Raw genomic sequence first — 72089 nt, 5'->3', positions numbered from 1 at the left:
GCCACTGTTGTGATCTAGATGCCCCGCCACAAACACCACAACCGGTGCCTGCCCCAAAGTATAACATTTCCCATGGTACCACACGAAGGTGAAAATCATGAATGTGTATGAGTTTTAGATGAGTCATCTGTAGATGACTGAGAATTTACTGACTTTGCCTGAGTTCATAATTAAGTGGCTGGAATAAGTTTCTGCATCAGACTTAAATGGCAGCTTGAAAGAGAAATTATTATCAACTATAAAAAAATAAAGTTACCCAGAGGAATGGTATGGGGAGGGAGGTGGGAGGGGGGTTCAGGATGGAGAACATGTGTATACCATGGCAGATTTCTGTTGATGTATGGCAAAACCAATACAATATTGTAAAGTAATTGCCTCCAATTAAAATAAATAAATTTAAATTTTTAAAAATAATAATAAAGTTACAGTTTTACACTCCTGAAATAGTAAATTAAAAATTAATTAATACACACAATCTATCAAGCAAAGGTAAGAAGTTATTATAATGGGGTATCCTGCATTTATGGCCAAGAGACAAAGATGATGAACTTCATGGTATGCCAATAGATGATCCAAAGAAAATTATTTCAGTGAGTGAAATTAAGAATAACAACTTACTTAGTTGATTCACCTCAAGGAGCATCTGGAGAACATGTTACTTTCTGATTTAAGCAGAGTCAGGGGTTTACAGTGCAGTTTACAGTTAAAGCTGAGTACATGACTTTGTGATTTGGGATTAGGCAGCAGTTTTATACTTTAACCAAAACTCATGATTTTCCATGTCCTTTGCTCATGTACAAAATAGGATTGATAATAGTCTCTACTCATAGGCTTGTTGTGTGGATTAAATAATATCCTGATGTGTTAAAAAGTTGAGTATTTATTTAACACATATTATTAATAACTCTCAGCTGTTTTTTGAAAATTTTACCAGCTTTCATGAGGTATATTTGACAAATAATTATGTATCTTTAAGATGTAATATGATATACTTAGAGAAGTATACATTGTGAAATGATTACTATAATCAGGTTAACACATCCATCACCTCATATAATTTATTAGTGTGTGTGTGTGAACACAAGCTCTAACCTCTTAGCAACTTTCAAGTGTACAATACAATATCATTAACTATAGTTGCTTGCTGTACAGGAGCTCTCCAGAATTTAATCACCCTGCACAGCGTAGACCTTACTACCTTTGACCAACATCTCTCCATTTCCCCTACTGCTTAGGCACTGGCAACCATTCTTCTTGACTATAAGCTGACTTTTTTAGATTTCACATGTAAGTAATACCATGCAAAACTTGTCGTTCTGTGTCTGGCTTATTTCATTTAGCATAATGTCCTCAAGATCCATCCATGTTGTCACAAATGGTAGGATTTCCTTCTTCTACAGAATGAATACTATTACAGTTCGTAGGTATGTGTGTGTCTCACATTTCCTATCCATCCTTTGATGAATACTTACGTTGTTTCCATGTCTCAGCAATTGTAATCAATACTGCATTGAACATGCAAGTGCAGATACCTCTTCAAGATCCTGATTTAATTCTGTTAATATATACCCAGAGGTGTAGGACTGCTAGATCATATGGACCAGTTGGATCATATGATGAATCACATATTACATATATATTTATTATAATAAATACATTATATATATAATGGAATCTATTCCTTTAAAAAGGAAAGAAATTCTGTCATCTGGGAAAACATGGATAAAACTGGAGGATATTATGCTAAGTGAAATAAGCCAGAAACAAACTATGTGATCCCACATAATTAAGGAAACTAAAATAGGCAAACTCATAGAAGCAGAGAGCAGAGTAGTGGTTGTCAGGGCCTGAAGGGAAGGGAAAACAGGGAGACAGTGGTCAAAGTGTACAAAATTTTATCGTGGAAGGTGAATAAGTCGAAAAAGTTACTGCCAATATAGTGCCTACAGTTAGCAACATTGTACTGTAACTTAAAAATTCACTGAGAGTAGATCTTATTTTAGATTCACTTCTCTCAAAAAATAAAGTAAGGAAGGCTGGATGAAACTTTCGAAGGTGATAGATATGTTTATTTGATTGATTGTCATGACGGTTTCACAAGTGTACACTAATCACAAAATTCATGAAGTTGTATGAACTTTTCAATGTGAATCATACCTCAAAAAAGTGATATTTTTAAGAAAGAACTGTTATGTCATCAGAGGGACTGATACCATCCCATCATATGTGAAATCTAAATTTGGCACCAAAGATTTTAGGCAAATGCATATTCATACAAAGGGGCTTTTCACACTGATTTGTCTAGAGAACTGGTTTGAGCCAATTTATTCCTGAACCATCCATACCAACTGAATGGTTCCTCATGCGATGAAATGTTCTCTCCATAAATTTGTAAAAGCAGTATCAGTGGCAGCCGTGGTGATGGAAGCCAGACATCAGGGTGTAGAGCAAGTAAAAAGTAAGAAGATATAAAATAAAACAGTTAATTCAGACCACACTCTCAAGGAATTTAGCATTAAAAAAAAATGAAAGAGGAAAGCAATAACAAATGGTGTCAAAGTGAGAAAAATTTTAATAGGAAAAAGATTTGACCATATTAATGTATGAAGAAGAAGAAATTAAAATAGAGAATTGAGAAGTTTGAACAGAAAAATTGCCAAGGAAGCACTTAGGCTGGTTAAGTCTAATCACTCCTGGACTAGTCACTGTGACCAAGGGCCTTGGATACTATAGTTGTTTATACCCAGGTAATGGGCCCATTATAGAACAGAGGTTAGGCTACTACAATTCTGGTGCACTTAAGCCAGAAGTTGTGAGGTCACCCATAAAACACACCCTTTTCTCCTTCACTGTTTTTCTCTACCAGTTGTTCTCAGCCTTCCTTTGCATTTGAACTGCACTTTGGTCTGGGGCTCAGTGTTCCTGTAAACCTCAGTTCCCAGTGTCAAATAGCCAGTTTCAGTATTAATGTTGATAAGTCATCCAATAATCTGATTTCAAGTTTCTATAATGACTGACTCTATCCACTGTTGCTCAACATGATTTCAGCCTTGTACTAATTAGGTGATCTTCAAGATATGATCATTCATCTCATCTGAACGGTAACACCACTGTTCTTTAATCTCCAGTTGTAATCTTCCTGGTTTCTCACTTTTTCACTTGCTTTCTAAAAATTCCAGTTCTTCAGTCCATCCCTTCATTCCATCCATCACTATCAATCTATGAGAGCTTCATTCTATTTCTCTCTGTCTTGAAACCATGACGCACCATTTTAGCAACCCTCATGTTTGTGAGGGCTTCCCTGGTGGCTCAGACAGTAAAGAATTTGCCTGCAATGCAGGAGACCTGAGCTCAATACCTGGGTCAGGAAGATCCCCTGGATAAGGGAATGGCAACTCACTTCAGTATTCTTACCTGGAGAAGTCTCTGAACAGAGACTGGCAGGCTACAGTCTGCCACAAAGAGTCAGATATGACTAAGTGACTAACATTTTCACTTTTTCATGTCTGTACCTTCAATGTCTGCCCACTTGTTCTTTCATTGGATTCACAAGCCTTACTCACTTTCTCCATTTCTATATCCAGGGCAATCATTCTAGCAAACATAATCCAACAACACATTAAAAGAATCAAACACCATGATCAAGTGGGGTTTGCCCCAGGGATGCAAGGATTCTTCAATATAGGCAAATCAATGTGATATGCCATATTAACAAATTGAAAGGTAAAAACCATATGATCATCTCAATAGATTCAAAGAAAGCTTTTGACAAAACTCAACACCCATTTATGATGAAAACTATACAGAAAATGGGCATAGACGTAACCTGCTACCTGCTAAGTCACTTCAGTCGTGTCTGATTCTGTGCAACCCGATAGACGGCAGCCCGCCAGGCTCCCTGTCCTAGGGATTCTCCAGGCAAGAACACTGGAGTGGGTTGCCATTTCCTTCTCCAATGCATGAAAGTGAAAAGTGAAAGTGAAGTCGCTCAATCGTGTCCAACCCTCAGCGACCCCATGGACTGCAGCCTTCCAGGCTCCTCCATCCATGGGATCTTCCAGGCAAGAGTACTGGAGTGGGTTGCCATTTCCTTCTCCAATGCATGAAAGTGAAAAGTGAAAGTGAAGTCGCTCAATCGTGTCTGACCCTCAGCGAGCCCATCCAGGCTCTTCCATCGATGGGATTTTCCAGGCAAGAGTACTGGAGTGGGGTGCCATTGTCTTCTCCGAATATTAAACCTTCATCTCTGTGGGTGTTACAGCACCACTCAAGGGTGCTGTACATTTCACATGTCAAAGAACACAGCCACAGACAGCAGGTTCCTGAGGGTGCCCAGAGGACCTTGTACAAGGACATGATGGTGGAAAGGTAACCTACCTCAGCAAAATAAAGGCCATATATGAAAACCCACAGGAAACATTATTGTTGATGTGAAAAACTGAAAGCATTTCCTCTAAAATCAGGAACAAGACAAGGGTGCCCATTCTCAACACTATTATTCAATGTAGTTTTGGGAGTCCTAGCAATCAAAGAAGAAAAAGAAACAAAAGGAATCCAGATTGGAAAGAAGTAAAACCCTCACTTTTTGCAGATGACATATACTATTTATAGAAAGTCCTAAAAAGGCCACCAAAAGTATGCAGGTCAGGAAGCAACAGTTAGAACTGGACATGGAACAACAGACTGGTTCCAAATAGGAAAAGGAGTATGTCAAGGCTGTATATAGTTACCCTGCTTATTTAACTTATATGCAGAGTACATCATGAGAAATGCTGAGCTGGAAGAAGCACAAGCTGGAATCAAGATTGCCGGGAGAAATATCAATCACCTCAGATATGCAGATGATACCACCCTTATGGCAGAAAGTGAAGAGGAGCTAAAAAGCCTCTGGATGAAAGTAAAAGAGGAGAGTGAAAAGGTTGGCTTAAAGCTCAACATTCAGAAAATGAAAATCATGGCATCCGGTCCCATCACTCCATGGGAAATAGATGCAGAAACAGTGGAAACAGTGTCAGACTTTATTTTGGGGGGCTCCAAAATCACTGCAGATGGTGACTGCAGCCATGAAATTAAAAGATGCTTACTCCTTGCAAGAAAAGTTATGACCAACCTAGACAGGATATTCAAAAGTAGAGATATTACTTTGCCGACTAAGGTCCGTCTAGTTAAGGCTAGTTATGTATGGATGTGAGAGTTGGACTGTGAAGAAGGCTGAGTACTGAAGAACTGATGCGTTTGAACTGTGGTGTTGGAGAAGACTCTTGAGAGTCCCTTGGACTGCATGGAGATCCAACCAGTCCATTCTGAAGGAGATCAACCCTGGGATTTCTTTGGAAGGAATGATGCTAAAGCTGAAGCTCCAGTACTTTGGCCACCTCATGCAAAGAGTTGACTCATTGGAAAAGACTCTGATGCTGGGAGGGATTGGGGGCAAGAGGAGAAGGGGACAACTGAGGATGATATGGCTGGATGGCATCACCGACTCAATGAATGTGAGTCTGAGTGAACTCCGGGAGATAGTGATGGACAGGGAGGCCTGGCGTGCTGCAATTCATGGAGTCGCAAAGAGTCAGACACGACTGAGCAACTGAACTGAACTGAATTAATGAATTTAGTAAAGTCACAAGATGAAAAATTAATACACAGAAATCCCTTGTATTCCTATACACTAAAATAAAAACTCAGGAAGAGAAACTAAAAAAACAATGCCATTCACCATTGCAACAAAAATAATAAAATACCTAGGAACAAACCTACCTAAAGAGAAAAAGACCTACAAGAAAACTACAAGACATTGATGAAAGAAATTAAAGACACAAACAGATGGAGATATATACCATGTTCCTGGATTGGAAGAATTAATACTGTGGAAATGACTATACTACCCAAAGCAATCTACAGAGTCATTGCAATCCCTATCAAATCACCAAAGACATTTTTCACAACACTAGAACAAAAAAGTTCACAATTTGTACGGAAATATAAAAGACTCCCCAAATGCCAAAGCTATATTGAGAAAGAAAAACGGAGCTGGAAGAATTAACCTTCTTAACTTCAGACTATACTACAAAGTAATAGTCATCAAGACAGTACTGTATGGGCACAAAAACAGAAACATCTATCACTGGAACAGGACAGGAGGCCAGAGACAAGCCCACACACTTAGAGGCACCTTATTTTTGACAAGAATATCCAATGGAGAAAAGACAGCCTCTTCAATAAGTGGTGCTGGGAAAACTGGACAGGTACATGTAAAAGAATGAAATTAGAACACTTTCTAATACCATACACAAAATAAAATGGAAAAACAAACAGAAAAACAAATGACCCAATCAAAAAATGGGCCAAAGAACTAAACAGACATTTCTCCAAAGAAGACATATGGATGGCTAACAAACACATGAAAAGATACTCAACATCACTCATTATCAGAGAAATGCAAATCAAGACCACAATGAGGTACCATTTCACACCAGTCAGAATGGCTGTGATCCAAAAGTCTGCAAGCAATAAATGCTGGAGAGGGTGTAGAGAAAAGGGAACCCTCTTACACTGTTGGTGGGAATGCAAACTAGTACAGCCACTATGGAGAACAGTGTGGAGATTCCTTTAAAAATTGCAAATAGAACTGCCTTATGACCCAGCAATCCCACTGCTGGGCATATACACCAAGGAAACCAGAATTGAAAGAGACACATGTACCCCAATGTTCATTGCAGCACTGTTTATAATAGCCAGGACATGGAAACAACCTAGATGTCCATCAGCAGATGAATGGATAAGAAAGCTGTGGTACATTTACACAATGAAGTATTACTCACCCATTAAAAAGAATACATTTGAATCAGTTCTAATGAGATGGATGAAACTGGAGCCGATTATACAGAGTGAAGTAAGCCAGAAAGAAAAACACCAATACAGTATACTAACACATATATATGGAATTTAGAAACATGATAATGATGACCCTGTATGCGAGACAGCAAAAGAGACACAGATGTATAGAATGGACTTTTGGACTCTGGGAGAGGGAGAGGGTGGGATGATTTGGGAGAATGGCACTGAAACATGTATACTTTCATGTAAGAAATGAATCGCCAGTATATGTTCGATACAGGATGCTTGGGGCTGGTGCATGGGGATGATCCAGAGAGATGATATGGGGTGGGAGGTGGGAGGGGGATTCAGGATTGGGAACTCATATACACCCGTGGTGGATTCATGTCAATGTATGGCAAAACCAATACTGTATTGTAAAGTAAAATAAAGTAAAAATAAAAATTCCTTTAAAAGTCTACAAAAAATAAATGCTGGAGATGGTGTGGAAAAAAGGGAACCCTCTTGTACTGTTGGTGGTAATGTAAGTTGAGACAGCCACTAGGGAAGACGGTATGGAGATTCCTTTAAAAAACTAGGAATAATACCGCAATATGACCCAGCAATCCGACTCCTAGGCATGTACCCTGAGGAAACCAAAACTGAAAAAGACACATGAACCCCAATGTTCATTGCAGCACTATTTACAACCTGGAACATAGATGTTCATCAACAGATGAATGGATAAAGAAGCTGTGATATATACAATGGAATATTACTCAGCCATAAAAAGGAATGCATTTGAGCCAGTTCTAATGAGGTGGATCAACCTAGAGCCTATTATATAGAGTGTAGTAAAGCAGAAAGAGAAGAAAATTTCATATACTAATGAATATATATGGAATCTAGAAAGATGGTATCAATAGATTTATTTGCAGGGGAGCAATGGAGAAGCAGACATAGAGAATAGACTTATAGACATGGGGTGGGAGAAGAGGGTGAGATGTATGGAGAGAGTAACATGGAAACTGGAAAATGGAGAGAGTAACATGGAAAATAGATTGCCAATGGGAATTTTCTATATGACTCAGGGAACTGAACAGGGGCTTTGTATCAACCTAGAGGGGTGGGATGGAAAGGGAAAAGGGAGGGAGGTTCAATAGGAAGGGGACATATACATACCTATGGTTGATTCATGCAGATGTTTGACAGAAAACAACAAAATTCTGTAACGCAATTATCCTTCAAAAAAAATTAATTAATTTTAAAAACTCAAAATGGATTACAAACTAAATGTAAGCCCATATACTAATTACTAGAGCTCATCAATGAATATAGTAAAGTTTCAGGATATAAAATCCATACACAGAAATCCCTTGCATTCCTATACACTAATAATGAGAAAGTAGAAAAAGAAATTAAGGAAACAATTCCATTCACCATTGCAATGAAAAGAATAAAATACTTAGGAATATATCTACCCAAAGAAACTAAAGACCTATATATAGAAAACTATAAAACACTGATGAAAGAAATCAAAGAGGACACTAACAGATGGAGAAATATACCATGTTCATGGATCGGAAGAATCAATATAGTGAAAATGAGTATACTACCCAAAGCAATTTACAAATTCAATGCAATCCCTATCAAGCTACCAGCCATATTTTTCACAGAACTAGAACAAATAATTTCAAGATTTGTATGGAAGTACAAAAAACCTCGAATTGCCAAAGCAATCTTGAGAAAGAAGAATGGAACTGGAGGAATCAACTTGCCTGACTTCAGGCTCTACTACAAAGCCACAGTCATCAAAACAGTATGGTACTGGCACAAAGACAGACATAAAGATCAATGGAACAAAATAGAAAGTCCAGAGATAAATCCACATACATATGGACACCTTATCTTTGACAAAGGAGGCAAGAATATACAAAGGAGTAAAGACAATCTCTTTAACAAGTGGTGCTGGGAAAACTGGTCAACCACTTGTAAAAGAATGAAACTAGATCACTTTCTAACACCGCACACAAAAATAAACTCAAAATGGATTAAAGATCTAAATGTAAGACCAGAAACTATAAAACTCCTAGAGTAGAACATAGGCAAAACACTCTCAGACATAAATCACAGCAGGATCCTCTATGATCCACCTCCCAGAATTCTGGAAATAAAAGCAAAAATAAACAAATGGGATCTAATTAAAATTAAAAGCTTCTGCACAACAAAGGAAACTATAAGCAAGGTGAAAAGACAGCCTTCTGAATGGGAGAAAATAATAGCAAATTAAACAACTGACAAACAACTAATCTCAAAAATATACAAGCAACTTATGCAGCTCAATTCCAGAAAAATAAATGACCCAATCAAAAAATGGGCCAAAGAACTAAATAGACATTTCTCCAAAGAAGACATATGGATGGCTAATAAACACATGAAAAGATGCTCAACATCACTCATTATCAGAGAAATGCAAATCAAAACCACAATGAGGTACCACTTCACACCAGTCAGAATGGCTGCGATCCAAAAATCTGCAAGCAATAAATGCTGGAGAGGGTGTGGAGAAAAGGGAACCCTCCTACACTGTTGGTGGGAATGCAAACTAGTACAGCCACTATGGAGAACAGTGTGGAGATTCCTTAAAAAATTGCAAATAGAACTACCTTATGACCCAGCAATCCCACTGCTGGGCATACACACCGAGGAAACCAGAATTGAAAGAGACACATGTACCCCAATGTTCATCGCAGCACTGTTTATAATAGCCAGGACATGGAAACAACCTAGATGTCCATCAGCAGATGAATGGATAAGAAAGCTTTGGTACATGTACACAATGGAGTATTACTCAGCCGTTAAAAAGAATTCATTTGAATCAGTTCTGATGAGATGGATGAAACTGGAGCCAATTATACAGAGTGAAGTAAGCCAGAAAGAAAAACACCAATACAGTATACTAACACATATATATGGAATTTAGAAAGATGGCAATGACGACCCTGTATGCAAGACAGGAAAAAAGACACAGCTGTGTATAACGGACTTTTGGACTCAGAGGGAGAGGGAGAGGGTGGGATGATTTGGGAGAATGGCATTCTATCATGTATACTATCATGTAAGAATTGAATCGCCAGTCTATGTCTGACGCAGGATACAGCATGCTTGGGGCTGGTGCATGGGGATGACCCACAGAGATGTTATGGGAAGGGAGGTGGGAGGGGGGTTCATGTTTGGGAACACATGTAAGAATTAAAGATTTTAAAATTAAAAAAAAAAAAATAAATAATAAACTTAGACATTAAAAAAAAAAAACTTTTAGAGGAAAACATAGGCAGAACCCTTTGACATAAATCACAGCAAGATCCTCTTTGACCTATCCTCTAGAATAATGAAAATAAAAACAAAACTAAGCAAGTTGGACCTCATTCAGCTTAAAAGGATTTGCACAGCAAAGGAAACCATAAACAAGATGAAAAGACAACCCTATTCATGTATGGATGTGAGAGCTGGACTATAAAGAAAGCTGAGCAACAAAGAATTGATGCTTTTGAACTGTGGTGTTAGAGAAGACTCTTGAGAATCCCTTGGACTGCAAGGAGATCCAACCAGTCCATCCTAAAGGAGATCAATCCTGGGTGTTCATTAGAAGGACTGTTGTTGAAGCTGAAATTCCAATACTTTGGCCACCTGATGTGAAGAGCTGACTCATTTGAAAAGACCCTGATGCTGGGAAAGATTGAGGTCAGGAGGAGAAGGGGACAATGGAGGATGAGATGGTTGGATGGCATCACTGACTCAATGGACGTGGGTTTGGGTGGACTCTGGGAGTTGGTGATGGACAGGGAGGCCTGGCGTGCTGCGGTTCATGGGGTCACAAAGAGTCGGACATGACTGAGCAACTGAACTGAACTGAACTGTAGAATGGAAGAAGACATTCACAAATGAAACAACTGACAAAGGATTAATCTCCAAAATATAAAAGCAACTCATGCAACTCAACATCAAAAAAACCAAACAACTCAATAAAAACATGGGCAGCAGATTAAACAGACATTTCTTCAAAGATGACATGCAGATGGCCAATGAGCACATGAAAAGATGCTCAACATCGCTAATTTTTAGAGAAATACAAATCAAAACTATAAGGAGGTATCACCTCACACTGGTCAGAATGGCCGTAATCAAAATACCTACAAATAATAAATGCTGGAGAGGATGTGGGAAAAGGAAACCCTTTTGCACTGCTGGTAGGAATGTAAATTGACATAGTCACTGTGGAGAAAAGCATGGAGACTCCTTAAAAAACTAGGAATAAAATTACCATATGACTCAGCAATCCCATTACTGAGATACCCTGAGAAAACCGTAATTCAAAAAGACACGTGTATCCCAATGTTCTAACTGTTGCCTCTTGACCTGCAAACAGGTTCCTCAGGAGACAAGTAAGGTGGTCTGGTATTTCCATCTCTTTAAGAATTTTCCAGTTGTAGAACTGGATGTAGAACAGCGTAGTAGAACTTTGGCCACCTGATTCGAGGAACTGACTCACTGGAAAAGACCCTGATGCTGGGAAAGATTGAAGGCAGGAGAATGGGATGACAGGATGAGATTGTTGGATGGCATTACTGACTCGATGGAAATGAGTTTGAGCAAGTTCCAGGAGTTGGTGATGGACAGGTAAGCCTGGTGTGCTGCAGTCCACGGGGTCACAAAGAGTTGGACAGGACTGAGCAACTGAACTAACTGAACTGAGATCCGAATATGGAACAGCGGATTGCTTCCAAATTGGGAAAGGAATGTGTCAAGACTGTATATTGTCACCCTGCTTATTTAACTTATATGCAGAGTACACAATGCAAAATGCTGGGCTGAATGAATCACAAGTTGGAATTAAGATTTCTGAGAGAAATATTAACAACCTCAGATATGCACATGATACCACTCTAATGGCAGAAAGTAAAGAGGAACTAAAGGGTGAGAAGGGTGAAAGAAGAGAGTGAAAAAATCTGCCTTAAAAATCAACATTCAAAAAACAAAGATCATGGCATCTAGTCTCATCACTTCAGGACAAATAGAAGGGGCAAGCGTGGAAACAGTGACAGATTTTCTTTCCTTGGGATCCAAAATTACTGCACTCAGTGACTTCAGCCATGAAATCTGAAGACGCTTGCTCCTTGAAGAAAAGCTATGACAAACCTAGACAGTGTATTAAAAACCAGAGACAACCACTTTGCCAACAAAGATTCATATAATCAAAACTATGCTTTTTCTCAGTAGTCATGTACAAATGTGAGGGTTGGACCAGAAGCAAGGTGGAGCTTTGAAGAACTGATGCTTTTGAACTGTGGTGTTGGAGAAGACTCTTGAGAGTCCCTTGGACTGCAAGGAGATCCAACCAGTCAGTCCTAAAGGAAATCAACCCCGAATATTCATTGGAAGGACTGATGCTGAAGCTGAAGCTCCAATACTTTGGCTACCTGATGCGAAGGGTTGACTCACTGGAAAAGACTCTGATGCTGGGAGGGATTGGGGGCAGGGAGAAAAGGGGACAACAGAGGATGAGATGGCTGGATGGCATCACTGACTTGATGGACGTGAGTTTGAGTGAACTCCAGGAGATGGTGATGGACAGGAAGGCCTGGCGTGACAAAACTGAGCGACTGAACTGAACTGAACTGATTATATACTTTATATATAAGGTGTGTATATACATACATACATATATATATATATATATATATGGTATATATACCTTAACAAACTCTTTTTAAAGTTCATTTTATACTAACAATAGAAGCTCTAGAAACTTAAGGTTTAATTTCCTCAGAATGGTTATCTGCTCTCATTTAATTATTATAATAGACAATCCTATTGTGAAAATACGGAAAACTCAAATGTATACTCAAAAATGACCTAGAGATCAGTACTGTGTCATAGCTCAGCTCCCGTGACAATCCCTAAAGCACATTCTCAGCTCCATGTTACCTGAGGAAAATGTCAGCTTTTCAGCAGATATTTCTTAAAGACTTTTTATTATTCTCCTTTCTCCCCCACCCCCACCAAGGCTAATAAGAGTTCTCTTCTAGGTTTTAAATAATTGCCTTAATCAGAAACTTCAAATATTGTCCTAGAAAGAATCCCCTGTGCCTCCTACTAAGTTTAACTTTCCAGTTAACTGGAAACTGCAGTTAGAGAGCCAAGAGCTTGGCTTCAGGCTGAGACTTCAGGGAATACAGGGCAATACCCCAGCTTCCACTGGGTCCCAAACTCAGCCCTTGGCTACAGAAGAAGCACAGATGGCCTTCTGATTGGTTCTATTAGAGTTCTTTCTTCAAGTGATGCTCTTAAAAGAGTATTTAGAATCACAGAGGAAATGAATGAAGAGAAGACAAGTTACTGTACTTGAGATCATGTAAGAAGATTTTAATGAAATACATGCCTGTTGTTCAAAATATGAGCTTCTTTAGATAAATCTTCCTTATCTTTCTATACCACGCCCTGCATTGCAGAATGACAGCACTCTAGGTTAAGTCATTCAGGGAAGAATCCTGATAACTGTGGCATACCTATTGCTTCCAGAGCTTGAAGTATTCTAATTTCCTTCACTAGCTTATGGCAAAGAGAAAAAGCTATATAAGAGTCAGCCTCTCGTGACAGAGGTTCCCTTGTAGGGAGACTTTACCTATGACCTGTCTACCCAAGATGGAAAAGACAGAGTATGTGGAGCTGCTTCCTCCAAGAAGAGCCAGGAGAATGGTAATATCTTCTCTGATTTTCTGGTGTTCCTCCCCTATTTTTCTGCTTATAAAGTTCTGTGTTTGTTTTAATTCTGTTGCCTATCCTCTCCTCCACCTCCTCCCCCTGCCACTTCATGATACAGTTCATTAGTCCAAAACCTGGAGCCGCCCATTCCTCATCCCTCAGGTAGAGGTGGAAATATCCTACTCTTTGGCAGGCCATCTCCCCTGGATAGGACTCTGATACCTGCTTGTCCAAATGGGGCATTTGTACAGCTGCCTTGGACACCTTCTCTGAAATGTCTTTCTTCCCTCTCTGCTTAACACAAAGGACAGTAACACTTTAAAGCCTGGGCATCAGTCCTCCCCTGTTTCAGGACCCCAAAAGATTGCAGAAAGCTGAAGCCTGGAATGAAATGAGGGTATCAGTGATAGATATTACAGTATTTGAGGTACCTATTTATCTGCTTTCTCAGTACTCCAGTTAGGAGAACTGTAGTAGATTTTTTTCCATGATTGAAATCACCCTCATGTCTATTCACTTCAGAGATACTGTTAACAGTGCAAGGATGCATAGGAGAGGAGAATCCTGACAAGCAGTTCAAAAGGACGAAGTTTGCCTTTGGTCCTTCATGCTTCCAGGGCTGATATCCTTCTCAAAGTTCAGGTTCCTCTCTCTTGCACCTAGGGTCTGACTGTTACCCCTCAATATGCTGGATCCCTCAAGTCACTTTGTCCAGTCTGACCTTCCACACACACACTCTTCATTCAATTCTTCATTCCAGAAACTTCTCTTAGCAGCAAGTTCAAGCAGGGCTCTTCACCAGACACCTAAAAAGTTTCTCATTTTATAGAAACCTGCTGTCAAATAACTGATCCAGGCAAGCTCAGGTAACTAAGATAATATCTCCATCAGAGTTGTTCCTCTTAACTTTGGACTTAATTCAAAATTGGTGAAATACATTTGGATTTTCTCTATTAAACAGGTGAATTAGGGAAGATGTTTATTTTAGTGAACCTTCTGAGAACTATAAAATAGAGACATATCCAGTATCCTACTTCATCTCTTTGTAAGAGATATAGATCATATGGCCAGATGTGCCATGGATAGGAAGTGTCTGTTTTGACAAAATGGTGACACAGGTGCTTATCGAAGACACTTCTGAAATCCACTTTTTACATCTCCTACCCGTCCACAATTAACCTCTCAGTTTCTTCCTTTAGTCTTTTTCTGCTCTCACTCAAAATATTATAAATATTATATATTTAAATATTATATTATAGTATTTAAGATAATATATTATATTGTAATATTATAATATATTATGTAATATATTCTAATACATTTACATATTATTATAAATATGATATATATATTAAAAATATCATAAATCTGGCATCAATCTTCTATACTTCAGGATTCAGTGAAGTCAATATCACCTCTTTCTAAAAATGACTGCAAATTTGGTTTATTTTATGCTTAATTATAGAATTTAAATGAAAAGAGTTGTTCCTAATCATTAAAGAAAGTTCAGATATCAATTTGAGATACTGTTTAGAGATGGCAAGGGAGTATGATATTCCTTTCGAAGTGATAACTTGAAAATCATGTAAGAGAAGAAGCTGCCACCTTATTCCCACAATGTGGGTGTCAGGCAGGACAGAAAGTGATTCTCTGCAAATGCTATGGCGTTCTTAAGAAGAAAGCTTGAAGCCCCTGTGAACACTGTGGACACTGGCCAGGTCCCCTTTTGTGAATGAAAGTGGAAGAATGGAAGCAATTTTCAAGATAGCCATTCAAGAAATATTTTGAAATATCTAAATCATTGGAAAGACTTGCTTTCACTCATCATTTATTTTGCCTGTCAAAATTCAAGATACTGCTTTCAAGAGTATTTACATTTCATCCATGCAGGATCCTCAAAAGACATTTCTCCAGCTGATTATGCTTCACCATCACTGGGTCTAAGCTAACATCCCAAAGACATTCAAAGGTGAACACTGCCCTCTATTCTGGCACATAGGTAACCTAGACTTGAGTCTAAGATGGACTTCAACTTGGGTTTATGGGATTGTTAATGAAATCGAAATTCAAACTTTTCTTGACATAAGTTAGCACCTGGTAACAAAGCCTTTGACTGTGTGGATCACAATAAACTGTGGAAAATTCTGAAAGAGATGGGAATACCAGACCACCTGATCTGCCTCTTGAGAAATCTGTATGCAGGTCAGGAAGCAACAGTTAGAACTGGACATGGAACAACAGACTGATTCCAAATAGGAAAAGGAGTACGTCAAGGCTGTATATTGTCACCCTGCTTATTTAACTTCTATGCAGAGTACATCATGAGAAACGCTGGACTAGAAGAAGCACAAGCTGGAATCAAGATTGCCGGGAGAAATATCAATGACCTCAGATATGCAGATGACACCACCCTTATGGCAGAAAGTGAAGAGGAACTAAAAAGCCTCTTGATGAAAGTGAAAGAGGAGAGTGAAAAAGTTGGCTTAAAGCTCAGCATTCAGAAAACAAAGATCATGGCATCTGGTCCCATCACTTCATGGGAAATAGATGGGGGAACAGTGGAAACAGTGTCAGACTTTATTTTGGGGGGCTCCAAAATCACTGCAGATGGTGACTGCAGCCATGAAATTAAAAGACGCTTACTCCTTGGAAGAAAAGTTATGACCTACCTAGATAGTATATTCAAAAGCAGAGACATTACTTTGCCAACTAAGGTCCGTCTAGTCAAGGCTATGGCTTTTCCTGTGGTCATGTATGGATGTGAGAGTTGGACTGTGAAGAACGCTGAGTGCCGAATTGATGCTTTTGAACTGTGGTGTTGGAGAAGACTCTTGAGAGTCCCTTGGACTGCAAGGAGATCAAACCAGTCCATTCTGAAGGAGATCAGCCCTGGGATTTCTTTGGAAGGAATGATGCTAAAGCTGAAGCTCCAGTACTTTGGGCACCTCATGCGAAGAGTTGACTCATTGGAAAAGACTGTGATGCTGGGAGGGATTGGGGGCAGGAGGAGAAGGGGACGACCGAGGATGAGATGGCTGGATGGCATCACAGACTCGATGGACGTGAGTCTGAGTGAACTCCAGTAGTTGGTGATGGACAGGGAGGCCTGGCGTGCTGCAATTCATGGGGTTGCAAAGAGTCGGACATGACTGAGCGACTGAACTGAACTGAACTGAACTGAACAGATTTCTGGCAAGCTGGAAGGGTCAGAAACAGGGTTCTCTGAATCAGCAAGATTATGTTCTTGGGAGGACAGAAGACTACTACAGGATCAGACTGTGGATTGACAGACAAAAACAGAATGCCTGTAAATTAGCCTCAAAAGGTCCAACTGAGGCAGGAATCTTCACCTAAGACAGTGACTTACCATGTAGTGCCAGAAATTAGGCTTCAAAATGGTTCTTAGTATCATCATTAACATAAACTTCTAACCATCTGGTCCTCTTGGACACAGCTGATACTTTAAATAATAGGATGCAATAAAAGTTTAAATGAAAATTATGAGACTCTTTCCACTTTGACCCTCCTGGGAAAACAGAATAATGTATCCACAACACGAGTGCAAGAGCTTCTTGCAGCAATGGCAAAATCGCTTGTGGATTATAAAAAAATGAGAGTTTATCAAAGGGTTTTGCAATGACATGGGACAGAACACCTGTGTAGATAACAGCATCCTTGAAATTCAACAATAGTAGCCCCTATGCAACATAGATAGACTGCATAGCAACACTGAAATATTGCTGCCAGGCATCACTGTAACTGAAGCCACTGGACTAAAAGGATGAAACTGCTCAGAGTCATCATCAATCTTAGCAAGGTTTTAAAGAAATATATATATACATGATTGAGAAACTGAAAGAGAAGAAAAGGTTTAGAAAATCACTGCAGATATGTGCTAGAATTTTCAGGATTTCTAAACTGTAAAATGGATGGAGCAGAATCAAATTCTATAAATGTGCAGGTAATCCAGAGATACTCATTTTTATAGGAATCTCTGAGGTATGTGAAGACTGAGACCCAAAAGAAGTGATAACAAAACAGGATGAAAACACTTACTGAGATACAGATAGGGCAGTTTTGAGATGTCTGAGCACAGAGTCTAGGCAGAGTAGAGAGGAACGTATAAGAAGAGGAGTGAAACTCTGAAAAAGACAGGACATCTCATCTCTCTATTTTATTTCAAGGAAACAGCCTCCACAAATGGCCTTGAGGAACCACAGCACCATCACCGAGTTCATCCTCACTGGGCTGTCAGACGACCCCCACATCCAGGCTCTGCTCTTTGTGCTCTTCCTGGTGATTTACCTCCTGACCGTGATGGGGAACCTGACGATGCTGCTGATGATCAGGGCTGACTCCCACCTCCACACGCCCATGTACTTCTTCTTGAGTAATCTATCATTCCTAGACCTCTGCTTCTCCTCTGTCACTGTGCCCAAGCTCCTGAAGGACCTCCTGTCTGAGAAGAAAACAATCTCTGTCGAGGGCTGCCTGGCCCAGGTCTTCTTTGTGTTTATCACTGCAGGGACTGAAGCTTTTCTTCTCTCAATGATGGCCTATGACCGCTATGCTGCCATCTGCCACCCACTGCTCTATGGCCAGCTGATGAGCACCCAGCTCTGTGTAAAGCTTATACTGGCCTCATGGGGCCTGGCCTCCCTCAATTCAGTTGTCATTGTGCTTTTGGCTGTTAACCTGGACTTCTGTGAGGCACAAACCATCCACCACTATACCTGTGAGCTGCCCTCCCTCTTCCCTCTGTCTTGCTCTGATATCTCTATCAATATCGACATCCTGATCTGCTCCATCTTACTACATGGTCTTGGAACCTTCCTCCCAGTCTTCTTCTCTTATGCTCGCATTGTCTCCACCATCCTGAGCATCAGCTCCACCACAGGCAGAAGCAAGGCCTTCTCCACCTGCTCCTCCCACCTCATCGCAGTGATCCTGTTCTTTGGATCAGGTTTGATTCGCTATCTCATGCCCACTTCCGGTTCCTCCCTAGATTTGCTTTCATCCTTGCAGTACAGTGCAGTCACACCCATGCTGAACCCCCTCATCTACAGCCTAAAGAACATTGAGGTGAAGGCAGCTGTGAAAAGGACATTGGGGAAATACCTGCAATATTTTAAGTAGTGAACAAGAACATAGAATAAAAGGAAATGAGTTTGTGTTGCCAAGTGCTTGAACTTAAGGTAGAATTCTAGACCACTAACTGTAAGGGAGCCCTCTACCACCCTCTCCTCTCCCTGGCTATACTGAGAATGAAAAATAAAATACAAGAAATTTTATCTCGTTTTTATCTGTTTTTCTTTCTACCCTCTGGTCTGTTTTTCCTTCTACCCTCTCACACAACCACCATCACTTTCTTTCTAGAATTCAGTTAGATGTTGTATCTTCTGAATTAATCATTTATGTATTTTATCTTGACACTTCGTTTTTTGTCTTATTGATCAACTTTGTTAAGGATTTTATTCAATTTATTGTCCTCTATGGTATTTAACTATTTTTATTTTCTTTTTATAATTTTGGACATCTTGAATATATACTTATGAATTTAAACCATAAGAACAAAGCATGTTGACAGCTCCCATGAAAGATTACAGATTTATTTTACTTTAACAGTCTCCATCTTCTGTCTGCCATTTTAATTCACTCCCTTCCTGCCTTTTTTCCTACTTTCTGGGATTATTGTTTCTGGGTATCATTCATTAATTATTACTTTACATTATGTGACCTTTTTTTGAGGGCGGGGCTTCTGCAATGGCTTAGTGGTAAAGAATCCACCTGCAATGCAGGGGACACAAGAGACATGAGTTCAGTCCCTGGGTTAGGAAGACCCCCCGAAGAAGGAAATGACAACCCAATCCAGGATTTTTGCCTGGGAAATCCCATGAACAGAGGAGCCTGCTGGGCTACAGCCCATGGGGATGCAGAAGAGTTGGACACGACCAAGTGACTAAGCATGAGATGTGACTTTTTAATCAATTATATTATGGAGTTTAGTCGTAATTTCTATAGTTCTTTGGTCTCATTCTAATTTTAAAATTATTTAGTACTGACAAGTATTCCTTTTAAAGAACATTTATCCAGTTTTACTTCCGTTTTCATTAGAGCTGCCTTCATACCCTTGCTCTGCCCATGTAAGCTTTATGACTCCAGTAAATTACTTAACTTTTCTGTGTCAATTTCCTATAAATAATATAGCAAAATATCTAAATTATAGACACTGTGGGTATTAAATGAAATGAACATATAGAGCATTAGAGCACTAATAACAACATTTGAGTGTTACCCATCATTATTTATAAGTTCTTTATTTCATTCTGCTTTTATTTTGTTGTAATGTGCACTCATCTAGATTTTCTTAAAGAAATGGACATTATTAAATCTAAACACTGCATGTTTGTGAATCTATTTATTTTGGAAAGTAGCTATGCTCACCACTATACCACCAACACTGCACAATCTCTTTATTTTGACACTACATATAAATGAAAACTCCTAATTGTAGAATTAGGGAGTTCTCATCATTTTACTTCTGTATAGGTGGTATACTATTATCTGGTATTTAATGTTCTTTAGAGTGTAAGGACAGCAGGAGATTTTTGTCAGAAACAAAAGACAGAAAACAAAGTAACACAAAGACAGCATAAAAATGATATTTAAAAAGTTTTAAAATTACAACATGCAAAAATCCTTAACAAACTTCTAGCAAACAGAATCCAACAACATACTAAAAAGATCATACATCATGACCAAGAGGGCTCTATCCCAGGGATGCAAGGATTCTTCAATATTCACAAATCAATCGATGTAATACACCACATTAACAAATTGAAAAATAAAACCATATGATTATCTCAATAGATGCAGAGAAAGCCTTTGACAAAATTCAACATCCATTTATGATAAAAAAAAAACCCTCCAGAAAGCAGGAATAGAAGGAACATACCTCAACATAATAAGAGCTATATATGACAAACCCACAGCAAACATTATCCTCAATGGTGAAAAATTGAAAGCATTTCTCCTAAAGTCAGGAACAAGACAAGGGTGCCCACTCTCACCACTACTATTCAACATAGTTTTGGAAGTTTTGGCCACAGCAATCAGAGCAGAAAAAGAAATAAAAGGAATCCAAATTGGAAAAGAAGAAGTAAAACCCTCACTGTTTGCAGATGACATGATCCTCTACATAGAAAACCCTAAAGACTCCATCAGAAAATTACTAGAGCTGATCAATCAATATTATAAAGTTGCAGGATATAAAATCACCACACAGAAATCCCTTGCATTCCTATACACTAGTAATGAGAAAATAGGAAGAGAAATTAAGGAAACAATTCCATTCACCATTGCAACGAAAAGAATAAAATACTTAGGAATATATCTACCTAAAGAAACTAAAGACCTATATATAGAAAACTATAAAACACTGATGAAAGAAATCAAAGAGAACACTAATAGATGAAAAAATATACCGTGTTCATGGATTGGAAGAATCAATATAGTGAAAATGAGCATACTACCCAAAGAAATCTATAGATTCAATGCACTCCCTATCAAGCTACCAATGGTATTTTTCACAGAACTAGAAAAATAATTTCATAATTTGTATGGAAATACAAAAAACCTCAAATAGCAAAAGCAATCATGAGAAAGAAGAATGGAACTGGAGGAATCAACCTGCCTGACTTCAGGCTCTACTACAAAGCCACAGTCATCAGGACAGTATGGTACTGGCACAAAGACAGAAATATAGATCAAAGAAACAAAACAGAAAGCCCAGAGGTAAATCCACGCACCTGTGGACACCTATCTTTGACAAAGGAGGCAAGAATATACAGTGAAGTAAAGACAATCTCTTTAACAAGTGGTGCTGGGGAAACTGGTCAACCACTTGTAAAAGAATGAAACTAGAACACTTTCTAACACCATACACAAAAATAAACTCAAAATGGATTAAAGATCTAAACGTAAGACCAGAAACTATAAAAACTCCCAGAGGAGAACATAGGCAAAACACTCTCCGACATAAATCAGAGCAGGATCTTCTATGACCCACTTCCCAGAATATTGGAAATAAAGCAAAAATTAACAAATGGGACCTAATTAAAATTAAAAGCTTCTGCACAACGAAGGAAACTCTAAGCAAGGTGAAAAGACAGCCTTTGGAATGGGGGAAAATAATAGCAAATGAGGCAACTGACAAACAGCTAATCTCAAAAATATACAAGCAACTCCTGCAGCTCAATTCCAGAAAAACAAATGACCCAATCAAAAAATAGGCCAAAGAACTAAACAGACATTTCTCCAAAGTAGACATACAGATGGCTAACAAACACATGAAAAGATGCTCAACATCACTCATTATCAGAGTAATGCAAATCAAAACCACAATGAGGTACCATTTCATGCCAGTCAGAATGGCTGCTACCCAAAAGCCTACATGCAATAAATGCTGGAGAGGGTGTGGAGAAAGGGGAACCCTCTTACACTGTTGGTGGGAATGCAAACTAGTACAGCCACTATGGAGAACAGTGTGGAGATTCCTTAAAAAAACTGTAAAGAGAACAGCCATATGACCCAACAGTCCCACTGCTGGGTATACACACCAAGGAAACCAGAATGGAAAGGGACACGTGTACCCCAATGTTCATCGCAGCACTGTTTATAATAGCCAGGACATGGAAGTAAGCTAGATGTCCATCAGCCAATGAATGGATAAGAAAGCTGTGGTACATATACACAATGGAATATTACTCAGCCATTAAAAACAATACATTTGAATCAGTTCTAATGAGGTGAATGAAACTGGAGTCTATCATACAGAGTGAAGTAAGCCAGAAAGAAAAACACCAATACAGTATACTAAAGCATATATATGGAATTTAGAAAGATGGTAATGATAACCCTGTATGCGAGACAGCAAAAGAGACACAGATGTACAGAACAGTCTTTTGGACTCTGTGGGAGAGGGCAAGGGTGGGATGATTTGGGAGAATGGCATTGAAACATGTATATTATCATATGTGAAATGAATCTCCAGTCCAGGTTTGACGCATGATACAGGATGCTCAGGGCTGGTGCACCGGAATGACCCACAGGGATGGGATGGGGAGGGAGGTGGGAGGGGGCTTCAGGATGGGGAACACATGTACACCCACGGAGGATTAATGTCAATGTATGGCAAAACCAATAGAATATTATAAAGTAAATAGCCTCCAATTAAAATAAATAAATTTATATTAAAAATAAATAAAAATTACAACATCATAGAAAATTTCAAGATGCATATAAGAATAACAGAAATGATCCAGAGAGATGATATGGGGTGGGAGGTGGGAGGGGGATTCAGGATTGGGAGCTTGTATACACCCGTGGTGGATTCACATCAATGTATGGCAAAACCAATACAGTATTGTAAAGTAAAATAAAGTAAAAAATAAAATAAAATAAATAAAAGCAGATAGTATTAAAAATAAAAATTAAAAAAATAAGCTCATCAAATAAAAAGAAAAGACTCTGATGAAAGAAATTGAAGAAGATACAAATAAATGAAATATGACTGGATAGGAAGAATTAATATTGAAAATACCTAGACTACCTAAAGTTGTCTACAGTTTCAATGGAATCTCTAGCAACATTTCAATGGCATTTTTCACTAAACAGACAATACTAAAATTTGTATGGAACCACAAAAGATCTCAAATAGCCAAAGCAATCCTGAAAAAGAAACATAAAACTGCAGATATCACACTTCTTGACTCCAGACTTTATTGAAAAGCTACAGTAATCAAAACATTATGGTACTGGCATCAAGCCCCACCTTGGTGCTTCCCAGGTAGTGTTAGTGGTAAAGAACCCATCTGCTAATGCAGGAGACGGAAAAGATACGGACTCAATCCCTGGGTTGGGAAAATCCCCTAGAGGAGGAAATGGCAACCCACCCCAGTATTCCTGCCTCGAAATCTCATGGACAGAGAAACCCGGTGGGCCACAGTCCCTGGGGTCCCAAAGAGTCAGACATGACTAAGAGACTGACTAACACACCAGAATAAAAACTGACACATAGGTCAATGGGACAGAATCAAAAAATAATCCCTCACAGGTATGATTAACTAATATTTGACAAGGAGCCAAAAATACCCATTGGAGAAAGGACAGTCTCTTCGATAAAAGATACTGGGGGGGAAAGGGTATTCACATGCAGAAGAATAAACTTGGATGATTATCTCATAATAATAAATGAGTTGCTCAGTCATGTCTGACTCTTTGAAACCCCATGGACTATAGCCCACCAGGCTCCTCTGTCCATGGAATTCTCCAAGCAAGAATATTGGAGTGGGTAGCCATTCCCCTCTAGAGGGGATCCTCCTGACCCAGGGATTGAACCCAGGTCTCCTACATTGCAGGAGGATTCCTTACCATCTGAGCCACCAGGGAAGCCACCAGGGAAGGTATTTGAACACCAAATACAAAAAATCAACTCAAAATGGATATAGAGAATCATATATATATACAATGGAATATTATTCAGCCACAAAAAAAAAGGAAATCCTGCCATTTATAACAACATGGATGGACCTTGAGGGCATTATGCTAAGTGAAATAAGTTAGAAAGGGAGAGACAAACACTGTTATGATCTTATTTCTGTGTGGATTCTAAAGACATCAAATTCATAGAAACAGTTTAGAGTGGTGGTTGCTGGGGTTAAGTGGTACGTAAATGGGGGTATGTTGGGCAAAGGGTACAAACTGCCAGTTATAACATGAATAAGTTCTGAGTTTCTAGGGTAGAACATGACTACAGTTAACAATACTTTATTGTATACTTGAAAGTAACTGTGAGAGTAGAGCTTTAATGCTTTCATTATAACAACATCAAGAACAAAATGGTGATTATGTGTGGTAGAGGATATGATAACTAACTTTACTGTGGTAAAACATTCTGCAATATATACATGGACCAAATCATTATACTATATACCTTAAACTTACACAAGGTTATATGTCAATTATATTTCAATAAAGCTGAGGAAAGTTCAGAACAAATTAAATACTTAAATGTAAGGCATGAAGCCATAAAACTAATAGAAGAAAACATACAGAATACACTTCTTGGCTTTGACATGGGCAAAGATTTTTTGATATGACACCAAAATTACAGGCAACAAAAGCAGTAACAGGAATAACTGGGACAGCATCAAACTAAAAAGCTTCTGCAAAGTAAAGGAAACAGTCAATGAAATGAAAAGGCAACCTATAGAATAACAGAAAATATTTGCAAACCACATGCCTGGTAAGGGTTAATATCTGAAATATATAATAAATTCACACAACTCAATAGCTACATAGATACCTATACAGATTCATACATACATACATGATTTTAAAATGGGCAAAAGATCTGTATAGACATTCCTCCAAAGACATATAAATAGCAAACATATACATGAAACCCCATGAACCTCATGAAACCTTGAGAACCCCATGAACAGTATGAAAAGGCAAAAAGATATCACACTGAAAGATGAACTCCCCAGGTTGGTAGGTGCCCAATACACTACTGGAGAAGAGTGAAGAAATAACTCCACAGGGAATAAAGAGACAGAGCCAAAGTGAAAAAAATGCCCGATTGTGGATATGACTGGTGATGGAAGTAAACTCTGATGGTGTAAAGAACAATTTTGCATAGGAACCTGGAACGTTAGGTCCATGAATCAAGGTAAATTAGAAGTGGTCTAACAGGAGATGGCAAGTGTGAACACCAACACTTAGGTGCAATCTCAAAAATGAAAGAATGATTTCTGTTCACTTCCAAGGCAAGCCATTGACTATCACAGCAATCCAAGTCTATGCCCCAACAAGTAATGCTGAAGAAGCTGAAGTTGAACAATTCTATGAAGACCTACAAGACCTTCTAGAACTAACACCCAAAAAAGATGTCCTTTTCATCACAGGGGATTGGAATGCAAAAGTAGGAAATCAAGACATACCTGGAGTAACAGGCAAATTTGGACTTGGATTACAAAATGAAGCAGGGCAAAGGCTAACAGAGTTATGCCAAGAGAATGCACTGGTCATAGCAAACACCCTGTTCCAACAACACAACAGAAGACTCTGCACATGGATATCACCAGATGGTCAACACCAAAATCAGATTAATTATATTCTTTGCAGCCAAAGATGGAGAAGCTCTATACAGTCAGCAAAAACAAGACTGGGAGCTGACTGTGGCTCAGATCATGAACTCCTTATTGCAAAATTCAGACTTAAATTGAAGAGAGTAGGGAAAACCACTAGACCATTCAGGTATGACCTAAATCAAATCCCTAATGATTTCACAGTGGAAGTGACAAAAAAATTCATACCAGTTAGGCAGCATCACTATGAACAAAACTAGTGAAGGTGACGGAATTCCAGTTGAGCTACTTCAAATCCTAAAAGATGATGCTGTGAAAGTGCTACACTCGATATGCCAGCAAATTTGGAAAACTCAGCAAGGGCCAAATGACTGGAAAAGGTCAGTTTTCCAATCCCAAAGAAGGACAATGCCAAAGAATGTCCGAGCTATCACAAAACTGAACTCATCTCACACTCTAGCAAAGAAATGCTCAAAATTCTCCAAGCCAGGTTTCAACAGTACATGAACCATGAACTTCCAGATGTTCAAAGTGGATTTAGAAAAGGCAGAGGAACCAGAGATCAAATTGCCAACATCCACTGGATCATCGAAAAAGAAAAAAGTTCCAGAAAAACATCTACTTTTGCTTTATTGACTATGCCAAAGCCTTTGACTGTGTGGATGACAATAAATTGTGGAAAATCCCTCGAGATGGGAGACCACCTGACCTGCCTCCTGAGAAATCGGTATGCAGGTCAAGAAGCAACAGTTAGAACTGGACATGGAACAACAGACTGGTTCCAAATTGGGAAAGGAGTACATCAAGACTGCATATTGTCACCCTGCTTATTTAACTTATATGCAGAGTACATTGTGTGAAACCCCAGGCTTGGTGAATCACAAGCTGGAATCAAGATTGCTGGGAGAAATATCAATAACCTCAGATATACAGATGATACTACCCTTACGGCAGAAAGCAAAGAAGAACTAAAGACCTTCTTGATGAAAGTGAAAGTGATGAATCACAAGCTGGAATCAAGATTGCTGGGAGAAATATCAATAACCTCAGATATACAGATGATACTACCCTTACGGCAGAAAGCAAAGAAGAACTAAAGACCTTCTTGATGAAAGTGAAAGGGGAGAATGAAAAGCCTGGCTTAAAACTCAGCATTCAAAAAACAAAGATCATGGCATCTGGTCCCATCACTTCATGGCAAATAAGTGGAGAAATAATGGAAACAGTGAGACTTTTTTTTTTTTTTTTGGACTCCAAAATCACTGCAGATGGTGACTACAGCCATGAAATTAAAAGATGCTTGCTGCTTGGAAGAAAAGTTATGACCAACCTAGACAGCATATTAAAAAGCAGAGACATTACTTTGCCAGCAAAGGTCCATCTAGTCAAAGCTATGGCTTTTTCAGTGGTCGTGTCTGGATGTGAGAATTGGACTATAAAGAAAGCTGAGGGCCAAAGAATTGATGCTTTTGAACTGTGGTGTTGGAGAAGACTCTTGAGAGTCCCTTGGACTGCAAGGAGATCCAACCAGTCTATCCTAAAGGAAATCAGTCCTGAATATTCATTGGAAGGACTGATGTTGAAGCTGAAACTCCAATACTTTGGCCACCTGATGCGAAGAACTGACTCATTGGAAAAGATGTTGGGCAAGATTGAAGGTGGGAGGAGAAGGGGATGACAGAGGATGAGATGGTTGGATGGCATCACCAACTCAACGGACATGCGTTTGAGCAAGCTCAGGGAGTTGGTGATGGACAGAGAAGCCTGGTGTGCTGCATTCCATGGGGTCACAAAGAGTCTGACATGACTGAGTGACTGAACTGATCTGATGCACACAGAAAAGAAAGAGGTTAAAAAAAAAAGACAGAGAGAGGCAAAGACAGAGTTAGAGAGACTGAGAAACAGCAAGAGAGGAGGAATGAGTAGAAGTCACCAACTTTTCATAAATCAGTCCACATGTTAGAACCCAATCTCATTGTCCATCCACTAAAAACTGGGGATTATACAACGATGTGTAACCAGGAACCAGGAACACTGTGAGCTACAATGGGGGCAGCCCACCACATAGGCCAAGATGAAACACTCAGATCTGAATCTAAACACAATAAGGGGACCTGGAAGGCTGTAGGCCAGAGAGGACAATGTCTGAATTTCATTTAATTTAAACTCTCCCACAGGAGGACTGGGAAACAGGCAGGAAGGGGAGTGAGTGACTTTCCCTAGGCTTGTTGCAGTTGTGTTCTGTGCTACAGTAGCCCTTTATGTAATCCCTCCTTTGCTAAGTCTGTTCGTGAGCCATGTGTGATACCAGCCTATGGGCTTTACAGGCAATGTAGGTGTTTATAAGTCTATACACCTGATGGTCTCCCTAGGAAGTAGACACCAGAATGACCTCATTGAGCAGATGGGTAGCTTGGGGACCCTGAGAGGCATGCTGCTTCTCAAGGGACACAACACTGATGAGAAGAAGCTGGGTCTGAACCCAGCTATGTCTTTAGAGTTGGGGTCCTTATTGCACCCAGGCCTCCCTGAAACCATGAAGTGGGTTGTATTGGTATCTCTGTCCACGGACAATGCATGGGGTTGGGGGTGAATAGTCATCAGTGCAGAGGTAGGAGTTTTATGTAAGTGGTAAGCCCAAAGAAGGGGATCCCAGGAAGTGACCTCAATTCCCTGGCAATGAAACCAACGAACTCAAGAGAATTCAGTGAGTGAACAGAAAAAAAGAAAAAGAAAGAAAGTGAAGTCGCTCAGTCGTGTCAGACTCTTTGCAACACCGTGGACTGTAGTCTACCAGGCTCTTCTGTCCATGGGATTCTCCAGGCAAGAATACTGGAGTGGGTTGCCATTTCCTTCTCCAGGGGATCTTCCCAACCCAGGGATTGAACCCGGGTCTCCCACATTGCAGGCAGACACTTTACCCTCTGAGCCACCAGGAAAGCTAGGGCTTATCAAATGTAAAGTTTGCTGCGATTCAAATAACCCTCTGCTCAATTTCATATCACTAAAATCATACGAACACTTAAAATTTGTGTTTTATTTTCAGTAGTCAATATGCCCATGTGTAGAATCTTCTCTTGTGTTGTTGGAAGAGGGTGTTTGCTATGACCAGTGCATTTTCTTGGCAAAACTCTATTAGTCTTTGCCCTGCTTCATTCTACATTCCAAGGCCAAATTTGCCTGTTACTCCAGGTGTTTCTTGACTTCCTACTTTTGCATTCCAGTCCCCTATAATGAAAAGGATATCTTTTTTAGGTGTTAGTTCTAAAAGGTCTTGTAGGTCTTCATAGAACCATTCAACTTCAGCTTCTTCAGCATTACTGGTTGGGGCATAAACTTGGATTACCATGATATTGAATGGTTTGCCTTGGAGATGAACAGAGATCATTCTGTCGTTTATGAGACTGCATCCAAGTACTGCATTTCAGACTCTTTTGTTGACCATGATGGCTACTCCATTTCTTCTGAGGGATTCCTGCCCGCAGCAGTAGATATAATGGTCATCTGAGTTAAATTTACCCATTCCAGTCCATTTTAGTTCGCTGATTCCTAGAATGTCGACATTCACTCTTGCCATCTCTTGTTTGATCACTTCCAATTTGCCTTGATTCATGGACCTGACATTCCAGGTTCCTATGCAATATTGCTCTTTACAGCATCGGACCTTGCTTCTATCACCAGTCACATCCACAGCTGGGTATTGTTTTTGCTTTGGCTCCATCATTTCATTCTTTCTAGAGTTATTTCTCCACTGATCTCCAGTGGCATACTGGGCACCTACTGACCTGGGGAGTTCCTCTTTCAGTATCCTATCATTTTGCCTTTTCATACTGTTCATGGGGTTCTCAAGGCAAGAATACTGAAGTGGTTTGCCATTCCCTTCTCCAGTGGACCACATTCTGTTAGACCTCTCCACCATGACCCGCCTGCCCTGGGTTGCCCCTTGGGCATGGCTTAGTTTCATTGAGTTAGACAAGGCTGTGGTCCTAGTGTGATTGGATTGACAGTTTTCTGTGAGTATGGTTTCAGTGTGTCTGCCCTCTGATGCCCTCTTGCAACACCTACCATCTTACTCGGGTTTCTCTTACCTTGGGCGTGGAGCATCTCTTCACGGCTGCTCCAGCAAAGCACAGCCACTGCTCCTTACCTTGGATGAGGGGTATCTCCTCCCGCTGCTGTTCCTGACCTTCAATGTGGGATGTCTCCTCTAGGCCCTCCTATGCCCATGCAGCCACCACTCCTTGGACGTGACTAAGTCCATATGCTGCCATTACTGTGCCCTAAAGCCATAACAAGAGAAGCTACCACAATGAGAAGCTACTGTATAGAGAGAAACTAGAAAGTAGCCCACACTCACTACAACTAGAGAAAAACCTGAGCAACAGTGAAGACCCAGTAGAGCCAAAAATCAATCCAGCAATAAATTAAAAAAAAAAAAAAGAACGCTTTTCCAGGGACTGGTTACCCAGGTCAAAGACACCTTGCAGAGAATGATGGAGAGCTCTATACAGTCAACAAACACAAGACCAGGAGCTGACTGTGGCTCAGATCATGAACTCCTTATTGCCAAATTCAGACTTAATTTGAAGAAAGTAGAGAAAACCGCTAGACCATTCAGGTATAACCTAAATCAAACCCCTTATGATTATACAGTGGAAGTGAGAAGTAGATTTAAGGGCCTAGATCTGATAGATAGAGTGCCTGATGAACTATGGAATGAGGTTCTTGACATTGTACAGGAGACAGGGATCAAGATCATCCCCATGGAAAAGAAAGGCAAAAAAACAAAATGGCTGTCTGGGGAGGCCTTACAAATAGCTGTGAAAAGAAGAGAAGCAAAAAGCAAAGGAGAAAAGGAAAGATATAAGCATCTGAATGCAGAGTTCCAGAGAATAGGAAGAAGAGATACGAAAGCCATCTTCAGTGATAAATGCAAAGAAATAGAGGAAAAGAACAGAATGGGAAAGACTAGAGATCTCTTCAAGAAAATTAGAGATACCAAGGGAACATTTCATGCAAAGATGGACTCGATAAAGGACAGAAATGGTATGGACCTAACAGAAGCAGAAGATATTAAGAAGAGGTGGCAAGAATACACAGAAGAACTGTACAAAAAAGATCTTCACGACCCAGATAATCATGATGTGTGACCACTAATCTAGAGCCAGACATCCTGGAATGTGAAGTCCAGTGGGCCTTAGAAAGCATCACTACAAACAAAGCTAGTGGAGGTGATGGAATTCCAGTTGAGCTCTTTCAAATCCTGAAAGATGATGCTGTGAAAGTGCTGCACTCAATATGTCAGCAAGTTTGGAAAACTCAGCAGCGGCCACAGGAATGGAAAAGGTCAGTTTTCATTCCAATTCCAAAGAAAGGCAATGCCAAAGAATGCTCAAACTACCTCTCAATTGCACTCATCTCACACGCTAGTAAAGTAATGCTCAAAATTCTCCAAGCCAATTCTTCAGCAATACGTGAACCGTGAACTTCCTGATGTTCAAGCTGATTTTAGAAAAGGCAGAGGAACCAGAGATCAAATTGCCAACATCTGCTGGATCATGGAAAAAGCAAGAGAGTTCCAGAAAAACATCTATTTCTGCTTTATTGACTATGCCAAAGCCTTTGACTGTGGATCACAATAAACTGTGGAAAATTCTGAAAGAGATGGGAATATCAGACCACCTGACCTGCCTCTTGAGAAACCTGTATGCAGGTCAGGAAGCAACAGTTAGAACTGGACATGGAACAACAGACTGGTTCCAAATAGGAAAAGGAGTACGTCAAGGCTGTATATTGTCACCCTGCTTATTTAACTTCTATGCAGAGTACATCATGAGAAACGCTGGGTTGGAAGAAACACAAGCTGGAATCAAGATTGCCAGGAGAAATATCAATAACCTCAGATACGCAGATGACACCACCCTTATGGCAGAAAGTGAAGAGGAACTAAAAAGCCTCTTGATGAAAGTGAAAGAGGAGAGTGAAAAAGTTGGCTTAAACCTCAACATTCAGAAAACGAAGATCATGGCAGCTGGTCCCATCACTTCATGGGAAATAGATGGGGACACAGTGGAAACAGTGTCAGACTTTATTTTTTGGGGGCTCCAAAATCACTGCAGATGATGACTGCAGCCATGAAATTAAAAGACGCTTACTCCTTGGAAGAAAAGTTATGACCAACCTAGATAGCATATTCAAAAGCAGAGACATTACTTTGCCGACTAAGGTCCATCGAGTCAAGGCTATGGTTTTTCCAATAGTCATGTATAGATGTGGGAGTTGGACTGTGAAGAAGGCTGAGCACCAAAGAATTGATGCTTTTGAACTGTGGTGTTGGAGAAGACTCTTGAGAGTCCCTTGGACTGCAAGGAGATCCAACCAGTCCATTCTGAAGATCAATCCTGGGATTTCTTTGGAAGGAATGATTCTAAACCTGAAACTCCAGTACTTTGGCCACCTCATGAGAAGAATTGACTCACTGGAAAAGAATTTGATGCTGGGAGGGATTGGGGGCAGGAGGAGAAGGGGACGACAGAGGATGAGATGGCTGGATGGCATCACTGACTCGATGGACGTGAATCTGAGTGAACTCCGGGAGTTGGTGATGGACAGGGAGGCCTGGCGTGCTGCGATTCATGGGGTCGCAGAGTCGGACACAACTGAACAACTGAACTGACTGACTGAACTGAGTCAATATGCCCAGAGCAACTAGCTAGGTGCTGCAGAAAATAAATGGTATTTGCCTACAATTTACTTATAAAAACACATTAGGTAAAGACTTGTAAATGTGAAAAAGGAATAAAATAATAAAATTTAAGCCTTTTTAATTTTGCAATTCTAGACCATTAAGTACATTCACAACACTATACAACAATCACCACTGTCTAGTTTCAAAATACTTTATTCTTCCAAATAAAACCCTTTATCTGATGCATGCAGTCCCCAATTCCTCCCTCCCCCAGCCCCTGGCAATCCCTAATCCCCTTTCATTCTGTTTCTTTACATATTCTCAATGTTTCCTATAAATCAAATTATACAAAAGTGGTTTTTTGTGTCTGCCCACATATTTAAGAGGAACTGGTGACTTTTTTATTTTGTTTTTATCTGAAATAGCATTTTTGTTACTTGAAAGGGAAATCCACATGGATTAAACATGAAATGTACAAAATGAAGCATTAGTAAATATGTGCATAAAATTGGCATACACACATGGTTCTAAGTGTGACACCAAAGGACATGAAACAGTATATTCCTCCTAAAAAAGAAAAGTCATGTGAGAAAGAACATATGGAAGAGAAACAGACTCACAGACACAGAAAACAGACTTGTGGAGAGAACAAGGCAGTGCAGGAGTAGGTGGACGTGGAGTATTTCTCTCTCCACAGATACATCAGGAATACACCTTCAGACACATAAGTGCATGCAGAACAGCAGCTGAGAGCAGCTGTTCTGAAATGAATATATGGAAACGAATATATAGAACCAATGGAAAAGAATGTATCAGTTCAGTTCAGTTCAGTCACTCAGTCGTGTCCAACTCTTTGCGATCCCATGAATCGCAGCACGCCAGGCCTCCCTGTCCATCACCAACTCCTGGAGTTCACTCAGACTCACGTCCATCGAGTCAGTGATGCCATCCAGCCATCTCATCCTCTATTGTCCCCTTCTCCTCCTGCCCCCAATCCCTCCCAGCATCAGAGTCTTTTCCAATGAGTCAGCTCTTCACAGTGGAAGAGTTGACTGGCCAAAGTACTGGAGTTTCAGCTTTAGCATCAGTCCTTCCAAAGAACACCCAGGACTGATCTTCTTCAGAATGGACTGGTTGGATCTCCTTGCAGTCCAAGGGACTCTCAAGAGTCTTCTCCAGCACCACAATTCAAAAGCACCAATTCTTCGGCACTCAGCTTTCTTCACAGTCCAACTCTCACATCCATATATGACCACTGGAAAAACCATAGCCTTGACTAGACAGACCTTTGTTGACAAAGTAATGTCTCTGCTTTTTAATCAGCTGTCTAGGTTGGTCATAACTTTTCTTCCAAGGAGTAAGCGTCTTTTAATTTCATGGCTGCAGTCATCATCTGCAGTGATTTTGGAGCCCAGAAAAATAAAGTCAGCCACTGTTTCTACTGTTTCCCCATCTATTTGCCATGAAGTGATGGGACCAGATGCCATGATCTTTGTTTTCTGAATGCTGAGCTTTAGGCCAACTTTTTCACTCTCCTCTTTCACTTTCATCAAGAGGCTCTTTAGTTCTTCTTCAGTTTCTGCCATAAGGGTGGTATCATCTGCATATCTGAGGTTATTGATATTTCTCCCAGCATTCATGATTCCAGCTTGTGCTTCCTCCAGCCCAGCATTTCTCATGATGTACTATGCATATAAGTTAAATAAGTAGGGTGACAATATACAGCCTTGCCATACTCCTTTTCCTATTTGGAACCACTCATCATTAGTGAAATGCAGATAAAAACTCAATGAGATATCACCTCACACTGGTCAGAATGGCCGTCATCAAAAATCTACAAACAGTAAATGCTGCCGAGGGTGTGAAGAAAAGAGAATGCTCTTGCACTGCTGGTGGGAATGTAAATTGACACAGCCACTATGGAAGGTGGTATAGAGATTCCTTTAAAAACTAGGAAACAAAAATTGAAAAGACACATGTCCCATTGTTCATTGCAGCACTATTTATAATAGCTAGTAAATGGAAGCAACCTAGATGTCCACTGACAGATGAATGGATAAAGAAGTTGTGGTACATATACCCATTGGAATATTGCTCAGCCATAAAAAGGAAGGCTTTGAGCCAATTCTAATGAGGTGGATGAACCTACAACCTATTATACAGAGTGAAGTAAGTCAGAAAAGGAAAAATAAATGTCATATTCTAATGCATATATATGGAATCTATAAAAATGGTACTGAAGAATTTATTTAAGGGCAGCAATGGAGAAACAGACATAGAGAATAGACTTATGGACATAGGAGAGGGGAGAAGAGGGTGAGATGTATGGAAAGAGTAACATGGAAACTTCTATTACCATATGTAAATTACATAGCCAATGGGAATTTGCTGTATGGCTCAGGAAATTCAAACAGGGGCTTTGTATCAACCTAGCTAGAGGGATGGGATAGGGAGGCAGATGGGAGGGAGGTTCAAAAGGGAGGGGTTATATGTACCTATGGCTGATTCATGTTGAAGTTTGACAGAAAACAACAAAATTCTGTAAAGCAATTATCCTTCAATAAAAAAATTAATTAATTAAAAAAAAGACTTGTGTTTGCCTAGGAGAAGTGGAGGGTGAGGGTTGGATTGGGAGTTTGGGACTAGCAGATGCAAATTATTATACAGAGAATGGATAAACAACAAAGTCCTATTGTATAGCACAGAGACCAATACTCAATATCCTATAATAAATCATAATTGTTAAATGTATACAGAGATGCTCAACTCAATAGCAACTAAAAAATATTAAGTTAAAACAGCAAAGAGATGGCATTCCACACCTGATAGATGACCAAATATTAGCTAACAATTATTTATGAAAGAAACTTACAAGGATTATAGTGAAAGTTACATCATCTCCATTGCATGAGTACTTGATCAAATTATACCTACATATAAAGACTCTGATGCTGGGAGGGATTGGGGGCAGGAGGAGAAGGGGACAACAGAGGATGAGATGGCTGGATGGCATCACCAACTCGATGGATGTGAGTTTGAGTGAACTCCAGGAGTTGGTGATGGACAGGGAGGCCTAGTGTGCTGTGATTCATGGGGTCACAAAGAGTCAGACACGACTGAGCGACTGAATTGAACTGATACACTATGATCCAGATATATTCATCCAGGTATAATTCTCTAAAATATTATCATATAAATTCTTGAGGAAACATGTTTTAAATGTTTATTGCAGACAATCCTGTCCAACTTTCAATGTCCCACACTCTTGGCATGGACTTCCTCGGCTTCCTGTTTGCCTTCCCTACCTCTTCCTCACCTCCTCCAATAACCATAGCATCCAGGGACTGGGCTGAGCAGGCAGCAGAATTTTCCAAGAAATAACTTCTCCAAGATGTCCAATCTGGTGAATGTCTCATGATGAGAGCCACAGGCCGACGTGCTAATTCAGACACGGACTGGTGAAATCCAGCCACTCCAAAGCCTAAAAACAAGTGAGAAAAATTTCTGCCACCAGGAGAAGAAAAGCACCACACTCTAGCAAAACCACTGCTAAGTTATCCACTAGCAACATAAGAACTCAGAAGGAGCTAGCTGAAATTACCTTGATTCTCCCCTCCTAACTTGCTGGGCCAATGGAAACAACATTGATGAGTGGAAATCGACCACATTTAGTCCATCAGGTTCTGTATGTGAAAGTGATATGCTCTTTCTGGATATCACATTTTCATCTTATTGTCCACACCAAATATTTCTTTTAAATTTTTTATTTTATATTGGAATATAAGCTGGCTAAAATGTTTGGCTAGTTTCAAGTGTATAGCAAAGTGATTCAATTATACATATACATGCATCTCTTCTTTTTCAAGCTCTTTTCCCATTTAGGTTATTATGGAGTATCGAGTAGAGTTCTCTGTGCTACACAGTAGGTCATTTTGGGTTATCTATTTTAAATAAAGCAATGTGTGGCTTTCCCTCAGTGGTAAAGAATCAGCCTGCCAATGCAAGAGACTCGTGATTGATCCCTGATCCGGGAGGATTCCATGTGCCTGGGAGCAAATAAGCCCGTGTGTCAGAATTATTGAGCCTGTGCTCTAGAGTCCAAGAGCCACAACCACTGAGTCCACATGACACAACTCCTGAAGTCAGCGTACCCTAGGCCCTGTGCTCCCCCACAAAAGAAGCCGCTGCAATGAGAAGCCCATGCACCACAAGAAAGTAAGCCCACGCACTACTAAAGAGTAGCCTCCGCTCTCTGCAACTAGAGAACACAGCAACGAAGGCCCAACACAGTCAAAAATAAATAAATAAATAAATAAATTTTTTAAATATAATACAATGTTCTGCACCAGAACCTATAACAGCAACATCCACAGTCCAGGAATCATCTGTCTGGACATCCTTAAAGACAAACAGAGTATCTTCGACAATTTCAAAGGTTTTGCTGTCAGTTTGCTCTTTTGACTGACTGCAACCCTGTGGGTCCTCTGCTCAGATGTATAGACATTCAGTATTTGATCAATAGAGCAGAAAATGACAGGATAACTGGTAAGTGAGCCAAGAAATATACAACATAAATCACATAATTTCTGTGCAATGTTAAGGAACTGAAGGCATCTTATCAGGATGCTGCAAATCTTCAGAGCCTCTACTTACAAACTCTGTGGACATCTTACACTGATTCTGCTCTCTGCTTTGTCCTTTGAAGACTGGGAGACTCCCCCAAAACATAAATGCTACCAAGAACAGAATTTTATAGCTATAGACACTTATGTTTAAAATGCATACTTGCAAGTTGTTTTTTCCCCTGTAAAAGCATGTTTTTATTTCCTGAATCTATAAAATATTAGAGTGCGTTTTAGCCTAATTCATTATTTTCATGAAGTTATAAAAGACTGGAATCAAGATTGCTGGGAGAAATATCAATAACCTCAGATATGCAGATGACACCACCCTTATGGCAGAAAGTGAAGAAATAAAGAGCCTCTTGATGAAAGTGAAAGAGGAGAGTGAAAAAGTTGGCTTAAAACACAACATTCAGAAAACTAAGATCATGGCATCTGGTCCCATCACTTCATGGCAAATAGATGGGGAAACAGTGGAAACAGTGACAGACTTTATTTGGGGGGGCTCCAAAATCACTGCAGATGGTAACTGAAGCCATGAAATTAAAAGGTACTTGCTCCTTGGAAGGAAACTTATGACCAACCTAGACAGCATATTAAAAAGCAGAGACATTACTTTGCCAACAAAGTTCCGTCTAGTCAAGGCTATGACTTTTCCAGTAGTCATATAGATGTGTGGGACTGTAAAGAAAGCTGAGCGCCAAAGAATTGATGCTTTTGAACTGTGGTGTTGGAGAAGACTCTTGAGAGTCCCTTGGACTGCAAGAAGATCCAACCAGTCCATCCTAAAGGAAATCAATCCTGAATATTCATTGGAAGGACTGATGCTGAAGCTGAAACTCCAGTACTTTGGCCACCTGATGCAAAGCGCTGACTCATTTGAAAAGACCTTGATGCTGGGAAAGATTGAAGGTGGGAGAAGAAGGGGAAGACAGAGGATGAGATGGTTGGATGGCATCACCGACTTAATGGACATGAGTTTGAGTAAAGTCCAGGAGCTGGTGATGGACAAAGAAGCTTGGCATGCTACAGTCCATGGGGTCGCAAAGAGTCGGACACAACTGAGTGACTGGACTGAACTGAACTGATAAAAGACTAAGAATTATGTAACTTGTATTAAAATGCAGATATATTTCCGAGTATGCAGTTTAAGCTTTTGCAAAATAAAAAAGTTCTACTTTTTACTTTTGTCAGTTCATAATAAGATTTCCTATTACCATTTGTAGCTCAGAGAACACCTAACATACATCTCAAATATAAAAGAAACACTTCTGAAGGCACTAAAAAATTGGTTTTTGCAACCTTATTTTTGGCGGTGGGAAATTGGAGATAATTGGAGTTAGTTAGGCAATCTGTTTTAGAAAGATAAAGGGTAAGCTGTTACAGAAGAGATCCCAAAATAAAATGCATCAAACAAAATAAAAGAATATTTCCTCCCAAGTCCAGAGATGTATTAGAGAGTCCAGAGTTAAAAACCCAAGTTCCATCGATATTGTTGCTTTGTTATTTCCTAGGTATTTTTTCAATCAACCATCATTCAGTCAGTATCCCTGGGAAAGACTGATAATTTTTCATCAATACTTATCCTTCCCTTCTACCTTTGAACATGTCCATGTTTTAGACACTTGACTATTCATGTAATATGGAGACCACATTTTTCAGTTCCATGTGGTTGAAGGTGCATAACAGTAAATGAGTTGATAAATGCTGAAGCTGGATAATGGATACAGAAGGATTATTACACTATTCTTCTTACTCAGCATATTAAAAACAGAGACATCGATTTCTGACAAATGTCTGTACGGTCAAGGCTAGGGTTTTTCCAGTAGGCATGTATGGTTGTAAGAGTTGCACCATAAAGAAGACTGAACCCTCAAGAACTGATGCTTTCAAATTGTGATGCTAGAAAAGACTCCTGAGAGACCCTTGGACATTAAGATCAAACCAGTCAAACCTAAAGGAAATCAACCCTGAATATTCATTGGAAGGACTAATGCTGAAGCTGAAGCTTCAATACTTTGACCACTTGATGCGAAGAGCCAACTCATTGGAAGAGACTTTGATGCTGGGAAAGACTGAAAACAAAAGGAGAAGGATGAAATGGTTAGATGGCATTGCCAACACAATGGACATGAATCTGAGCAAACTCCAGGAGATAGTGAAAGACAGGTGAGCTGAGCGTGCGGCAATCAATGGAGTTGCAAAGAGCTGGACACGATTTAGTGATTGAAAAACAATCCTTAAATTTTTCAATAATAAAAAGTTTTTATGACTGCTAAATTTTTTAAGCTTTTTTACCTTTATAAAATTGAAGTTAGATGATTTAAAATGTTCTGTTAATTTCTGCTATACGTCAAAAGATTCTGGAATACATACATATATACATTCTTTTTTTATATTCTTTTCCATTATGGTTTCTGATAAGATATTGAAATACTTCTCTGTGTTGTACAGTTGGACCTTGTTATTTATCCATTTTACATATACTAGTTTACATCTGCTAACCCAAAACTTCTTACAGCTTTTAATCTATTTGGATTTTTGAGAATTACAATAAATTAATGAATCAATTTTGGATAACATAATAAATTTGTATTTTCTCCTGTTATCAAGAAAATATCTTTAATATAGTTTTTCACTTTTAAAATACCTTTTCCATATTGTATCTTTTATCATTGCACAGTCAGTTGCTTCAGTCATATCCAACTCTTTGTGACCCTATGGACTATAGCCTGCCAGACTCCACTATCTATGGGATTCACCATATAAGAATACTGGAATGGGTTGCCATACCACCTCCAGGGGCTCTTCCTGACCCAGTGATCTAACCCACATCTCTTGAGTCTCCTGCATTGGCAAGCATATTCTTTACTACTAATGCGACCTGGGAAGCCCAGCTTTTATCATTATATTTCTATAATCATAAATATTACTTAAATTTAACAAAAAGAGGACTTCCCTGGTGGCCCCATGGATGTGAATCTGCCTGCCAGTGAAGGGGACACAGGTCCAATCCCTTGTCAGATAAGACGTCACATGCTTCAGGGCACCTAAGCCCAGGCACCACAACTTCTGAGTTCTTCAATCTAGAGCCCACAAGATGCAACTACAGAGCCCACGTGCACCTCCTGAAACCTGCAAGCTCTAGGGCCCATGAGCCAGAACTAATCAAACCCTGTGCTGCAACTACTGAAGCCTGTGTGCCTATAGCCTGTGCTCTACAAGAGAAACCACCACAAGAAGAAGCAACACTGCAACAGAGGGCTGGACCCGACCATCCACAACCAGGGCAAGTGTGCACATAGCAATGAAAACTCAGTGCAACCAAAAATACCAAAGTAGTTTCCTGAGACATACAGCAAATTCCCGTTGGCCATCTATTTTACATATGGTAATGTAAGCTCCACAGGGGCTCTGTATCAACCTAGATGGGTGGGATGGGTGGGGGGGGGGGGAGAGAGGAGGGAGGTTCAAAAGGGAGGGGATACTTGTATACCTATGGCTGATTCATGTTGAGGTTTGACAGAAAACAACAAAATTCTATAAAGCAATTATCCTTCAACTAAAAATAAATTTCTAAAAAATATCAAACGAATAAACAAATATTGTTTTCAGTTAACAAAAACAGAAGGAAAGGAAGGAGGGAAGAGAAGAGAAGAAGGAAGGAATTCCAAGATTTAGAACTAAGAAATTTTAGAACTCTATATTTTTATCTTGAGAAATTCTTGGCCACCCAAGCGTACCTGTTAGATGATGCAACTCACTGAAATAAGAATAACACAGGGAAGAAATAGTTGGCCCAGGAACTCATTTAAATCAGTGCAGGCCTCCTATCTAAGGGCCTCTCCAGGGACCATCAACACTCTCTAAGGTCTAGAGCTGAGATCAAGTCCCTCTGGTCATTGTTAATTTGGAGGCAAAGTCAAGAAATCTTCCTGTTGGACAGAATGACTATAGGGATATTTCCTTGCTCAGAAGCACCACCTCTGCATCTTCTAAAGGAAGGACAAAGTTCAGGGAAGCCCAGGAAGCCTTAACCATATTTGTGGCTTTTGCTCCAGTGTTGGAAAGGATGCCATTCAGGCAGCCTCCACTAAGAGCATCTCTTGTTGGCCTAGAGAACACAGGTGAAGACAAATATTATTCTCATTCAACTCCATTTTCTCCTAAAACTATCCATTCTGAGAACTCATGAGTGTAAAAGCCATAAATAGAGATCAGATTCGTATTTATCATCCTCCTGAATTACCCTTCGGGGGGGAGAGGTGGACGCTTTATCTTCCTTTGTTCTAGACTAAACCCTCTGTCTATTGTTCCACACGTTCTAGGTTGTCTTTTATCTCTCCTCTTTTTTCCTTTACCATCTCTCTGATACACAGAAGGTGCTCCAAATTTGACTTGATTTTATCCAAATCCTCTGGTAAAAGCTCAGAGAATAGCACAGTCTTCATGGACTCTCATGTTAAATCCTGAGAGTACAGTGTAAACACTGGATATTATAACTTCACAGAAATCCCTTGGAGTCACTGATGTGCACAGCCGTTGCCTCCAATTTGAGGGCTTCCTCCTATCTGGTTTCTGTGAAACCAGCATCTCCGGGGCCACTTCTGCTTGTGTTGACACAGAAGGCGAAAAGGTTTCCATTTTTTTTTTTTTTAATTTTTTTTTTAGGTTTCCATTTAGTATCAGAGATATCCATGGAAGACTGTCCCCCAATCTTCAGAATTTCTCAGCTGGAATAGACTTTAGACACCATCTAGTTTTCTTGATTTGGTTTTTTTTTTCTTTTTGGTAAGAAAGTCAAGTGAATTATCCATGAACTTACAGTGACAGAGGAAGGCCTTATGCCATCATCAGCTGTCACAATACCTCTGCCAATCATGCAAACATGCATCATGGACCACCAGCCAGATGGCCGGCCAACATGTTTATTGCTTGCTCACTATGCCAGTGAGCCTTCCTGTGCTTTGAACTCCATTCTTTTTGGAACTGGAAACCGTACTTCTCAGTGCACTGGTGGCTATTTCCAACTCCCTTTGTTTCCTTCTCCAATCTCAATAATCTCTTTTTTCTCTCTTTCCTCTCTAAGTTTGATTCTCTATACTCTTCCTTCCCACTGTCTCCACCTTAGCCAATAGATTATTGCCCTGAGCTGGAAAGGGTTGATGAGGTCTGACATGGCAAGGTTTCCTCTGCTGTACAATCTGTCCTGGGTCAGCCCTGAAACTTATTCATGACACTTCATCCCCAGTAATGCTCCGAGACTCATAGTACACTGGAACATTCTTTTCTGTTCTTGTGCCTCTGAAGGGAATCTCTATTGCTCCATGGAAGTTGGCAACACAACCAGAGTCACTGTGTTTGTTCTCCAAGGACTATCCAACAACCCTCAGATCCAGGTAGTACTCTTTGTAACATTCCTGGTGATTTACCTCCTGACCCTCACAGGGAACCTGCTGATGCTGCTGGTGATCAGGACTGATTCCCACCTCCACACCCCCATGTACTTCTTCCTCAGTCACCTCTCCTTCCTGGATGCTTTCTATGCCTCAATCACGGTGCCTAAGCTGCTAAAGAACCTTCTTTCCAACTGGAAGACTATCTCCTTCTTTGACTGTTTCACCCAGATCTCTTTGGTCATATTTTCTGGGGCCACTGAAGCTTGTCTCCTTTCGGTCATGGCCTATGACCGGTACCAGGCTGTGTGCCGCCCGCTGCTGTATGTGGGGACTATGAACAAGAAAGTGTGTGCTGGCCTGGCAGGAGCCTCCTGGGCCATAGGAATGGGGACTGGCCTGCTTAACACTATCCTCCTGGCTCAGCAGGATTTCTGTGGCCCCAACCTCATCCGCAGTTTTGCCTGTGAGCTTCCTCCAGTGCTCCTGTTAGCCTGTTCTGACCCCTACATTAGCATTGCCTCCATCCTGACCACCATGGTGGTCCTGGGCCTTGGTTCTCTTGTCCTATTGGTGGGTTCTTACACCTGTATTATCCTGACAGCCCTGGGGATCAACTCTGCCACAGGTTGGAACAAGATCTTCTCTACCTGTTCATCTCATTTTCTTGTGGTCACCACTTTTTATGGTTCAGGAATTTTCAGGTATGTCATTGCTATACCTTTGAATGTAAATGTGGGATATTTTTCACACTAAGTAAACTCTCTGTAGACAGAGCATTGCAGAGTAGCAGGAAACCAATTGTACTAGAATCAGTAGGCCTAGATTCTAGTTCTGGCTCTGTTCCTGATGTGTGAATTATTTTAAAAAATCCATTTTCTTTCTGAGGCCTCAATTGTCTACTCTGAAAAATAAGTTAATACAAGGAGTCAAGACTTTCTTACTTTCATTATCCTATGATTTTCAGAGTCATCAAAAGAAAATCACAGGGCCTCTGGTAGACATTTATTCAGTGCTAGACAAGAAAATAAAATAAAATACATCATCTTGAAACAGATGCCATTTCTCCTTCTTTCTGGAAGTTCATGTCTCCACAGATTATTTCTGGTTTATTTATTAGGCATCTACTATACAACAGCTCAACTTTAATATGTATCACAACACAGGAGAAATATTATTAATGTCAACTTCTGATAAGAAACCTGAGTTTCAGGAGTAACCAAGTACCTTACAAAAGTTGCCAGAACCAGCTAGGAATGGAACCTAAATATAAACCAAGTCTCCCTGACTTGAAACTGCAAGTTCTTTTCTACCATGTTTCTCTCAAACATAAACAGTTCTAGCTGATGTGTCCTTGCTTCCTAGGAAACAGTAACTAATGGCCTGTGCTCTCTACTAGTGAAATGGAGATGGATTTACACAAATTGCTCTATACTTTTCTCACTTGTTTGTTACTTGGTAAGAAGTGTGGCATGGGAAAAAATAAAGAAAGGTCTAGAAGAGCTCATCTGAGCCTGCGGACAAATCTCTGCAGCTCTCTTTGTCTCAGTTTCCTCATTTGCCACAAGGGGGTACAAGATTTCTCCTACCTACTTCACAGATATGTTAGGAGGGATAATTTAAAAATTAAAAAATGACAGTAAAATGAATACCTTTTTTAATCAAGCACAGCAAACCCAAAAAGAACATTTCAATGATAATGGCACAATTGCACAAAAAAAAAAATTAATGCTTCTTTGGAAAATACTCTCAGTAACACTTAACAAGTTACCTTCAAACTTTTAATCTTACTCTTTTGGATTCATATCTCAAGCTAAACACAAAGTTTTTATATTTCACTTTATTTACAAAGCTTAGCTTGTTTTCTAAGCCAAAGACAAACATACGAAAAAGGACAAAATTTTATTCCACTCCACATTATAAAAATAATGTGCTATGATTCTGAGGTAACTCCCCATAAATGTTTGGGGAAAATGACACCATTATTTGGACTAGGATATAGTTTTGTAAGGAATAATCATCATACAATGGGAATAAACAGCTGTATATATAAAAAAAAAGAAAAGGAAAAAATCCTCATATTGTCATCATAATTATTAAGGAAAAGTACTTTGAAAAGTGAACTGTTACAGAAATGCATGAAATTATTTTTTGTTCTAATCTGTAGCACTTGATATGCTACAGAACTTCCTTTTTCCTTGGGGCAGCTCCTATAATGTTTTGTATAATTCATCTATGGAGGTGTTTAAAGGCAGAAATGACAGACTTCTCACAGATAATAGTCATCTCTAGATGCTTCTACCAGTGATAGCTGACTCAGCCCTGAGCACCCTCTTTGCAGAGTCTGGGGTGGAATGAACCGTGGCTGCCAACATCATTGTGGCCACTGTCCTGAGCTCATTTTATTCCTTTGTGCAATTCTCTTCAAGGTACATGACTCCACCTTCTGGCTCAGCCCTGGAGCAAGTGCTATCCTTGCAGTACTGTGTGGTGACCCCACTACTGAACCCCCTTATCTACAGTTTGAAGAACCAGGAGGTGAAGGCAGCTCTAAGGAGGATGCTGACCAGGAAACCCAGGCTTACCTTCTAAGCAAGGCTCTACTGCTTCTTCATAATAAGAGGAAAAGTCATGGGAAAGAAGAGGAGATGGAGAGAGCTTCATCTCTAAGCTTACTTATTTAGAGATGTTTTTCGGCAAGAAAAACAAGCCTTAGTTCCTCTGACCCCAGTGCCTTCCCACAGTCAAGCAAGATGGGAAAACAGCCATCCATAGAGGACCCAATCACCACACAAGAAAATCTTCTCAATAAACATCTGGATGATCATCAAAAAACAAAAACAGAACCACTATCTATCCAGCAATTCCACTTTGGGGAATATATCCAAAGGAAATGAAAATACTAACTCAAAAAGTTATCTGCACCCCCATGTTCATGGCAGCATTATTTGCAATACCCAACACATAGGAAGAAACTAGGTTTCCTTAATGGATGAATAGATAAAGAGGCATGGATAAAGTAATGGAACATCACTCATTCATAAAAAAAAAAAAAGAGAAGAAACTCTACCATTTGTGACAACATGGATGGACTGTGAAGGCATTATTATGCTCAGTGAAATAAATCAGACAAAGACAGACAAATACAATATGATCTCACTTACATGCAGAACCTAGGGAAAAACTGAACTCATAGAAAAAGAGATCAGACATGTAGTTACCAGGAGTGGATGGTAGGAGGAAAGTAAAGTAATTAAAAGGTACAAATTTTTAGGGTAAGATAAGTCCTAGGTGTAATGTACAATATGAAGATTGTAGTTAATACCACTGTATGATGTGTAGGAAATCTGGTAAGTGAGTAAATCCTAAGAATTCTCGTCACAACAAGAAAAGTTTTTACTTTCTTTTTCCTCTTGCTTTTCTTTATATTGTATCTTTATGAGATGATGGAATTTTTTTGAGGAACAGAAAAGAGGTTTATTTCAGTCAAACTGAGGACTATCACCCAAAAGACAGCCTTTCAGATAACTCTGAGAAAGTGCTCTGTTTAGCCATTTTTTTTAGCATAGACATATACCTTACCAGAACACAGAATACCCATCAAAGATGACCTGGGAATATTCTTTCAAGGTTCCAAAAGAGATAGGTTTAGTAAATATCGAGCGAGATAGCAGGACCCTGGTGTCTAGGAAGAGAACCTTATCTTCAAGAAATTAAATATGGATGTCATAACAAGGGAGTTCTTTACCCTTATCTTCAAAACAGACATTCTTTACCTTAAGGTTAAAAATCAGACATGCCATGATGTGGCAGATTTTTGACAGGCTCTTCAAGTTCACACTAACTTCAGGCTGAACCATGTATAAGGCAAAATGACTCCCTCAAAACTCAACGTATGAAATTTTCTCCATCAGAGGGAACTTTCAAGATTTTCCCAGTTAGAAGTTTCAAGATGATGAATATTAACTGAATATATTGCAATACTCATTTATATATGTATATCGAGCCACTCTGCTATATGCCTTGAACTTACATATGTCAGTTATCTCTCCATAAAACTAGGGGGCAAAAGTAAAGACTATCTTCACAGCTCCACCAGCCATTTCCACAGCCACTGCTTCTCTCTCTCGTTTTGTGCCTGTTCCACCCCTCCTCTTTTGTCCTTCCCTCACTCTTCTACTTTTGTCTATGCACAAAGTGGAAATCTGACCACTAGCAAATTTCCCACTTCATACTGTGAGGGTCCCGTCTTAATACTGAGACCCAACTCCTACTTGGTTCCCACACTGAAAACCACCTGGCAAAATCTAAAGCTCCAGAGTAACCTGGAAAGAAGTGAAATAAAATAAGTGTGTCATCTGTATTTTTCTTAACTAGAAATACCTAAATCAGAACATAACAAATAATAAATCCTGAATAACTATTTGTTGATTAAGGAAAGCATGAAGGAGTGATCAGTCTGTCTCAGGAGTTCATTCTCTTGCATGATCCTAGGAAATAGGAGGGCATATTTTCCTCTAAAGCATAAGCCCTCAGAGCAAAATCCTGTCTAATGATTCTGTACGTAGTCCTATCACTTAATTGGCTCTCAATTAGTGTGTAAAAAAACAAAAAGAATGAATGAATGAGAGAGAAGGGAGAGAAGGAATATATGAAAAGAAATATTTAATTTTGTCCAATAAAATTCCTGCCTTCACAACAATATACATGTCAGCAGAAAGTAGCATGAAAGAGAGATCAGGATAGAAAGAAAAAGAGCCCATATTTTGCGACACCACTGAGGGTCATACTCATAAGAGCTTGCTGAAACACGTGCACTCCGTCACCCCAGCCTGAGTCTCTCCACCACCCACCTGAGCCCAGACCATTTGAGATCCCTGACTTAGCTCAAGACTTGTTCCAAGCCTAGAGGAAGGAGAAGCAGTTGGAGAAAGTAAAACAAAAGCTCAGCTACCAGCCCATCTCCCATTCAGCTCCAAAGAGAGCTCCTTGAAAGACAATAGCAGTTGTTCCATCCAAAAACAGACAGGTCTACAACAGCTGAGACCACTTCTATGCCAGCTCCCTGATTTCTATCTGTTCTTGATCGTTTGACCCTTAGACTACGATCTTCTCTGCAACTGCCAGTTTTCTTCAGCAAAGCCCTCTGAAAATCATGGCCTCATATGTGGCACACTAACAGGGGAAATTTCCAAGATGAAGCTATTTCTCTATAGAATGAGGCCAGGGCTAGGAGCTGAGCAAAACAGTCCCAGCTTCAGTAGCATTTCTGTTCTGACCTCTTGGTCCTTTACATTTTCCAGAGCATATGCCTTCCTGAGGGTGTCAGTTCAGTCACTCAGTCGTGTCCAACTCTTTGCGACCCCATGGACTGCACCAGGATTCCCTGTCAATCACCAACTCCCGGAGCCTACTCAAACTCATGTCCATCACGTTGGTGATGCCATCCTACCATCTCATCCTCTGTCATCCCTTTCTCCTCCCACCTTCAATCGTGCCCAGCATTAGGGTCTTTCCAATAAGTCAGTTCTTCGCATCAGGTGGCCAAAGTATTGGAGTTTCAGCTTCAGCATCAGTCCTTCCAATGAATATTCAGGACTGATTTCCTTTAGGATTGACTGGTTGGATCTCCTTGCAGTCCAAGGGACTCTAAAGAGTCTTCTCCAGCACCACAGTTCAAAAGCATCAATTCTTCAGCGGTCAGCTCTCTTTATAGTCCAACTCTCACATGCATACATGACTACTGGAAAAACCATAGCTTTGACTAGACAAACAAAGAGCATGAGGGTGTAACTGAGGCAACATAATAAGCAGATTGTGAGATCAGTGGAGGAATGGCCATTCAATCCTTCCCTCCCACACAACCACACACAGGGATTATTCCTACAACCCTGTAGACTTGGAGGAAAGCCTTTCACCCCATGATTAAAGAGGGAATGCACACCTCTGAGAGATGTGTCACATTGTGTTCAAATTCAGACCAAAGCATAGGATGAATATCAAGTTATTTCCTGTGACTTATTTTTCATTAAGTATAGGAAAGGGATGCCCTGTCCACCACTTGCCTGGCCCTATATGTCCATAAACAGGCTGAGCCTCCATTAAGGAGCTGCTGGTCTCTGAGACGAGTGAAACATGGCCTAAATGCAAAAATGCCCAGTGGGTATATAGGGTGTAGGTGCTTTGTGGGTGCTAAGTCGCTTCAGCCATGTCTAGCTCTGTACGACCCTACGGACTGTAGCCTGCCAGGCTCCTCTGTCCATGGGATTCTCCAGGCAAGAATACTGGAGGGGTTTACCATGCTCTCCTCCAGGGAATCTTCTCAACCCAGGGATCGAACCCATGCCTGTTAGGTCTCCTGCATTGGCAGGTGGGTTCTTTAGCACTAGAGCCACCTGGGAAGACCAGGTATATAGGGGAGAATGAGGGAATTAGAAAAATAAAACTTGGCTAATACAGAAAAGGGAAATTTAAAGTTTTGGAATACTGGATTGTCAAAGCAGGAAAAGATCTCAGGAAAATCACTAGACCAAAATCTTCGTTTAATAATGAGGAAACAGCCACAGAGACAGAGATGACTTAACCAGCTTCAGACCATCAGTGAAAAGCAGAAATAGATTTAGGACTCAAATCTCCTGATTACCCTTCTTCACATTTTTCATAATCAAATTAGAATAAAGTTCTGCAAACACGGTCCTTAATGACCAACCAACTAACAAGAAGGAGTAATGAAATATAGAGTCCCAACCACAAGGCCCCAAGGGTCCAGGTTCTTCTATTGCTCAGCTCTCCTCATCTAGTGGTTCTCAGAAAGAGTTCCTCTCACAGCAATTTGTAAAGGGTGTTTTCTTATCTCAGAGGTAAGGAAATACCTCAAAGCTGCCTCAGGTCATTCATTTCAGATTCTTTGAGCTCCTGCCCTTACTGTCCTTTTACCACCCCACAACTTTACCTGTCAGAATCCCACCAATACTTCAAAACAAGCTTAAATCTCACTCCTCTCATGAATCTTTCCTTGAGTGCTTTTTCCCACAACCTGCCCCCCCCCCAAATATAAATTATCTTTCCTCTTATGAACATTTAGGGCACATTTCTAATCTAATGATACTTATGATACTATATCTTATACTTTAATTACTTCTTAATGTTTATCTTATTTTCCCTACTATTCCTTGAGGGAAGAGATGCTTTTAGCCAACATTAGATCCCCTCCATCTAAATGTGGAGGTGACAGAATACTAGTTGAACTATTTCAAATTCTAAAATGATGTTGTTAAAGTGCTGCACTCAATATGCCAGCATATTTGGAAAACTCAGCAGTGGCCACAAGACTGTAAAAGGTCAGTTTTCATTCCAATCCCAAAGAAGGGCAATGCCAAAGAATGTTCAAACTACTGTACAATTTCACTCATTTCACATGCTAGCAAGGTAATGCTCAAAATACTTCAAGCTAGGCTTCAGCAATATGTGAACTGAGCACTTCTAGATTTACAAGTTGAGTTTAGAAAAGGCAGAAGAATTAGTGATCAAATTGCCAACATCCACCGGATCATACACAAAGCAAGGGAGTTCCAGAAAAATATTTACTTCTGCTTCATTGTCTACACTAAAGCCTTTGACTGTGCAGCTCACAAAAAAACTGTGGAAAATTCTTAAAGAGACAGGAATACCAGACCACCTTACCAGTGTCCTGAGAAACCTGTATGTGGGTCAAGAAGCAACAATCAGAACCAAACATGGAACAATGAACTGGTTCAAAATTGGGAAAGGAGTATGACAAGGTTGTATATTGTCACTTTGTTTATTTAACTTATGTGCAGAGTACATCACGTGAAATGTTGGGCTGAATGAATCACAAGCAGGAATCAAGATCACTGGGAGAAATATCAACAACCTCAGGTATGCAGATAATACCACAGTAATGGCCAAAAGTGAAGAGGAACTAAAGAGGCCCTTGATGAAAAAAAAAGAGGGAAAATGAAAAAGCTATCTTGAAACTCAACATTCAAAAACATTAAGACCATGGCATCAGTCCCATCACTTCATCACAAATAAAAGGGGAAAAAGTGGAAGGAGTGACAGATTTTATTTTCCTGGGCTCCAAAATCACTGCGGACAGTGACTTCAGCCATGAAATTAAAAGATGCTTGTTCATTGGAAGGAAAGCTATGACAAACCTAAATAGCATGCTAAAAAGCAAACAGATCACTTTACCAGCAAAGGCCTTATACAGTCAAAGCTGTGGATTTTCTCATGTCTGGATGTGAGAGCTAGACCATAAAGGAGGCTAAGCGACAAAATTTGATGCTTTCGAATTGTGTTGCTGGAGAAGACACTTGAAAGTTCTTTGAACTGCAAGATCAAACCAGTCAACCCTAAAGGAAATCTACCCTAAATATTCTTTGGAGGACTGATGTGGAAACTAAAGCTGCAATACTTTGGCCATCTGATGTGAAGAGCCAACTCATTGGAAAAGAACCTGATGCTGGCAACATTTAAGGCAAAAGGAGAAGGGGGCGACAGAGGGTGAGATAGTTACATACCATCACCGACTCAATAGACGAGAATTTGAGCAAACCCCAGGAGACAGTGGAGGACAGAAGAGCCTGGTGTGCTGCAGTCCATGGGGTCCAAGGGGGTCACAAAGAGTCAGACAAGACTTAACAACTGAACAATAACAATAAGATCCTCTCCATAGTTCTTTGAATAATCTAGGTGATCAATGAAACTTTGTTGAATTGAACTGATACAGGAAGGAATCTCCATCCTTGAGTTGTTACAAGTTGAGTCCATTTCCTCTTCAGTGGAGATGAAGATGGCTATGAGCCATGGCCATGTCTACCTCTCCATTCTATTTCCTCCCTTGTCCTCTGGTGAAAAAATACACCCAGTCACTCAAAATCAGGCCCTTTATTCAGGATACCATCTAGCCATCTCATCCTCTGTCGTGAATAAAGCGCCTGATTTTGAGTGGAATACAGGTGGAATACACTGTTGTAGTGCCTTCAGGGGGACTGTTGTTGTTCAGTAGACTTCCAAGATTTTCCACAAATAACTTAAAGCCACAAGTTATATCATTTCTAACTCTCTGTGGTTTCTAGCCAAACCAACGAAGTGCTTAGGTTACAGTCCTGAAGAGACCCTTCATACCCTTACTTAAAGTTTCTAGTCTTAAGTTTTATTAAAAGCAATAATATGTATTAACTAGCAATATTTGTGTGATCACCAGCAGCTCTGAATTTACATGTGATGCAGGAGACCTGGGTTCGATCCCTGGGTGGGGAAGATCCCCTGGAAAAGAAAATGGCAAACCATTCCAGTAGTCTTGCCTGTAGACAAGGACAGAGGAGCCCAAGGACAGAGGAACCTAGCGGGCTACAGTCCATGGGGTCGCAATGAGTCAGCCACGACTGAGCAACTTTCACTTTCTTTCAAAACCAAGGAAAGATATCCTTTTCATCACAGTTGTTGTTCAGTTGCTCAGTCATGCCTAACTTTTTTCAGTGCCATGGACTGCAGCAAGCCATGCTTCCTTGTCCTTCACTACCTCCCAGAGTTTGCTCAAACTCGTGTCCATTGAGTTGATGATACCATCCAGCCATCTTATCCTCTATCATTCCCTTCTCCTCCTGCCCTCAATCTTTCCCAGTAACAGGGTCTTTTCCAATGAGTCAGCTCTTCACATCAGGTAGCCAAAGTATTGGAGCTTCAGCATCAGTCCTTCCAATGAATATTCAGAGTTTATTTCCTTAGGATTGACTGGTTTGATCTACTTGCTGTCCATAGGGGAAAGAAAGAAAGTAAGAAAACTTTCTTTTCTTTCTTTTTTTTTTCCAGTCCATAGGGGAAGGGAATGCAAAAGCGGGAAGTCAAGAAATACCTGAAGCAACAGTCAAATTTGACCTTAGAGTACAAAAGAAGCAGGCAAAGGCTAACAGAGCTTTGTGAAGAGAATGCACTGGTCATAGCAAATACCATCTTCCAACAACACAAGAGACAACTCCAAATATGACATCACCAGATGGTCAATACTGAAATCAGAGTGATTATCTTCTTTGCAGCTAAAGATGAAGAAACTCTAAACAGTCAGCAAAAAAAAAAAAAAAAAAGACCTGGAGGTGACTGTGGCTCAGAACATGAGCTCCTTAATGAAAAAGTCAGACTTAAATTGAAGAAAGTAGGGAAAACCACTAGGCCATTCAGGTATGACCTAAATCAAATCCTTTATGATTATACAGTGGAAGTGACAAATAGATTCAACAGATTAGATCTAATAGATAGAGTGCCTGAAGAACTATGGACGGAGGTTTGTAACACTGTACAGGAGGTGGTGACCAAAATCATGCCCAAGTAAAAGAAATGCAAGACGGTAAAATGGTTGTCTGAAAAGGCCTTACAAATAGCTGAGAAAAGAGAAGTGGAAGGCAAAGGAGAAAGGGAAAGATACACCCATCTGAAGGCAGAGTGCCAGAAAATAGCAAGGAGAGATAAGAAAGCCTTCCTAAGTACACAATGCAAAGAAATAGAAAAAAAAATAGAATAGGAAAGGCTACAGATCTCTTCAAGAAAACTAGAGACACCAAGGGAACATTTCATGCAAAGATGGGCGCAATAAAGGACAGAAGTTGCAAGAACCTAACAGAAGCAGAAGAGATTAAGAAGAGGTGGCAAGAATACACAGAAGAACTATACAAAAAAGGTCTTAAACCTGGATAAACACAATGGTGTGTTCACTCACCTTCAGCCAGACATCCTGGAGTGTGAAGTCAAGTGGGCCTTAGGAAACGTTACTACGAACAAAGCTAGTGGAGGTGACGGAATTCCAGCTGAGTTATTTCAAATCCTAAAAGATGATTGTGTTAAAGTGTTGCACTGGATATGTCAGCAAATTTGGAAAACTCAGCAGTGGCCACAGGACTGGAAAAGGTCAGTTTTTATTCCAGCACCAAAGAAAGGCAATGCCAAATAATTTTCAGGGTCACTGAAAAAGGGTCAAAAGTTCAGAGCATCAGTCACGCATCTCTGGAGATCAGTCCTAATGTCCAATGGTGTCAATATGGGGCCCAGGGCTCAGAGACAAGTCAGCTTCATGGGGGTACAAAGAAGCAAAACAAGGTAGCCACAGGGAAGAGGAATTCCAGGAATAGAAAGAGGGCAGAAGCAGCAAAGGCAGCAAGTATTTCCAACTTCTCACAGAGCCACTGATCCAGCTTCCCAGAGCAGAGTACATCATAGGCCAACCTGATCAAGAAGAAGAGGACAAGGCAAGTTGACTGACAGGATCTCAGCTCAACTTTAATCTAGCTTTGTCTCCTAGAAGGCTGAGGTGGAAGAGTATGGGTGAAAATTAAAACCAAAAAGATTTTCCTGGCCACGTGGCAAGGAACACTGTGCCACCGCCCCTTTTTTTTAACTCCAAGAAAATTGTAGGGCCATGGTACAAAGAACTTGCCTTAGGGTTTAGGTCTAAACAAGCCGAATTAAATGTGCAAGACTTGCTGAAGGAAACCCTGGATCTCAGCCCTCTGTTAGGGAAACCTTGTTAGGAAAATTGTTAAACAGCAGTGGAGTAAATGAGACTTGAAAACTGGAAACCTGAGTCTGCTTAATGAGTTTTGTTTTGAGGACTCCATTCTATCTTAAAAGACCAAGAAATACAGAAAAAGGGATATGGTGCTGGGATTAAAGTTCTGAGAAAAAGGACAGAGGGTAAAGGAGGAAACAGATCGGGGACTCACCAGGAGTTAATTCCTACTTTATCCAGAACCTTCTTGACATCCATAATGTCATCAGTAAGGTCATCACCCAGGAACTCTGGCAGGAGTTACGGAAGGGAAATGAGAGACCTAAGTGTTACCCAGAAAAGTAATGAGCATCCCTCTTCTCTGGTCCTGCTCTAAACTAGAGGTTTATGCCTATTGCCTTTTATGTGAGAAATCCAATACAGTAATATCTTCCCCTTGTAAGGACTCCATTCACTTCTCTGGAGGAATTCTCAACTTAATCAAATGAATTACTCTGGAAATACAGGGTATTAGCTTTCAAGATCCCCAAACAGCTCAGATCATCTACCAGTGAACTTTATGGGACTATTGGTAGATTTGGTGGTAATGACAAATTCTAAGAGCCTCTTACTCAATACAATCAGTTCAAGTCCCACGGCTGATGTCAGGTCCTAGGCAACGAAGCCAGAGGTGTGCTTGACACTGAAAAAAGAAATTATCCCAGAAGTAGACAATCTTAAAAAAGAAAATCAAAGTTGGATGCTTACACTTTCCAATTCCACGTCTTAGTGCAAAGCAACAGTGAATAAAACACCTAAGAGACTGGCATACAGATATACATATAGAAAATGAAATTGAAGGAAGTTTTCAGAAATAAACCCACCCATCTATGGTAAACTGATTTTAGACAATGATCAACAACATTAAATTGGGGGAAAATGCTGTTTTCAACAGTGCTAGGCAATTGGCTACCCCATGCATAGGAATGAAATTGGACTGTTTCCTCCTTCCATATACAAAAAGTAACTCAAAATACACAAACGGCTTAAATGTAAGAAGTAAAATTACAGTCAAAACCCTGTATCCACAGGTTCCATATCATTGGATTCAACCAACTCTGTACTGAAAATATTAGAAAGAGGAAATTACAAGAAGTTTGTAAAGGCAAAAGTTGAATTTTCCATGTGCCAGCAAATTTTTATTGATATATAACATTTACTTTGTATTACAACATTTATATAGCATTTACACCTTACTAATTATTATAAGTAACCTAGAGATGATTTAAAGCATACAGGAAGATGTACTTAGGTTACATGCAAACACTATACCATTTGTATTATAAGAGACTTGAGCATACGTGGATTTTGGTATGCTCAGTGTTCTTGAACCAACCCTCCACAGATACCGAGGAATGAATGTAGAAATGTTCCAGTGAAACATGGGGATAAACCTTTGCAATCTGGGTTTAGTGCTGGTTTCTTAGATTTGAAAGAAAACAAGCAATGAAAGAAAAGAAATAAATTGGATTTCCTCGAAGTTAAAAACCTTTGTGCATCAACAGTTACAATTCAGAAAGTGAAAATATAGCCCAGAGAATATAAGAATGCACATTATAATGCACATAAGAATGCACATTATATATCTGATGAATTTTTATCCCAAGAACTTGACCAACAACATAAAGACAAACAACCCAACCTTAAAAATAAATGACTTCAACAGACTGTTCTCCACACAAGACATACAAATGGTCAACAAGAAGATGAAAACATGTCAAACATCATTAGTCATTATGGAGATACAAATTAAAACCACAATGTAACAACTCCTTCACGTATTCTAAAATGGTTAAAATCAAGAAATCTTAAAATAACAAAAGTTGACAACAATGCAGAAAAATTGGAACCTTTAAACTTTAATTGCGGAAATGGAAAAGGGTGCTACTTATGTTTACAATATACAATTAACATAGGATTCAACAACTCCACTCCTAGATATAAACCCCAAAGAATTAATAACAGATGTACATATATATTGATAGTAACACTGTTCACAATAGTAACAGGTAGAAACAATGCAAACGTCCATCAATGGATAAATGGATAAACAAAATGGGGCAGATCCATAAACAGCCATATTATTCACCATAGAAGGAATAAAGCAAAATGGTTTGGTCTCTGTGGAAAATACATGGCAGTTCTTCAAAATTTTAAACATAATTAATGGATGATCCACCAATTTCACATTAGGGTATATAATCAAAAGATTGAAAGTAGGGACAGGAAAAGATATGGGTACACTCATAGTCATAGCAGCATTAACCACAAGAGCAAAAGATAGAAACATATCAAGTTCCCAGGTGGTTCTAGGGTAAAGAACCACTTGCCAATGCAGGAGATATAAGAGAGAGATGCAGGTTCGATCCCTGGTTCAGGAAGATTCCCTGGCTTAGCAAATGGCAACCCACTCCAGTAGCCTTGCCTGGCGAATCCCATGGTCAGAGGAGTCTGGCAGGCTATAGTCCATAGCGTCACAAAGAGTTGGACATGACTAAAGTGACTTAGCATGCACACACACACACCACCAATTTCATATGAGGGTATATAATCAAAAGATTGAAAGCAGGACAGGTGAAGATATGGGAACACTCATATTCATAGTAGCATTAACTATAAAAACAGAAGATAGAAACAAACCAAGCGTCCATCAATGAATGAATAAATAAATGTGGCATATACACAATATAATTCAGTCTTAAAAGCTAAGAATACCAACACATACTATTAATACAACATATATTAACCTTAAAATCAATATGATACATGATCTTCCCTGGTGGCTCAGAGGGGTGAAGCATCTGCCTGCAGTGCAGGAGAACTGGGTTCGATTCCTGGGTTGGGAAGATCCCCTGGAGAAGGAAATGGCAACCCACTCCAGTACTCTTCCCTGGAAAATTCCATGGACTGAGGAGCCCTGTAGGCTACAGTCTATGGGGTCACAAAGAGTCAGACACGACTGAGTGACTATGATACATGAAATAACTCCAGTTCCAAAAGGTCAAAAATTATATGATTCCATTTATATGAAGTATCCAGAGAAGTCAAATTCAAAGAAAGAAAGGAGAATGTGGTTGCCAGGGGATGAGGGGAATTTGAGTTTAATGGCTGCAGAGTTTCACTAGTGAAAATTGACAATTTCTGAACACGGATGGTGAGGATATTTGTACAACAATGTGAATGTAGTTTTAATGCCATAGAACTGTACACTTACAATGGCTTGAATGGTAAATGTTTCTATATTTAAGTACAATGAAAAAAGTGAATAAAATGCTGGCACAAACACATGGATGAACATTGAAAACATCCTAAAGGGAAAGAAGCCATACAGAAAAGGGCAGCCAGATCATATTCATCTAGTGAGCTTTAAATCCATCAAGGTTATGAAACTGAGGGAAAGTATAAGTAATGGTTCCCAAAAGAGAAAAGTGGATCAGAATGGAAAAAGACATGTCCTTAGAGTTGGGGCCAACTGACAAAAGTGGAAGTGGGCCTGTGGAGTGGATTATAATGTGGAAACCACACCAACGTCCTCATTTGGAGGTTGCATGCTGGTTCCCTGGGAGAGTGTCCTTGTGGAGAAAACACACTAGAATATTTCATGTGAGCAGCAAATGAGTTAAAGTAAAGATGGCTGGAGAATCTAAGAGATAAACTGTACTTTGCACTGCTATTGTGATTTTTCTCTATGCTTGAAAGAGAAAACATTACACTTCCTTATAGAGGCCAAGCCTTACTCAGATGCAATTCATACAAAGTCATGAACCTAATTGCTCATATAGGAATCCACCTGTAATTGAGAGGCACCGTGGGAAGATATTAGGAGCCACTATGTCATCAATGTTGTGGGTCACCTGGATGTAACAGAAGGAATGGGCTTTTTTAATTCCAATTTTCTACAGCATTCCACAAAAAAACTAACAGGACTAATAAATGAATTCAGTGAAGTTCCAAAATCAATATACAAAAATCAATTACATTTCTAAACAATAAAAAGCCATCAGAAAGAGAAAGAAAACAATCCAATTTACAATTATGTCAAAAAGAACAAAATATCTAGAAATAACTTTAACCGAGGACTTGAAAGACCTGCACACAAAAAACTTAAACTGAGGAAGATACAAATAAATGGAAAGATATCCCACATTTATAGAATGAAAGAATTACTGTAATATTAAAATATCCATCCTACTCAAAGTATATAGTAAAACGCAATCCATACAAAAATTCCAATGGTATTTTTTATAGAAATAAAGCAAATTATCTTAATATTTGTGGAACCACAAAGGACCCCATATAGCCAAAGTGATCCTCAGAAAGGAGAACCTGCTGGAGGCATCTCACAGCTACAGTATCCAAAATGTGGAACTGGAACAAAAACAGGCTCAAGGGCCAGAGGAGGGCAACAGAGACCCCAGAATTAAACCCATGTGGATGCGGTCAGTTAACCTAGGAGAAAGTAGCCAAGAACACACCAAGGGGGAAGGACAGTCTTCACAATAACCACTGCTTGAAAACTGGACACCACACATCAAAGAACTACATCAGACACCATCTACTTTGCATAAAAAATTGACTAAAAACCCAGTTTTCCACAACAAGCCCCTGCGGCATCAACGGAAGATGGACCCTCCCCCACCCATTACCACAGTCATACACAGGAAGCTTCTACTCACTTCTCACCTTTTACTCCCAATGGTGCTTCCACAGGCAGATACTGAGGAAACCCAGGACCTGTCAGCACAGACGCAACTTCAGGTTGTCCTAAAGGCCAAATATCGGCGAGCCCTACAGAGACTGAACTCCTGTTGCATGGACACCTGCCCGGCGCTTCCCAAAGCCCAAGCTCTGGTGGTGCCTCAGGAGACACACCCTTTCAGCTGCTGCTGTTGCTAAGTCCCTTCAGTCGTGTCCGACTCTGTGCGACCCCATAGACGGCAGCCTACTTTCAGCTGCTCACAGAGCCAATTTCACAGAGGAAGGTGCATGCGCGGGCGGGTCAGAGAAGTGGGCTCAGCGCCCCCTATGGTTGGTACAGGGATTGTAGACCGCGTTTTGCTCACAGTTCTCTGCTGGCCAAGCTGCTGAACTTACTCAGCTGTTGAAATTCAAACTAAAATGGAATCAAACACCCTATAACTTCTCCGAAAAGGAACAATTAATTTCCAAGGAACAATTCATTGGAAACTGCTGCTGCTGCTGCTGCTGCTGCTGCTAAGTCGCTTCAGTCGTGTCCGACTCTGTGCGACCCCATAGACGGCAGCCCACCAGGTTCCTCAGTCCATGGGATTTTCCAGGCAAGAGTACTGGAGCGGGTTGCCATTGCCTTCTCCTCATTGGAAACTATATACAGTGAAATGAATGCACACATAAACTTTATAACTTAACTCCAAATTCACTCAAAAGTATTTATAGGCAAACTTTAAATGCAAAACTACTCAGAATTAAAGAAGAAAATCGACATGAGATTGGGTTTGTAGATCAGTAGCTTTGAATTTTCACATACAAAACACAAAAGGCAATCCACAAAGAAAAGTCATACCATAAGCATTCTAAACATTAAAGATTTCTATTGCGCGAAAGAGCTCATTCAGAAAATCAAAGCCAAGTCACAAACTGGGAGAAAAATATTTGCAAACACATATCTAATAAGGGATTTGGCTCAAAAAATACAAAGAATTCTAACACAAGTAATCCCATTAAAAATAGGTAAATATCTGAATGGACACCTGGCTAAAGATGATACACAGATTATAGACAGAAATATACCAAGGATTGGGCTGAGGGGGCTGGGGCAGAAAACAATGGTCCAGCTAAATTCCCTGAGTCAAGTGTGACCCTGAAGTAGTTCTATCCTCCCCAGAGGCCTTAGAGAGACAAAGAGGGAGAAAGGAAAAGAGAGATAGTTATGCTTAAACCTAACTAAAACCCTAATCACTCTTACCATTTTCATCCAATATGGTCTAGGAAGTCTTAGCCATTGTAATTAGATGGAAAAGAGTAATAAAAAGAATCTGACTGAAGATGAAGAATTAAAATTTTCACTGATAGTAGATGACATGATATTTTATGTCATGATATGATAATATCATGATATGACATGATAATCCTGAAGACAACACCCCAAAACAAACAGAATTCATCAGAAAATTCAGCTGACTTATAGAATACAAAAATAACATATAGAAATCTGTCGTACAGCAAAAGAGACACAGATGTATAGAACAGTCTTTTGGACTCTGTGGGAGAGTCAGAGGGTGGGATAATTTGGGAGAATGGCATTGAAACATGCATAATATCATATAAAAAATGAATCGCCAGTCCAGTTTCAATGCAGGATAAAGGATGCTTAGGGCTGGTGCACTGGGATGACCCAGAGGAATGGGATGGGGAGGGAGGTGGGAGGGAGGTTCAGGATGGGGAACACGTGTACACCCGTGGCGGATTCATGTTGATGTATGGCAAAACCAATACAATATTGTAAATTAATTAGCCTCCAATTAAAATAAATAAATTTAAATTAAAAAAAAGAAATATGTCATGATTCTATACACTGATAAACTCTCAGAATGAGAAATTAAGTGAACAATTCCAATGACAATGAGATTAATAAAAATAAAATACCTAAGAATACATCTAACCAAAGAGGTAAAAGACTTGTACTCAGAAAACTGGAAGACAACGATGCAAGAAATTGAAGATGACACAAATGGAAAGATATACTGTGCTCACAGATTTGAAGAATTTGTATTATTAAAATGATTCCACACCTTGAGACAATCTAGTGATTTGATGTCATTCTTATCAAAATACCAATGGACTATTTCAAAGAAGTAAAGCAAAGAATTATAAAATGTATATGGAAACACAAAAGAGCCTGAATAGTCAATAGAACCTTAAGAGAGAAGCACAACTCTGAACATAACATGCTTCCTTATTTCAAACTATACTACAGACCTGGAATCCTCAGTCATATGGTATTGGCACACACACACACAAAGAAAAAGTTCCACACAGACCGATGGGACAGAATAAAGAGCCCAGAAATGAACCCACACTTACATGGTCAAGTGATCTACGACAACGGAGATGAGAATATACAATGCAGAAAAGGAAGCCTCTTCAATAATAAATGGTGTTGGGAAAACTGGACTGGTGAATGCACAAGAATCAAACTAGAATCCTTTCTCATGGCATCTACAAAAATAACCTCAGTTCAGTTCTGCCGCTCAGTCATGTCCAACTCTTTGCAACCCCATGGACTACAGCACGTCAGGCCTCCCTGCCCATCACCAACCCTCAAAATGAATCAAATGCTTCAATGCAAGATCTGAAGTCATGGAATTCCTAGAAGAATATATGGGCAGTATGCTCTTTGACATGAGTCTTAGCAATATTTTGGGGAGATCTCTCTCCTCAAACAAGGAAAACAAAAGGAAAATAAACCACTGGGAATCCAACCAACTGAAAATCTTTGGAACAGCAAAGGTAATCACTCACAAAACAAAAAGGCACCCTACTGAACATGAGAAAATATTTGCAAAAAAAAAAGAGAATGAAATCTTGTGACAAGAAGAATTGACCTAGAGGATATTATGCTAAGTGAGATATGTCAAACGGAGAAAGAGCAATACCTTATGATGTCGTTTATATGTGTATAGAATCTACAAAATGAGCAAATGGATGCATAGATCCCAAGAATATGCTCATGGTTGCTAGGAAAGAGTGGTAGGGGGATGGCTACACTAGGTGAGAAAGATTAAGAGGTACAAAATTCCAATTATAAAACAAATGTCATAGGATGTAATGTACAGCATATGGAATACAACCCATAATATTGTAAAAACATTGTATGGTGATGAATGGTAGCTAAACAAATCTTGATGATCATTTTGTAGTGTATAAAAACATTGAACCACTATGTTGCATTCCAGAAAGCTAATATAATATTGACAGTCAATTACACATCAATCAAAAAAAGAAGAAGAAATACTATCTTATAAAAGAAAGAGTGTAGTGAGGTAAAAAGCAGATGTCAGATGAAACTGTGAAAAGGTGTGTGTTGAAGAGACCATGTCTGCTGAAGTTCAGCTCTCAAGTCGCTCAGATAAATTGAAGGACTCAAAGAGGTAATGGCATTTGATACTACTAGAGAACTTGCTCGTATCTTTGTTTAAATAAGCTTTATTATCTGTTTAAAGAAGGGTTGTTGTTGTTCATTCGCTAAGCTATATCCGACTGTTTGCGACCCCATGGACTGCAGCACACCAGGCATTCCTGTCTCTCACAATCTTCTGGAGTGTGCCCAAGTTCAAAGCAAAATTGGGCAAGGTACAAACAGTTCCCATAAGCCCTCTGCTGTGACCTGGCTAAGTCTCCCATCGCTCACCATGGGTGCTCAGAGCTTTCCACATCCAAACTCTATCAACATCCTGTGTGGTGGTCACACACCATGATCACCAGAGTCCAGAGTTTACATTAGGGTTCACACCTGGTGGTGTACATTCTAGGAGTTTTGACAAATGTATGTCACCATGAATACATACTACTGAATAATTTCACTGCCCTTAAAATCCCCTGTGCTCAGCGTATTTATCACTCCTCACCCCTCAACCCCACCATGAGCCCCTCGCATCCCCACTGATCTTTTCATCCTTTCCGTGGTTTGCCTTTTCCCAAATGTCATACATAGTTGGTACTCTATGGTATGCCACCTTTCCAAATTGACTTCTTCCAGTGCTGCTAAGTCACTTCAGTTGTGTCCAACTCTGTGCAACCCCATAGACAGCAGCCCACCAGGCTCCCCCGTCCCTGGGATTCTCCAGGCAAGAACACTGGAGTGGGTTGCCATTTCCTTCTCCAATGCATGAAAGTGAAAAGTGAAAGTGAAGTCACTCAGTCGTGCCTGACTCTTAGTGACTCCATGGACTGCAGCCTACCAGGCTCCTCATCCATGGGATTTTCCAGGCAAGAGTACTAGGATGTATAATTATAGACCAAATTTCTTTATCTACTAAATGAATAAACAGGCTCTATCTTTTATAAAGGGTAGGAAAATTAATCATGCTGTGTGGGATTTTTTTGCAAACTATACCATATAGGAAAAACATAGGCTGAATACAAAAGAAATATTTTCTGTCTCTTGGACACCCGTAAAAAACATATATCTTAGTCTTTGACATACAGCCATTCAGCTGTTACTTTGCATTTACTTAAAATATCCTCTGCTAAATAGTTGTGTTCATCTTTAAAAGTAAAATGCTTAAAATTACATTCAGTTTCTTTCTGTAAACCAACATTTCTTCACCTTGACAAAAGAAATACATTGGATACCACCAATGAGCTGTCATCAGCTTTACATTACACTTAGAGGAAAAAAAAAAATCTGAGCCTGAAATTAGTAGAGTTAACAAAATTTTATTGATTTCATATTATTTCAAGATGGTTTTCAAAGCCATCCTACAAGTCCTTATCTGTAATATAAAAACAAAACCAAAGCTATGAGCAATCTTTCTCTCCTGGATTCATTCAGGCCTTGGAATCATTTATATCTGTGTTTTGTACATTTTGATTCTCTTCCACATTTTTATGTACTTGCTTGTGAAAGCACTAGAACAAATTAATTGAAAGAAAAGAAATTGCTCTTCCAGTGAGTAATATGCATTTTAGGTATCCTACCTGTCTCCCCATGGCTCCCTATCTCTCTCATTTCTTTTCAGCACTGAAAAACATTCTGTTACATAGATATAACCCAAGTCTATTTGTCCATTCACCTCCTGAAGGACATCATCATTGCTTCTAAATTCTGGCACTTAATTAGAAAGCTGCCACAAAAGTTCCAGTGCAGGTTTTTGTGTAGATGTAAATACTCAATTCATCTGGGTCTTTGATTCCAAGTATTTTGAGGGCTGGATTGTATGGTAAGAATGTCTTTCATTTCGAAAGACACAGCCCATATTCACAGAGTTTCTGAAGATGGTAGCTGAGAGCATGTCTGCCTACTGAAGACTCAAGACAAGTAAAGGGGTAGAATTATAGATGCCAGCTAGAAAGATGACTCTAAGACAAAAACCTTACCTCCACCTTCTTAGAGTTGAAAGCTGGTCCTGAGAATTAAATAGATATAAGACATATTCACAGGAGAGAAGCATACATATTTATTCCCCATAAGTTGTATGTGACACAGGGCACCTTCCTAAGGAAATGAAGGAAGACCAAGAGAAGTGACAAAACCTAAATGGTTTTCTGTTGGGTTGAAAAAAAGAGAGGTGATTGTGGGAAAGGAACTACACTATGTGGGTAGGCTAAGGGTGGTAACAATGATGTTGAATAAGGTCTATTTGTACAGAATTCTCTCATTCTCAATTTTCTGTCCTTGATAATGATGTCACCCTCCTTCTAGGGAGGCAGGACATCATCAGAGGGGGTTAAGGAAGGGAAAGGACATTTTACATACATATATACACGTACGCATATACCCATACAGACAGAAAAATAGAGAGGCAAAGACAGAGATAGAGAGACTGAGAGACAGAGAGAAAGAATGAGTAGCAGTCACAGACTTTCCATAAATCAGTCTGTATATTATAACCCGGTTGCAATGTTCATCCACTGGGAGGGGTGGGGATTACACAGGGATGCATGGCCAGGAGCCAGGAGCCAGCAGCCCTGGGAGCCTTAACGGGGGCAGCCGCCACATAGACCAAGATGAAACACTAAGACTTGAGTCTAAACGTACATAACAGGAGGGCCTGGAAGGCTGTATGCCAGAGGGGACAACGTCTGAATTTCATTTAATTTCAACCTTCCCAGGGGAACTGGGAAACAGGCAGGGAGGGGAGTGACTTTCCCTTGATCTCAGAGTAGACCCAGGCTTGTTGCAGTTGTATTCTGTGCTACAGCAGCCCTTTATAAATGTAATCTTTCCCTTGCTAAGTCTGTCCATGAGCCATGTGTGATACCAGCCTATGGGCTTTACAGACAATACAGGTATATAAGGTCTATACAGCTGATGACCTCCCTAGAAAGTAGACACCAGAATGACCCCCACTATTCAGATGGGGAATTGGGGGACCCTGAGAGGTACATGGCTTGCTGAGGGTCATATCACTGTTGAAAAGGAGGAGCCGGGCCTGAACCCAGCTATATCCTCAAAGTTGGGGCCCTTACCACACCCAGGCCTCCCTGAAGCTATGGAGTGGGTTATGTTGGTATCACTGTGTGTAGACATGACATGCAGTCATCAGCTCGAAGGTCCCCTTGGGGAGCTTTGTGAAAGGAGGAAGCCCAGGTAAGGGGACCCCATGAAGTGACTTCATTTCCCTGGCAACAAAACCAACAATCTTGGAACCTGAGTAATAAGGCAACCACATCTAGAGATGCCCCCCTACCCAGCTAACTTGAAGACTCTCAAATGGACATGTTCTGCTGTGTCCCAATGTTCCAAGGTCGTGGCCTCAGGAGAACCCATAGTGAGAGCCTTTACTGATACTGCTGACATCGGGTCAGGTCTCACCCCAGACACCTATGGCTATTTGCCTAGAGGAACCTAAAGGTAACACAGGGAGGCCCAGAGTGGACTAGCCCAGGCCAGGACACCACTCTGATCCCACTTGGGTAGTATTATAGCTTCACATAGATAATGAATTTTAGCCTAATTCATTATTGATATGAAGTTATAAAAGACTACAAACTATGTAATTTGTATTAAAATGCAGATATATTTCTGAGTCACTCAGATATTACTTTGCCAACAAAGGTTCATATAGTCAAAGCTATCCAGTAGTCATGTACGGATGTGAGAATTGGACCATGAAGAAGGTTGAGTGCTGAAAAACTGATGCTTTCAAACTGTGGTGCTGGAGAAGACTGTTAAGAGTCACTTGGGTAGCAAGGAGATCAAACCAGTTAATCCTAAAGGAAATCAACCCTGAATATTCATTGGTAGGAGCGAAGCTGAAGCTGAAGCTACCATACTTTGCCCACCTGATGCAGAGAACTGATTCATTGGGAAAGACCCTGATGATGGGAAAGATTGAGGGCAGAAGGAGAAGGAAGCAACAGAGAATGAGGTGGTTGAATGGCATCATCAACACAATGGACTTGAGTTTGAGCAAATTTTGGGAGATGGTGAAGGACAGGGAAGCCTGGCATGCTGTAGTCTATGGAGTTGCAAAGAGTGCGATATGACTGAGCAACTGAACAACAGCAACAATATTTCTGAGTATGTAGTTCAAACTCTTGCAATAAAAGTTTTACTTTTTACTTTTGTCTGTAGTAATATTTCCTCTTACCCTTTGTAGCTCAGAGATCACTTAACGTACATCTCAAACATAGTAGACTTACTTCTGAAGGCAAACACAAAAGAATGTGTAACTGCAAACTTTTTTTGGTGGTGGGAAGTTGGAAATAATTAAGGAGATTCCAACCAGTCCATTCTAAAGGAGATCAGTCCTGGGTGTTCTTTGGAAGGAATGATGCTAAAGCTGAAACTCCAGTACTTTGGCCACCTCATGCGAAGACTTGACTCATTGGAAAAGACTCTGATGCTGGAAGGGATTGGGAGCAGGAGGAAAAGGGGACGACAGAGGATGAGATGGCTGGATAGTATCACCAACTCGATGGATGTGAGTTTGAGTGAACTCCAGGAGTTGGTGATGGACAGGGAAGCCTGCTGCTGCTGCTGCTGCTGCTGCTAAGTCATTTCAGTTGTGTCCGACTTTATACAACCCCATAGATGGCAGCCCACCAGGCTCCCCCATCCCTGGGATTCTCCAGGCAAGAACACTGGAGTGGGTTGCCATTTCCTTCTCCAATGCATGAAAGTGAAAAGTGAAAGTGTAAATAAAAGCAAAAATAAACAAATGAGACCTAATTAAAATTAAAAGCTCCTGCACAACAAAGGAAACTATAAGCAAGATGAAAAGATAGCCTTCAGAATGGGAGAAAATAATAGCAAATGAAGCAACTGACAAACAACTAATTTCAAAAATATACAAGCAACTCCCGCAGCTCAATTCCAGAAAAATAAACAACGCAATCAAAAAATGGGCCAAAGAACTAAACAGACATTTCTCCAAAGAAGACATACAGATGGCTAACAAACACATGATACAAAAGATACTCAACATCACTCATTATCAGAGAAATGCAAATCAAAAGCACAATGAGGTACCATTTCACGCCAGTCAGAATGGCTGCAATCCAAAAGTCTACAAGCAATAAATGCTGGAGGGGGTGTGGAGAAAAGGGAACCCTCTTACCCTGTTGGTGGGAATGCAAACTAGTACAGCCACTATGGAGAACAGTGTGGAGATTCCTTAAAAAACTGGAAATAGAACTGCCATATGACCCAGCAATCCCACTGCTGGGCATACACACTGAGGAAACCAGAATGGAAAGAGACACATGTACCCCAATGTTCATCGCAGCACTGTTTATAATAGCTAGGACATGGAAGCAAGCTAGATGCCCATCAGCAGACGAATGGATAAGAAAGCTGTGGTACATATATACAATGGAGTATTACTCAGCCATTAAAAAGAATACATTTGAATCAGTTCTAATGAGGTGGATAAAACTTGAGCCTATTATACAGAGTGAAGTAAGCCAGAAAGAAAAACACCAATACAGTATACTAACGCATATATATGGAATTTAGAAAGATGGTAACGATAACCCTGTATGCAAGACAGCAAAAGAGACACAGATGTATAGAACAGTCTTTTGGACTCTGTGGGAGAGTCAGAGGGTGGGATGATTTGGGAGAAAGGCATTGAAACATGTATAATATCATATAAGAAATGAATTCCCTGTCTAGGTTCGATGCAGGATACAGGATGCTTGGGGCTGGTGCACTGGGATGACCCAGAGGGATGGTACGGGGAGAGAGGTGGGAGGGGGGTTCAGGATGGGGAACATGTGTACACCCATGGCGGATTCATGTTGATGTATGGCAAAACCAATACAATATTGTAAAGTAATTAGCCTCCAATTAAGATAAATAAATTTAAATTTTAAAAAAAGAAAGAAAAGTGAAAGTGGAGTCACTCAGTCGTGTCCGACTCATCGCGACGCCATGGACTACAGCCTACCAGGCTCCTCCATCCATGGGATTTTCCAGGCAAGAGTACTGGAGTGGGGTGCCATTGCCTCCTCTGACAGGGAAGCCTAGTGTGCTGCAATTCATAGGGTCGCAAAGAGTCAGACACGACTGAGCGACTGAACTGAACTGAACTGAACTGAGGACCTCTGTTTTAGGAAAATAAAGGATAAAGCTATTACAAAAAAGGTTCCAAAATAAAGTGAATCAAACAAATTAAAAGAATATTTTTTTCTGAAGTTCAATAGTATTGGATGGTCCAGAGTGAAAAACCCAAGTTCCTTGCATATTGTTGCTTTGTTATCTCCTAGGGATTTATTCAGTCAACCATCATTCAGTCCTTATCTGTGGCAAAGACTGATAATTGCTCTTCAACATCTATCCTTTTCTACCTTTGAACAAGTTCATGTTTTAAGTACTTGACTTCATGTAATATAGAGATTACATTTTTCAATCACATGTGGTCAAAGTGTCAATGAGTTGATAATTGTTGAAACTGGGTGATGGATACAGAAGGATTATTACATTATTCTTTTTACTTCTATATATGCTTAAATTTTTCCATAATAAAAAGTTACTACCACAGTTAAAATTTTAAGTGTTTTTTTTTTTCCTTTTTAACTGAAAGTGAAAGTGACTCAGTCATGTCTGACTCTTTGTAACTCCATGGACTATAGCCTCTCGAGCTTTTCGGTCCATGGAATTCTCCGTGGCAAGAATACTGGAATGGATAGCCTTTCCCTTCTCCAGACAATCTTCCTGACCCAGGGATCAAACCCCATCTCCCGCATTGCAGGCAGATTTTTTACTGTCTGAGCCACTAGGGAAGCCCTTTTAACTGAAGTTAGATGATTCAAAGTGTTGTGTTAATTTCTACCATACATCAAAAACATTCATCAAAAACATTTATACAAAAAAAAAAAGCATTTATACATTCTTTTTCCCATTATGGTTTATACCAGGATATTGAAAATAATTTCCTGTGATATATAATAGGACCTTGTTGTTTATTCATTTTAAATATACTAGTTTGCATCTACTAACCCAAAACTGTTTTACAGTTTTTAACCTACTTGGATTTTTTCAAATTGCAAAAAATTAAAGAATTAATATTGGATAACATAATAAATTTGTATTTTTGCCTGTTATCATGAAGTTATTTAAATATACTTTTTGAATTTTAAAATACCTAAAATATCTTTTTTGTATTATATCTTTTATCATTATATTTCTATAATCACAAATATTATTTAAAATTGAACAGAAAGAGGAATTCCCTGGTGGTGCAATGGATGGGAATCTGCCTGCCAATGCAGGGGACATGGGTTCAGTCTCTGGTCCAGGAAAATTCTACATGCCACAGTGCAACTAAGCCCACAGGCCACAACTTCTGAGCACATGCTCGTGAGCCCTCAAGCTGCAACAAATGAGCCCCTGTGCCACAACTATTGAAGCCCATACAGCCTAAAGCCAGCAAGCTGCAACCACCGAGCCCGTGTGCACACAGAGCCCATGTTCCACAGCAAGAGAGGCCACCGCATTGAGAAGCCCATGCCACACTGCAGGGAGAAGTAGCCCCCTCTCTTCACAGCTAGAGAAAGCACACATGAGCAACGAAGACCCGGTGCAACCAAAAGTAACAAATGAATACACACCTATTTCTAAAAAATTTAACAAAAACATAAGAAAAAGAAGGAAGGAGGGGAAAGAGAAAGGAGTAACAAGATTTAAAACTAAGAAACATTAGTTTTAAGGTTTCTAAATCTTAAAAGAGAGACTTTGTTTATAGTCTCTTATAGAAAAGACTCTATCTTCAACTTCAGGAACTCTTAGCCACCCAAGGGTACCTCTTGCAACCCACTGAAACAAGAGTAATACAGGGAGGAATGTTGGCCCTGGAGGACTCATTCAGATCAGAGCAGGCCTCCTGCTTAAGGGCCTCTCCAGGGACCGCCAACACTCTCCAAGGTCTAGGGCTGAGATCAAGTCCCTCTGGCCTTTGTTATTCTGGAGGCAAAGTCAAGAAATTTTCCCATTGGACAGAAGGACTATAGGGATATTTCTTTGCTCAAAATCTCCACCTCGGCATCTTCTAAAGGAAAGACAGTTGTCAGTAGTCCATGAAGCCCTAGCCATATCTGTGGCTTTTGCTCCAGTGTTAGAAAGAATGCCATTCAAATATCCACCACTGAGAGTGTCTCTTGTTGGCCTGGGGAACCCATGTGAAGACAAATATCCTTCTCGTTCAGCTCTATCTTATCTTAAAACTATCCAACCTGGGAACTCTTGAGTATATAAGCCATAAATAGAGATCAGATTCTCATTTATCCTCCTCCTGAGTTACCCTTCAAGGGGAGAGAGGGGAAGACAATATCTTGCTTTGCTCTGCACTGAATCCTCTTGACTGTTCGTTTTGCCACATGTTCTAGGTGATCTTTTATCTCCCCTCTTTTTCTCTTTTACTATCTCTGTGATGCACAGAACGTGGTCCAAATTTGACTTGGCTTCATCCAAATCCTCTACTACCAACTCAGAGAATAGCACAGTCTTCATGGACTCTCATGTTAAGTGATGAGATTACAGTACAAACAGTGGACATTATAAATTCACAGAAATCTTGGAATGGGAAGCCCTTGGAGTCACTGAAGTACACAGCCCTTGCCTCCCATTTGACGGCTTCCTCCTGCCTGACTTCCATGAAAACAACTACTCCTGTGCCACTTCTGCTTCTGTTGACACAGAAGGGGAGAAATTTTCCATTTAGTACCAGAGATATCCAAGGAAGATTGGCTCCCAATCTGTAGAATCTTTAAGCTGGAACAGATTTTAAAATGTCTAGTTTTTCCAGATTGTCTTTTAATGAGAAACCCAAGTGACTGATTCATGAACTTACAGTGACAGAGAACGGTTTTGTGCCATCATCCGCTGTCACAATACTTCTGCCAATCACTCAAACATGCATCATGGACTATCAGCCTTAGGTCAGCCAAGATCTTTATTGCTTACTCACTATGCCAATGAGTCTTCCTGTGCTTTGAATTCAGACACTTTTGGAACTGGAGAAGAGCACTTCTCAGTGCCCTGGAGGCTATTTACAACTCCCTTCCTTTCCTTCTCCAGTCTGAATAATCTCTTTTCTTCTTCCTTTCTAGGTCTGAGCCTCTACATCATCCTTCCCACCATCTCCACCGCAGCCAACAGATTATTGCTCTGAGCTGGGCAGGACTGATGAGGTCTGACATAGCAAGTTTACCTCTGCTACACACTCTGTCCTGGGTCAGCCCTGAAGCTTTATTCATAACACCTCATCCCCAGCCATTCTCTGAGACTCATAGCACATTGGAGCATTCTTTTCTGTTCTTGTCCTTCTAAAGAGAAACTCCAGTGCTCCATGGAAGCTGGCAACACAACCAGAGTCACTTTCTTTATTCTCCAAGGACTATCCAACAACCTTCACATTCAGGTAGTACTCTTTGTAATATTCCTGGTGATTTACCTCCTGATCCTCATAGTGAACCTGCTGATGCTGCTGGTGATCAGGACTGATTCCCACCTGCACACCCCCATGTACTTCTTCCTCAGTCACCTCTCCTTCCTGGATGCTTTCTATGCCTCAATCATTGTGCCTAAGTTGCTAAAGAACCTACTTTCCAAGTGGAAGACTATATCCTTCCTTGAATGTTTCATCCAGATCTTCTTCGTTATATTTCTTGGGGGCACTGAAACTTGCCTCCTTTCAGTCATGGCCTATGACCGGTACCAGGCTGTGTGCCACCCGCTGCTGTATGTGGTGACTATGAACAAGAAGGTGTGTGCTGGCCTGGTGGGAGCCTCCTGGGCCATAGGAATGGGGACTGGCCTGCTTAACACCATCCTCCTGGCTCAGGAGCACTTCTGTGGCCCCAACCTCATCCGCAGTTTTGCCTGTGAGCTTCCTCCAGTGCTCCTGTTGGCCTGTTCTGACCCCTCCGTTAGCGTTTTCTCCATCC

The 72089-nt window shown here is 40.1% G+C and overlaps 3 protein-coding genes and 1 pseudogene across 3 annotated transcripts in view; all 4 read left to right on the top strand.

Moving 5' to 3' along the window:
- Positions 1–17781: 17781 nt before the first annotated feature.
- LOC138078850 (olfactory receptor 8S1-like) lies at positions 17782–18717 on the top strand. The gene has a single exon (XM_068971597.1). The coding sequence runs from the start codon at positions 17782–17784 to the stop codon at positions 18715–18717; it is 936 nt and encodes a 311-aa protein (XP_068827698.1).
- Positions 18718–34234: 15517 nt separating this feature from the next.
- LOC138078615 (ubiquitin-conjugating enzyme E2 E3-like) lies at positions 34235–41782 on the top strand (annotated as a pseudogene).
- A 585-nt stretch (positions 41783–42367) lies between these two features.
- Positions 42368–45028, top strand: LOC138078614 (olfactory receptor 8S1-like). The gene is made up of 2 exons (XM_068971432.1): positions 42368–43140; positions 44866–45028. The coding sequence occupies exons 1-2, from the start codon at positions 42368–42370 to the stop codon at positions 45026–45028; spliced, it is 936 nt and encodes a 311-aa protein (XP_068827533.1).
- Positions 45029–71491: 26463 nt separating this feature from the next.
- Positions 71492–72089, top strand: part of LOC138078613 (olfactory receptor 8S1-like) — a 2724-nt gene continuing 2126 nt past the window's right edge. The window contains exon 1 of the mRNA XM_068971431.1: positions 71492–72089. This exon is cut by the window's right edge and continues 175 nt beyond it. Coding sequence (XP_068827532.1) covers positions 71492–72089 — 598 coding nt within the window.

The sequence above is a fragment of the Capricornis sumatraensis genome, chromosome 4 (assembly GCF_032405125.1).
Source record: "Capricornis sumatraensis isolate serow.1 chromosome 4, serow.2, whole genome shotgun sequence".
Taxonomy (NCBI): domain Eukaryota; kingdom Metazoa; phylum Chordata; class Mammalia; order Artiodactyla; family Bovidae; genus Capricornis; species Capricornis sumatraensis.
Note: the sequence above shows the minus strand (reverse complement) of the source record. Positions and strands in the feature narration are given on the sequence as shown.

Coding starts and splice junctions, on each gene's coding strand:
- LOC138078850 (XM_068971597.1), top strand. CDS start 17,782: ATGGCCTTGAGGAACCACAGCACCATCACCGAGTTCATCCTCACTGGG.
- LOC138078614 (XM_068971432.1), top strand. CDS start 42,368: ATGGAAGTTGGCAACACAACCAGAGTCACTGTGTTTGTTCTCCAAGGA. Junction 43,141..44,865: donor TATGGTTCAGGAATTTTCAG/GTATGTCATTGC, acceptor ATTCTCTTCAAG/GTACATGACTCCACCTTCTG.